Source organism: Lissotriton vulgaris, unplaced genomic scaffold (assembly GCF_964263255.1).
Source record: "Lissotriton vulgaris unplaced genomic scaffold, aLisVul1.2 SCAFFOLD_971, whole genome shotgun sequence".
NCBI classification, from domain to species: Eukaryota; Metazoa; Chordata; class Amphibia; order Caudata; family Salamandridae; genus Lissotriton; species Lissotriton vulgaris.
The window spans coordinates 415430-487518 of NW_028255350.1; the positions used below are offsets into that span (position 1 = coordinate 415430).

General features: G+C 46.2%; 1 protein-coding gene across 2 annotated transcripts; it reads right to left on the reverse strand.

Annotated features, from left to right (window-relative positions):
* Positions 1-2936: 2936 nt before the first annotated feature.
* Positions 2937-54920, reverse strand: LOC147659157 (interferon-induced protein with tetratricopeptide repeats 5-like). 2 transcript variants are annotated; one of them, XM_086951932.1, is made up of 3 exons: positions 54797-54920; positions 49008-49145; positions 2937-5375 (listed from the first exon to the last, which is right to left on the reverse strand). In XM_086951932.1, the coding sequence occupies exon 3, from the start codon at positions 5369-5371 to the stop codon at positions 4079-4081; it is 1293 nt and encodes a 430-aa protein (XP_086808058.1). In that variant the 5' UTR covers positions 5372-5375; positions 49008-49145; positions 54797-54920; the 3' UTR covers positions 2937-4078. The 2 variants fall into 2 exon arrangements, with proteins under 2 accessions (XP_086808058.1, XP_086808059.1); XM_086951933.1 differs by lacking the exons at positions 49008-49145; positions 54797-54920 and adding an exon at positions 26744-26772.
* Positions 54921-72089: the final 17169 nt, after the last annotated feature.

Here is a 72089-nt window from a genome sequence, read left to right on the forward strand (position 1 = left end):
ATGGTTTCCAGAACTGTATGGGGCGAGATCTGGGGAGGGGTTCAGTATGCTGTTGCCAGCTGTTTTTGATAATGCTAGTTATTGCATTGAACAGCAGGAATTGCACTATTGGAATAGGATAGTCCAGTTAGTGTGTTTGTAAAGAGTGGTGTACCATACCTTATATGAAGTCACTAGTTTAGTGATGGTAGCATCTGCCCAAATTTACGTATCAGCAGTCATTATTACCTTTCTAAGCTCTGGATCGCACCCTAATGGTAAGTTAGAAGTGTCTGATTCCTTTGTTTACATTTTTCTCAGTACTCCATGCCAACAGTGATTTTCCACCTCGAGGAGAATGCAGTCTACCAAATTATGATCTGGGAACGCAATCACAAAGCAGAGAAGTGATTTGACTCTGACTTGGGTAGCCTCAGCAGGCGAAGGGTCAATCATCTAGCACATCGTACATTGAATCTGGGCTGCAAGATAATAATTTTCATATTTTGGAAGAGCATGGCCACCATTGTTGATGGACAAGCAAGTCAGAAGGCAACCCAGGACTGTTGTGAACAGATATAGCAAACGCAGCAGTAGAACCATTTATGCTATAGCATACCTTTCCATTGGTGAGAATGTTAACTTCCTCCAAAAAGTCACGGATGATCCTTAGCTCTAAGAGACTTGGTAAAGTTGCCATCTATTAAGTCATATTTCTGACAGTACATTCTGACCCAAAGACATTAAAACATTGTGCGCTTCCATCTTAGTGACAGCTAGGGCAACTGAATTGTCCTTACATTCTTATCCTTTAATCCCATTTCCACATGATCCTCCCTGTACCCTGTAGTCCAAACTCCAGGCCATCCAGCACCAAACACGATTTCTAAAAAATCTAAAAGGAATAACAATTGTGGTGCCTGCCCTCCCTAAAACAGCAACAACTAGTAATGCCCTATACTTATTTGGTTTTCTGAAAATAAATGCAAAAATTCAAAGGGTGGTGCTTCAGCAAAGACTGAAAGGCATAAGTGAGATGTTCCCTTTGAAAATCAACATGATTAAGGCCTAAACAAAGGACAGGGAGAAACTTTTAGGAAAGGAAAAGGACATTGATACTATATGTACAGTAGCCTCGCTCTCTGTGGCAATTCCCATGAACAAACGTATTTTGACCTAAAAAGTTACCTGAATAGTCCGTTCAGATGAAAAAAAATCAACTCAAAATGAACTTTTCAAGTTAATTTTAGCAGTGCCCGCATTAAACAACTGGCACGAGAGTTCAGTGAGATCGCCTTTTTCCAATGTAGTGAGCCTCCGGACAGTATGATACAGTGCATCGGCATGCATACGAGGGGCTGGGCACAGAGCCGAGGAGATAATTAAAGGTGCGATGGACCGCTCATGGTCTTAGCACATACTGGTACTATAGTGTGAGTGTCAGTGTGTTGTTTGCAATACCAGAGGGCCTGCATGCGAGATGTCTGGCACGAAGGCTGTGCCCTCCACACTGGTGACGCAAGCGGTCTTACCCTGTGGCCAGGGTCCTGTGAACGGTGATCAAGGCAGGAGGGAATACTAGGTAGAGAGGGGCCTGCGTGTGGTGGCGTCCGTTAACGGCAGAGGCAGAAGGTCCTGATAAATGACAATTTCAGAGGACAGAGAGTCACTTCACTGTAGCCTAGCAACGTATCGGGAAGCGAGCAAGGTGGCGGTGAGAGAGGCTGAGTGTAACTCCCTCGGTTGACTGGCACTGCGGCAAGGCATCGTGTGTTTGAGGCGAAGGCAGTGGCGAGCCGAGGGAAGCCGCATGAGGCCCACAAAGAGAGGCAGGCTAAGTGAAGAAACTCTGGTCTACTGGCACCACATAGAGGTCGAAGGGCATAGTTGAGGCACTGGCAAGAGGAAAGGTGACCCAGGAGGGTTCACATGAGGCCATCCTGAGCAATCGAGAAGAGGGCAGCATCACATGAATGTGAAAGCAGGAGAGTGCCCGTCGGGGAAAAAAAGACCCTGAAGATTGAGTGGCGAAAAATACCAAGCAATGGTTGCACAGCCGTGAAAGTGACACGGCCCTGCGGCGCAAAACTGAAACAAAAGTAAACAGCTGATAAGGAGGGAGTGGGAGAAAGGAAGGGTAGGGGAGGGGATTCATGCGCGCGCTGTAAGGCTTAATGAGCCATTACAGAGGCAGCTTGTTACGTCATGCGTGCTTGTGCGTGTAACCGCAAGATGGTGGCTGGGAAAAGCAGCCTTTGGTAGCACTTCGAAAAGCCATTGAGTAAATGTCTCGGCCAGTTCAGCGCATGCGCTGGTTCAGACGAGACCTAAAAAGTGAGTTCCAAGCCTACTGTGCATCCACTTATGTGTGCCTGAACGTTAGCCCGTAGTGCTTCATGCCAAGAATCCATTTTCAAGTGTGTAAGCATTACCTCAACAGCGCTTTGTTTAGCACCAACTGTCTATTTAAAGAGTATATGTGTACAGGGTGCTCAATAAAGTGTATTCCTCCAAAATCCAATTTTTATAGGAGTGGCTGCATCACCTGTAGCGAAAATGTTTTGTTGTATCAGTGGCAGCTGTTCATACAAATACGCCATGCCGCGGAAAGTAATAGGAAATATTTGCTGTTTGCACATGCTTTGAAGCAGACTGGAGTCGAGAAATGTCCTATTGTAGTTTATTGCTAAATCTGGAACTGTCAACATATTTTCTGTTTATTTTCAATCATTTTTCATAAATAAATTTAATAATTAAGTGGTGTGCAATTTATTATTCTAATATGCTTAAGTTATGTATTAACCTTCACCTTTATGTTGTGTAAGTTTAATTGCATGTGTTAATACCAGCTACATTAACTTAAACTTCTAATATAATTCTGTTTATGCTAGTTTACATCCTTCGTGCTAAACTTATCAGCGCACTGTAATAAAACATTGTGTATATATAAAATTACAAATCACACCTTAGGAAAATACACAACATACAATACATACTCCCATGACAGTAGAGTTTCAAAATGTACATTGTCTCACTACACCTTTTTTTTCTACTCAGATGTTCAGTGTGAATTAATCTGAGTTTCCACGGATGTACATGTATTCAATACATCTCCTTGTATATGCAGAACTTTCAATGACAAGTATTGTCATCGTCCTCCTACAACCCAATAATATTTTAATATGATATAATTTTTGTATGTTTTATGTGGTATCTGTGGGTCTCATGCATAAATGAAAGTGGAAATGTAGTTCCATTGGATAAAGCTAATGTAGTGATTGCATTTTTTACTTTTTTGTAAAACTCAAAGAATTCCAAAAGTACTTCTGGTAATCTGTGATTGTGGTCGATTCACACAGTTTTTACATGGGTAAACATTTTCACATATAGACATGTCATACTGAAAAAATACATTTTTACTAATGTATTTATGTTTTTTTCTACAGGAAAAGTCATTTTCCAGTGGAGATGAGATATGATTCCTTGTACTCCACCACCAATGTTGGGATGTCTCTCCCTTTCCAACCAGAAAACCTATTCACTCCTGTCCTCCATGTTCAGGGAGGGAAGCTACCAGTCTAGCACCTATAAAGAGTTGTGAATAGCAGAAGCCCATACATTTGTGGAGGTTCGCTATCTTATGCACGTTAGTCCTCATAGAGTAGCCCACATACGGGCCCCTCTAAGCGGATTTGCTCACACCGAAATTTCAGTGCACTGGCTTGCTGGTAGAGATTTCCGTATTAGCAAATGTATTTATTAGTGTGAACTCATATACTGCGAACCTGTAATGAGAACTTACAGCCATAAATTCACCTGTTAGCGCACCAAAGTACAATTTAGGTGCACAAATATATCGTATATTGGGTCCTGTATTATTAGCTCACACTAGATCACCTTCTCAGTTAAGCCTATTCTCATTGGTCTACTATTTCAGAAAAAAATGTTCTGCTCTAAGTATCCAAGGTTTTGTTTTTCTTTTCCAATGAAAGTTCCATTTAGAATTCGATCCCATGCACTCTGATCTGCTCTGGCCATAACTATCTCTAATGGTCGCATCTTCTCGACTTTGTTGTTTCTAGAAAATATCTCATCCTGGCTAGATCCCCTGGAGAAGTTGTGAGAGCTCCCTGGCCTCTTCTCTTCTGCCATCTCGCTCAAACATACGAACTATCTTTAAAAGCTCATTTTTGCATGTATTACCGTTCTTTGTTTCAGTAGAGATTCTGAAGCCCATTGCAAATACGTTGGCTGCATCATTTAGCAAATGTTGCTTGTAGAGTAGAAATTTCCCGACGCTGACATAAAAAGCTTGTTGACATTTCTCACTGGCATTAGGGAGCTCCCTCTCTAGATTATCATATATCTCTTGCTGGTAGGCCTCTTGGTTATTCAACCCATATGCTTCTGCTAAGGCAATTTTTGCAAAGATGCAAAGTGGATCCAATTGAATGGCACGTTTGTAAGCCTGGATAATTGCTGCTCTAGCGTGTTCTGATGGCAACATGTTTACTTTCTCTATGAGTTGCCTCTGGTAGATGTAGCCCAGGTCTCTATGAAGAAGAGAATAATCTCCAACTTCGGAAATGGCTTGCTTTAGGATGTCACAGCATCTGTTGTTATGTTGTTGCTCAAAGACGTGTGCCGCATTCCTCAGGACCTCAGGATCACGACTGTTTTTCACCACATCTTCTGCGAGCTCTTGCGCTTGGCCAAAGTCTGAATCCTTAAGCAGTATAGCCAGGTAGGCCCTACACTCATAATTGATAGGCTCTTGATGGATGATATCTCTAAGTTTGGAAATTGCTTCTTCTTTCAGTTCTCTGCCTGCACCATTGCGTTGGGCCACTGCATAAAGTGCAATAGCCAGCCCAGCACTGAATTCCACATTTTGGGGGTTTTCTGCCAATGCTGCCTCGAAACAGATTGCTGCCCGTTCTCCGTATCGAAAACCAATTGCTATTAGGGACCAACCAATCATTCCGCTAATCTCAGGAATAGTTGGTGTAGATTGAGAGGGATAAGAAAGAAACTGGCATATTGTGTCAGATTTGTCGAGGTATTGCTCTACCATTTCATAGTTGCACAAATGATAGTAGATCCAGGCGTAGTTACCAGAGATGACCAACTTAGACCATTTCAAGCTAGCTTGTTGACCTTCTCCCAAACACTCTTCAGCTGTCCTAAGACTTTCAAGGGCCTCCTGGTATCTTCCTTCCCGCTGGTGTAAATAGGCCTGCAGTGCGTAAAAGGTGGAACGGTTGTTGTAAGGCGTGTGTTGAATTCTGACGTTGAGACCTTGCTTCACGTGTCCTATATCAGTTTTGTCTTGCTCCTCAAGACTCCAGGTGAAGTGACACTGAAGCGTCTCCAGTCTCTCCTTCAAAGGCATGGTACTGCAATGAAAAGAGAGTCAGGGAGAACATGTTATACATTTATCACTTCCTGGGATCAGTCAGCTGGACCTGTCAGCTTTGCAGTGCTTCATTTATTTTCCAGAATCTGTGCGCGTCATTCTTTTTGCCTTCACGTAAGTGTATGTGACTGTGAGTAGGAGAATGGGTGTTAAGAAGGCTGGTTTCATTTGCTCGGGGCAGTGGCAGGTGGGGAAGTTTAAAATAGATGGTGGGGTGGTGGAGGGGTGGTTGCAAATACCTGACACAATTGTATGGAGCCAGTGAGGAATATGAAATGTAAAAAGAAAAATATGAGCCAAATTGTGCATTTTACTTCACAAATACACAAATAATTTGGTTAACAATCAATGCAATTTCCAGGCAGTAATAACAGGACCTTAATGGAAAACTGCTACTTCTTGAACAAAGTGTCTTCGCACATAGCATCTTGAAGGATCCTGATACCTCATAGGTGCCAAGGTTTCAGATTGCTATATGTAACATTTTCATAATGGCAGTGTAATTATAAGTGAAAGACACACAGATGAAGTGTAGAATGCAGAGCAAATCAAACGTTCACCCCCAGTCAAGGGATCTGGGTTAAATCCATTGTTCTCTTGCTCACCAAGCCACCCTAGTTTAGACCCAGCCATATGCAATTCAGTCTTTACTCTTTGCCTCCTGGGCACAGTCTAGTCCGAACTACCAAGCCAGGTCCTCCATGGACCGGATACAAGCATACTGGGACCGGTTTCGGGCCATCACCTCTCATCAGACAGGCTAGCTTGAATCCAGTGACAAAGTGAGCCGGGGCCCACGTCGAGGCATACCCGGCGCTCTTAGGGCAAGAATGCAAAAGACACGCAGATGATGGACGGAATGCAGAGCAAATCAAACATTCACCCCTAGTCAATAGATCTGGGTTCAATCCATTGTTCTTTACTCACCATGCCACCCCAGTTTAGACCCAGCCATATGCAAATCAGTCTTGACCCTGTGCCTCGTGGGAACAGTCCAGCCGAAACTGCTAAGCAGGTCCTCCCTGGACCCAGCCATATGCAATTCAGTCTTTACTCTTTGCCTCATGGGGACAGTCTAGTCCGAACTACCAAGCTAGGTCCTCCTTGGACCGGAAACAGCATCCTGGGAACGGTTTCGGGCCATCACCTCTCATCAACCAGGCTAGCTTGAATCCAGTAACACAGTGAGCCTGGGACCTACGTCTGTGCATACCTGGCACACTTAGGGTGAGAAAGCAAAAGACACACAGATGATGGACCGTCTGCAGAACAAATCAAACATTTACCCTCAGTCAATAGATCTGGGTTAAATCCATTATTCTTTTGCTCACCATGCCACCACAATTTAGATTCAGCCATATGCCAATCAGTCTTGACCATGTGCGCCATGCCTGCAATCCACTGCTTGTTGCCTAGGTAAGCCACTCCTCTAACAGGATGCACTATACCACAGGTGAGGGTACAGTTGCATGAGCACTGTACCTCTCAGTGTCTAAGTCCATTCTTAGACATTGTAAGTGCAGTAAACCCATAGGGCCCGATTCCCAGAACTTTTGGTATTTACAGAAGGCATTTAGTAGTAGTAAAGTTAGGATTTTGTCTTAAGTCTGTCTTAAGTCTGTCTTAAATCTGTCCTAAGTTTGTCTTAATTCTGACCTAAGTTTGTCTTAAGTCTGTCTTAAGTCTGTCCTAAGTTTGTCTTAAGACTGTCTTAAGTCTGTCTTAAGTCTGTCTTAAGTCAAACTTAAGTCAAACTAAAGTCAAACTTAAGACAAAATCCTAACTTTACTAAAACTAAATGCCTTCTGTGAATATCAAAAGTAGGAGGTCAGACTTAAGACAGACTTAAGACAAACGTAGGACAGACTTAAGACAGACTTAAGAGAGACTTAAGACAAACATAAGACAGACGTAAGACAGACTTAAGACAAACTTAAGACAAACTTAGGACAGACTTAAGACAGACTTAAGAATGACGTAAGACAAAATCCTAACTTTACTACTACTATATGCCTTTTGTGAATACCAAAAGTAGTACGTTTAGGATTTTGTCTTAAGTTAGTTCTGGGAATCGGGCCCATAAAGGTCTGGAAGTTGGTCATTATGAATTCCACAGCTCCATAATGGGTTTACTGAATACAGGGAAGTTTAATAGCAATTGTCTCAGCACATTCAACCCACATTGATGCCCGTGTGGGATTTAAAATGCCCCCTGAAAAACGACCAGCCCAGGTGTGGTTCCTGAATGGCTTCTCGCCATACACCACCACCAGACAGGTTTATGGACCCCTGAGTAGAGAGCCTCAACTCTCTGGGTCCATAACAAAGCTCATCCTGGGCAGAGATGTTATGCCTTCTCCCCCAGGATGGGCTGGATCCATAAAGAGGAAGCTTCAAATGCCTGCCACCTTTGTAAGTTGTCCCCTTCTTTTACTGCCTTCTACTGCCCCCAGCAACTGGCTCTCACCGGATCTGACACCCACTTTCGGCAGGAGAATATGCAGGAAAACTAAGTTTGGAGGAGAAGGGTGCACACCTTTGCCCAACCCCGCCCTTCAAGTGGGGAGGCGAGGTTAAGCAGACATCTCAGTCCCCACCATCTTGAAGATGAGGTGACCAACCAATTAGGCAAAGGCTCATGTCCCCCTCCCACTTGATGGTGGCATAATAGGTGGTGCACTCACCCCAGGGAAGGCACCAATTGGTGCCAACCTGCACACCCCTTTGAACACCCCCAAATTTAGTATTTAGAGGTGACCCTGAAAATGACCTACTCAGATTTGAGGAAGAAAGAAGAAGGACCCAACTGCTTTGGCCCCAGCCCTATCGTCCGGTCCCAACTCAGACCTGCCAACAACGGAACCCTGGTGTGTCCAGCAGCCAGCAATCCCCAGAGCCCAGAGGACCATCTATACACACATCTTAAATACTCTGTCTCCTGTGAGCACAGGATTTGCTCAACAAAGACTCAGACCCAGAATAAAGATCCAGGCGCCCCTGCGATTTTGCACCACTCTGCACCCGATGCCCACAGCCCGAGTTCATATGGCCGAACACCACAAGCTGTTTACCCAGCGATCCTAACCTCGGATCTGGTGATTCCCGACCTTCCCCAAGCGTCAAGCCAATGCCTGCAGTCTCAACCTGTAGGGTCCCCCCAACAGCGACCGGAGCTGGTAAGATGACCCAACGCCAAAAGAAAACCCATGCACCCGATGCCCTACATCCTTGGGTGGTCCAACGGACAGTGTCCAGGCATCCCACAAGAACCCAACTTATCTCTCCAGCCAGTAGTCACCTTCAGGAAGTCTTCCTGACCGAGCTTGCAGCATCTTTTCCGAACTGGAGATCTCCATTGGAATTTACAGAGTACACAACATCTCATTGGCACTCTGCATCTGGCTGCCCCTGTGCCACTGGTAGTGCAGCACCTGTGATGATTGTTGGCCCTGCAGTGCTGATCCCTACCTCAGGAGCAGAGCTCCCACAGCCAAATGGTCTGCTCACTGGCAGTCCCAACCAAAGACCCCTTTTGCCTTGTTGGACAACATTGGGCCCCTGCACTCTGCACCCGGCCGCCATATTGCCTGCCGCTGGTGGTGCCAACTGAGTGCCCAACTGGACCTTGGGTAACCTTGGTCCTAATCCCCAAAACTCCTACTCGTAAGTTGTTTGCTTGCATGAGAACCGCTAACACTCTTTTTCCCATAGGAACCAATGTTACAAGTTTAGTTCCTAACAACATTCTGTTGACCTACTGTTTTGCATGAAAAGAAAGTAACTGTGTCTTAACTTAAGAATTGTCGTACTTACTTGTGAGTGACATCATCCAATGTGTGATATCCTGGCATATCACCTCAAGTTCTGAAAGTAACTGAAAAGTAGTCCAAGAGTAATCAAAAGTAATCTGACTGTATTTTACACAGTTTTAAAAGTAATACAAACCTGTATACGATTCCAATACACTCCACGGATGTATTTCTGTGTACAGCTTTGCATTTGAAAGTATTTCTCACTTGCCTGTGCCAAGTCCTGCTTGGTTCTACAAAAAAATAAAATATGAGTATACCTATTTATACTAACCTAATTAGTTCTGCATTCAGTCTCTGAGTGTGTACCATCAGCCTTGATGGAGTGAATACAATACCTGCTTAATACACCCTCTGGATAAGACTAACTGCCTGTCCACACTACCACAAGGAGAGCTGTTAGTACTGGTCTAATTTAGCCTCTGCTATATCTCTGGGGAGTGGAGAAGTGTGGCTCACTGGTTAGAGGAGGCAGACCTGGAAGCAGAGGTCAGCCTGGGACCAGGGTTCAATTCCCGCCTCGGCGGGGTCGAGTCCTAAAATGTCCATGGACTCAACAATTCTTGTTCCAGTGCCTACTTGATTCATGGGTTCACACTCTGCGACTCTGGGCAATAGCTTGCTTAATCTCCACAATGGCCCCTAGTGGTGGGATGCCTGGCTTTCACCTTGCGGATACCCTGCCGGGGTTATCTCACAGGGGAATACCAGGATGGGTTCCCTAACCAAGCGCTTAGAAACTGCTTGGTGATTTGTGCTATATAAATTCCTGTACATTTACATTCCCTGGACTCTGTGCAAACTATACCTTACTTTGGTATAGTATATGCAGAGCCAGCTTCCTACCCACAGCACGCTGCTACTCCAGACCACACCGGCTTTTGTTTAAATCAGGCAGTATTGGAGTATGATTACTTAGCCCTGAGGAGGCACTGTTTCAGTGTGGTGATGCAGACAGCCACACTGAAATGCATCTAACTCCTTATGCTTGGTACTTGTTAGGTCTGTATATCCTCTACCCTACCTACCCCTTTAACACCACCCGTCACAATGGTAACCACAATTGCTCTCTATTCAGGGTGTAGGGTTGTAAGGTGGTAATTGCTTGCGACACAATTAAGGGATGGAGTCAAAGATGTGATCATGAGGGGCTATGACACTTGTGAGGTGGTGAGATCTGGCAAAAGGGGACTACTAGACCTACTGAGCCCCAGTTTCTTACATTGCTGGCATACATGTTTCATTTCTTTGCTCAAGGTTTTATCTTCATGCAGATTGTAGGCAAAGAACAGGAGTTAATGTCAGCATTCCAAGACAGCTAATCTACTTGGAAGGGGAAAGATGAAAAAATGAAGTTACACAGATTGTTCAAGGACAGGTTAGACAGTTCTTACAGGTTCAGACACTTACTATTCAAGAAGCAAATAAACACAATGTGTAAAGAGCTTTTATTTGTATACATGCTGTAAAAGCAATTGTATTCACTAATTTCACATTTTGTAATAAGTTTGATTCCTGACAAGCTACATATATGCCAACTAGCTCATTATTTGATGAAGATGGTTCCTGCTCTGTGAGAAATGTGGCTACACCGATGCCTTTGCTACATTCTAGCCCCTCTCTCTAAATACCTATTTGTATTGTGGTCCCTAATTTTGTTCCTTACAGGGACACTGATTAGCTTTTTGGAAAATGTACCAAGAAAGACGTCTGGGGAAATATTCAACAGAAAATAAATGCAGTTGAGGTGACATAGATATGTTGCTGTAATTATAGTGTGTCCAAAGATATTGCTAGTGCGCCACAAATCACACATCAGATAAAGGTGAGTACAGATATGAGACCCCCCTCATGAGCATGAGCAGACATGGCCATCTTCCTACAGTCTGCTGTGGGATAGTGGGTGAAAAATGATGGACTGGAATTCGACCTGAGTAACTGAAAATGGTTGAGATATTTGCAAGAATTCCACCATCAGCTTTGTGTTTTCTTAAGTGTGGTATACTGAGTGCTACAGCTATGCCGTGTCGTGGGTCCTGTGCTCCTCTGTGCCACTGGAGTCAAACTATACCCCACCAACGAGGTGCAGCTTGGTCAAAACTGGGAGATGGTTGCTTGTGCTGTTGCTAAGATGGGACATGAGCTGGCATTTTGGAATGGACTGTTCCTATTGGAGCATGATCAATGCAAATTTGCATACATCTGGTTTCCAGCTAAATTGGAATTACCTCAAACTTTGAATAAGGGAATTAGAAGTGACCATTTAGAATCCTAGTAAGTTTCCTCTTTTGGAAATACTATTTATACAGGCTCCCTTGAGCCGGTGGAGGTGACGACCTCGAGACAACGCACCTGCGCACCATAAGAGGTATCTGGACCTATGAATATTTTCGGCAGCCCACGCAGCAACCCCGTGCACACGCCTAATCCCTACTGATGAGAGGTAATGACCTCGAAACACATGTCCAGGGATGGCAAGCACATCAGTGAACACCCTCAAGACTCAAGACTCGGGTAGAAGCGCACCCGTTGATACCTACTACATCGACCATCATGCTCCGGGGTCACACGCTGATGGGACGAGCAGTGTGCGACCTCTTTTGGAAATACTATTTATACAGCTCCCTTGAGCCGGTGGAGGTGACGACCTCGAGACAACGCACCTGCGCGCCATAAGAGGTATCTGGACCTATAAATATTTTCGGCACCCCACGCAGCCACCCCGTGCACATGCCTAATCCCTGCTGATGAGAGGTAATGACCTCGAAACACGTGTCCAGGGATGGCAAGCACATCAGTGAACACCCTCAAGACTCAAGACTCGGTAGAAGCGCACCCGCTGATTCGTACTACATCGACCATCATGCTCCGGGGTCACACGCTGATGGGACGAGCAGTGTGCGACCTCTTTTGGAAATACTTTTTATACAGGCTCCCTTTAGCCGGTGGAGGTGACAACCTCGAGACAACGCACCTGCGCGCCATAAAAGGTATCTGGACCTATGAATATATTCGGAAGCCCACGCAGCAACCCCGTGCACACGCCTAATCCCTGCTGATGAGAGGTAATGACCTCGAAACACGTGTCCAGGGATAGCAAGCACATCAGTGAACACCCTCAAGACTCAAGACTCAAGACTCGGGTAGAAGCGCACCCGCTGATACATACTACATCAACCATCATGCTCCGGGGTCACGTGCTGATGGGACGAGCAGTGTGCGACCTCTTTAGGAAATAAGTACACAATGGGTGTCTGCTTTAGAACCCAGGCAAGCCATTCAAATGCCCTGAAATTGGAATTAGAGTTTAGAGTCAAAAACAATTGCAACTTTCTGTCTCCTCACAATTCAGACAGCCTCCATGGAACTAAAACTGGACCAATAATGAGCGGAAATGGAGCAGAGATCATTAGCCTGCCATAAAGGTAAGTGAACGGCCATAGTAAATAGATAGAAGAATGTGTTTTCATTGGGTCACTATGTAGTGTATCGAGGACCCCCTGGTTAGGATATGGCTCCTGGGTCAGGGACAACAATTTTAATGCGAAGGTATATGACCAGGCAGACTTACACAACAAGAACTCGCTATTCAAAGACACATGATGCAAAAACAAACAAGAAAATAGCGCAATGAACTGTATACGCATAGTTTTTTATTCAATTTACTGAATTTTATCGCTCAAGTAAGTTACTGAATTTTATCGCTCAAGTAAGTTCCTTGAGCGATAAAATTCAGTAAATTGAATAAAAAACTATGCGTATACAGATAGATAGCTCACTAATGAATGTGTAATATAACCAATGAATAGATAAATAGGGAAATTAATTTAGAAAACGAAAATAAAATAATAAAATGAAGTTACTTTAAAGGTAACTTAAAATGTTACGCCTGTATCTAGATGAAAGCATATCTATATGTGTTTTATCTTTTATTCGCTCTCCTATGCTTTAGAATTATCATGAATTATCTAAATATCCATTTTTAAGAAACTGTTTAACGAAATAGAAAACTGAATATATCACAATAAACACATTGGTTGATGATATTCTATACGTAATCTTGTACTATAGGCAAGATGAAAAGAAAATGTTTCCAGCTCTATACCTTTAGCAGTCCTCTCAAAAAATGTACAAGTCTGGCTATAATGCTTTTTATTAGAAAAAATGTATCTAACCAGAACTGCTGATGTATGAATTCAACAAAACGCAATGCACTGTATGCTGTATGTAAACTAAAACAATGTTTTATTCTGTTTAGAAAAGTGGCTGGATATTCATTGTCCTGATGAAGACAAAAAATATTGTCGAAACGCGTTGACAGAAACAGCCCAGTCCACCAGAATCAGGAATAACCATATTGCTGATTTTTGACCAAATTCCCCTTTTTTTAAAGAAATATATCAGGAACTAACAGATTGTATTGTGTAAACATATCATGTTTACAGGATTATATGTATTTATTCATTTTTATCAATATAATTAACATTTATTTTATATATCATTACAGTTCATTGCGCTATTTTCCTGTTTGTTTTTGCATCATGTGTCTTTGAATAGCCAGTTCTTGTTGTGTAAGTCTGCCTGGGCATATACCTTCGCATTAAAATTTTCATTGGGTCACGACACTGTAAAATGTTTTTCATCCATGTGCAGAATGCAGTAGAGGGCTTTTAACTCTGGTACAGAGCACAGCAAAAGATGATTGGCTTATTCATAGTAAATGTAGCCACAGCAGCCGTGCATCCTCCACCGCCACTGATACATATAGAACCTCCATCTTTCACTGTCCCAGAGCCCGGCATGAGTCTCCTCCTCCACTGTTGCACATTCTTGACAGTTTTCCTTTAAGTTCTGTCTGAATTGGAGTGTGGAGGATCCTTGGTGCTACGACAGGTCAATCATCACAACGATGCACTAGCTAAGCAGGCTACAAGATGCTAGGGATAGGAGTAAGGTGAGTCATAAATGCTGTGACGGTTAATCTGTGAGATGAAGGGTGAGGTAGGGTACAGATGATCTAACAGGTTTGATATAGAAGGAATGAGACATGGATTGGGTAATGAAAGAGGGGTTATTCTGATGTTTGGTCAAGAAGAATAGTGAGAAGAAGTCTGGGAGGAGATGTCTGAGACATGATAGAGAAAAAAAAGGGGGCGGGTTTCTCACAGATCTTGCTGGCACTCTGAGTCACTCAGTGTATGAAGATGATGTCTTAACCTTGTCCTTCATCAAAGTCCTTTCTGGAGACGCTCTTTCATCTCTACTCATAATGCCTCCCTCACACAAGGCATCTTTCCAGCTCTCAAGACATACCAGACTCTCCATTTTTTTAAGAAATCCACACTATACCTTGAAGACCTGGCCAGCCTATGGCCTATTACTAACCTACCCTTCATCATCATATTCATTGCAAAGGCAGTCTGTGTTCAACTCCATGTTCATATCAACACCAACCAACCCGCTGCGCAGCTACCAACCCTGCTCCAGATAACGCTGCAGCACAGAGACAGTTACGTTCCATATCAGAAATGCTCCGTAGATGTCAGAGAATGATAAGCCCTACCACTAAAATTGCTCAATGTCTGAGCCACCTTTCACACCATATTCCATCCTACCCTCTTCCTCACACTGCATTCTCAACTGGGATTCACTAGCAGCGTATTTCAGTGGTTGCTCTTTTTGCTCTCGAGGAAAACCTGGTAGCTATCCCGAGAGCAAAAAGAGCAAGGGCCGGAGGACGCCGCTTCTCAATAAATGCGGGCCAGCTATGGAACTCCCTCCCAACATCAATGAGGAAAGAACCTAACTTGACCAGATTCCGAAAATCTTTGAAAACGTTCCTTTTCCCCCAGAATGACTAACATCTCGGGATGCGGTTCAGAGGAGGTCTGTCTGTGTGTACACGTAGCGCTGGGACGCTCAATGGCAGCCATGCGCTTTAGAAATTCTTTTTCATTTCATTCATTTCATTTCATTTCATTTCATTTCATTTCATTTCATTTCATTCATTTCGTTCTCCTCCAACTATCAAACCAACTTCAATTTACTCACATGTACACCTCTAGGTCAAAGAACCTACCTGTCACCTTCTTAGTATCTCCAGAATTCATCTTACCCCTCATCGTCTTCATCCTCAACATGGAGCCCCGTGAACTCTATTCACTGATAAAAGGACTAGAATTTACAAACATGCCAATGCGGCAAAACTCCACTGAAAAGTCTCCTCTCTCCAAACATTCAGCTTCTCAGACACTGCTTGTATGTCATCCATAGCTTAATGTCCAGAATCCACTTGAAGTGTATCATCACCAAAATAGAATTTCTATTATTTGTCAAGAACAAAAAGCAGCAACTAGTCCAAACCTCGCTCAAAAATATGGACGAGTTCACTTCCATGGCATCATCAGGAAGAAAAGATAGAAAGCCAGGTACCACCAATCTAAACTAAAAAAAAGAAAGTGGTTTAATACCTGCCATTCAAGTCCTCCTTCTGTTGCATCTTGATGGGGTAAACATCATACTCCTCTGTATCCCAGAATCCTCATTGGCCCATTGTGGGGCATCCTGCACTCTGCAGCATGTCTCATCAAGTGTATTCCACTCCAATGCACTTCTCCAGGCTAACCTTGCAAGCCTGCACCATCATCATCTACAAAACCACCTTGACCAGCACCCCTGCTTACCCTGAAGACAAGCTCACCATCTCTGATGGTTCACTGCATGCATGCTTTCTGCCAGGACACCATCAGACTGGAGACAGAAAAGTGTGCACAAGAAAATCAGGGCTTCTCCATTTATGCACCCAGAATCTGCAAAGACATTGCTCTATACATCAAGACTGTTCCCAAGCCTTCTCCAACTTCATAAAGAGCTAAAGACACAACTTTTAAAGACCACCACATCACATTGCAGTAACAATACTTCTGCTCTCTGCACCAGCCCTTCCAATAACTTGTGGGCTGTGTCATTGCGTTCCATCCAGTAAAGCCCCACTCAGGTAAGTATGCCCCTACCACTAGCAACAGGGCCACTAGCACGTTATTGGGCCTAGTAAAGTTCTCTGTAAATTAGCCCCTTGCTAATCCCTTGGTAGGTGACAACGAGCAGTCAGGCCTAGAATAGGAGACAGGAGTGTAAATTTATTTAAAAAATCAACTAATCACATAAGTAAGACACAACACACAATAAAAATCCCACACCAATTAACAGAAATAGGAAATATTTTATGAACAAATATACACCAAAACAATACAAATCAAATGTAGGAAACCAGAGATATGAATTTTTAAATATTAACCACTATATAGTGCTTAAAAATATATAGCACCACTCTGGGACATCTGTTTGTGCTTAAACGGGACCTCAAATGTTGTAAAGTAGGTTATTGGTAGTGGTACGTATGCACCTACCAACAAACAGTCAGGCCTAACGTAGGAGACATAAGTGTACATTTATTTTTAAAAATCAGTTTTTCACATAAGTAAGACACAACACACAATAAAAATCCCACACCAAATTATACAAATATTTTTATGAACTAATAGACAGTTAAACAACCAAAATCCAATGGATGGAACGGGAGATATGATTAAAAAAAATTAACCGCTTTATAGTGCTTAAAAATATATAGTGCACTCTGGGTCATTTAGTCGTACTTGACGGGGACAAAGTCAAAGTTTGTGGCTGACCACGATGGAGTCCTGGTCGGATACACAAAGCGGGAGGCCCGTCAAAATTTTACCTTCACACTTAGAAACTTTTCTGGAGCTTTTTCTTCCAACGTTGCTCAACCCTCCACAGCAGGTTGGATTTGGTGAGGGTTATACAGCTTGACTTTTGGCAAGGTCCTAGTCAAATCCTGGAAGTCTGGAGCTCGGGAGATTTCAGCGAACAAACCTTAAATCCGGCTCTGGCCGCGGTTGAAGGTAGTCAGCTTAAATCTCAAGGCCTGTCACCTCATTGAGCTTTTTCACAAAAGTCCTCAGAAGTTCTCCAGACTTGAGGAGGTGCTTCTGAAGGTCTCTTTGCAGTCTCAAAGTGTCCACAACTTCAATACAAAGGTCTGGAATCTCCTAGATGGTCCTTGGGATGTCTCAACTACAATCTCCAAAATGCACATGGCCAAATACTCAATAGTCCAGCGGACGCACTCGAGGATGGGGATTTTTGGTGGAGATGATGGAGGTGTGGTTCTGATAACCTATAGCTTGCAGGAAGTCCACTACTTAATCCCTCTTGAAGCAAGGCACAGTCCCCAGGGCCATAGTACCAAATTGTGCAGCTGGCACAGTCATTCAGGGTGAAGGCCTTGGGGTACAAATCCAAATTCCAGCATGGCAGTCGTGCTTTTCCTTGTAGTTTCAGGCAGTAGATCTGAGAGATTATGCAGCTCTAACATATTTATTCAGGGTTCTGGGGTGACAAGCAGGGGGGCACCTCTATCTAATGCGGTGCTGGGTTCCACCCAAAAGCATGACAACCTCCTCCGAAGTGTGGCCTCTTGTTGTCCCACAAAGCATTGAACTTTCAAAATCCAACCTGGATAAATTCTCTCCAGAGGAGTAAGAGCTAGCTAAACCAACCCACAGGGGGGCTCATTTCCATTAGTTCGCCTCCCTTGACCTCTGCAAATTCCTGTTGTAAACCTGCCATCTGGTTAGAACACCGGATGTGGAGGTAGGTACGCCTGTCATTCCTTACTGATCTGCTCTCTCTTTGAGCTCAGCTTGATTTACCCAGTCCCCTCTGCAGGATCCATCCTCTTCAGCTTCCGTGCTTTCTCCATCAGATAACCTCTGCTCTAGCCAGGCCACTTATCACCTAATCAAAGAAACCTGGCAAAGCCTGTCAAGGCTGACCAATCAGCAGAGACCATTAGAAGGCTGGATTTTGGCTTACAGTAGAGAAATTTCCATAATGTCCCTTCTATATTAGTTTTGACAAATTCAACAGTGGAAAGTTGTTACATTTATCAACGCCAATCTTTTAACTCCTTGAATAATATTTAACTTATTTCTTAGCAATATTTATAACTAAATAATATATTGCAATTTTATACATTAGCCTATGTAGCTAAGCTTCTACAATTGAAAAAAATGAAACAGGCAGTTTTACCCTCACCAGGGCAAATAATCATCTCTTATAAGGCCCCTGCTTATAGTTGCATGATGTGGGGAAATAAGAGTTTTCTTGGAGAGAGTACAGACTGAGAATAGGAATGGGGAGGGCCGATGGGTGGCGCAGGTAAAATTGGTAGAGCTAGATGTTTAGGCAGAATGAAGCTTTGACAGAGGCTTAATGACGGGCTCAAGCAATGGAAGATGGAGGTTCGGTTCGCAGATTGAGAAAGTAAGGGTCACTGGGAGAGTGTGGGAGGGAAGAGGATCAAACGCCCCAAAAGAACCCTACGTTCTCAGTCAGCAAGGCTGTTAATATTTACCCTCACCAAATGGAAGAAATGGTGAGGTTCAGCCTGCTTGGTTCTTGTGGTCAAATACTGGAAAAATCTCCCACTTTTTCTCAGATGCATCCCAGAAAAGAAATCTTTCGGCAAGATTCTGAAAACTATCTCATTTAAGCTGTAGCGTATGGGACAACTCCCACTGATCCTTTGCCTCGGTGACGGAACACTCTAGTGGTAACTGTCGTGCTCTAAAAAAAAACTAATTCATTCATTCATTCAAGAGGAGGGCTGAGAAGAGTGGGAAACTGAAAAAGCGTTAACTATATCAATGCTGCTTCAACTGCAGAGTGTGCACTATACAAATGCTGATAACATAACATAAAGCAATGTTTTTATGGAGCTGGGTAGAGAAGGTCAGAGAAATGAGCTGACGAGAAGATCTTCACAGCATCTTTACAGCATGATATTTAGGTTTTGCCCACCTACTCATATATTTTATTGTCTGGGGCAGGTAATAACCCTAAATATCTCGAAAGTCCAAAGATTTGAAGGGTCACCAGTGTCACTGCTGGATTGATATAATTCACAATATAAATGTTTTGAGTACTAGGTGGAATTAGGGGTACACACCCAAAACAAGTTACACAGAAAAAAATTAATTTATAAGGCCTCACACAACTTTATATGTTTAAATATGTGTCAAACATATACGGAAAGCAGCTACCTCCAAGTTGGAACACTAATATCCCATAGCAAATCCAAACAATTGCTTGCACACCAAATCTAGTAGTGCAGTGATTCTTTGGTAAAATCTGATTCAAAGCGAGTCCATAAACAAGCCTTAGCAGTTTTCTTTTATTTCAGAATTTCAGTCAATATGTGAACCATATCATCACAGGTTATGGTTTGACCATTTGTAGAGCGCACATTCCACTCATGAGTGTATCCAGGCATTAGATGAGAGGGCACTGGGCTGGCTGAGTCTGAGGTCGAGGTGAAGAGTCATGTCTCCAGCTTCTTGTGGAATCTAGGGACTGGAGAGGTGGCTCTGATGTGCAGAGGGAGGTTGTTCCAGGCTATTATTTGGGTGTCAGTGACAAGAAGGTGTGGCTGCCGGCCCTGACTATGTGAGTGCAGAGCATGTCAGTGGGCAGAAGGCCGGCCTAAGACAGGTTTGTGATCAGGGATTGGAAACTGATACAGCTGTTACATTTTGAGAGTGTGATTGTGAACAGGGAGCCTGTGGAGCTCTTTGAGGTCTGAGGTGATGTGTGTGCACGGTGGGAGCCTGAGTGTGAGTCTGGCTGCTGCGTTTTGTATGCATTCCATGTGTGACAAACATATTAGAAACACCACCAGTGCAAGAGCCATTTCAGACACTGCAATGTACCAGAGCATCTCAGATTAATTCAACTGTGATACCTATAACTTGGAATTTGTCAGATTAAATACAGGAACTCCAGGCAACACAACTTGGAAACAGCAGGAGGCAATACCTGCACAGTTCTTCTGACTTGTGCTGTATATCATGAAGGTGTTAACTGTGAGGTATGAGTGCAGCCTCTGCAGGGGATATAACCTTTACTTATTAAGCTGATTACTCCTGAAGGAATGCAGCATGAGTGATGCCAATGTTCTACTTTACTAAGAACATAAATTAACATTGCATATTGTGGAGCTGACATTCAGACATATGGAGACTTAGGAAAGTCTTTTATTCAACAGTGCTGTGTACCATGGACCTTGCATGAAGAAAAACTTGGTTACAAGTATAGCTTTTAGTTCACACTGCCCTGGAGTTTACCAGGTGACAGTGATGGGGGAGGAGCTTCACGCGTTTCCAAGATGGACGCGTGAGCACAGGGCTCCCGAGACCCTTTGTGCCTCCCGCATCTATCCTGCAAAGCATTCTGATTTGGACGACGGGTACCTTTTGCTGATGCCCTGCTGATACAACAACTTTTTTCAAAAATCGATTTGGCCACTGGAAACCGGACTTACTGTGCTTTGAAATTTGCGGCCTATATCGTAGACCATCCACGGGCTTGAGTCCCCGAGGTACCCAGGTGGCAATTGAACAACAACGGCTGGTGTGACACGTCCACTGCCCCTGTGGTACTTTCGGATTCGCTTTTGGTCATTGTTGACGGCGATTTGCTGCCGCTCTGCATGGCCGACCTGATTTTGCTGCCAGTCCTACGCTTGCTCTTGATCCTCACCCTCTCGCCTCTACAGGCTTGCCGCGAAGGAAATCATTCTGACCAGATCCCAACGGTTCCTTCAGGGCTCATCACTCATCATGGCGGGCAAGGCAGACGCCGAGAAGCGGGCCACCAGGGGCTCATACCGAGGTGTGGTTACCCAATCCCAGACCATAGATCGCTTTACTCGCCCTAAAGGATCCCCAGGCGGAGCGAGCAAGGTCCTTGAGGAGACTGGCGATGGTCATCCTACAATTGAAGAGCCAACTTTGAAGGATGTTATGGGCGCCATCGCAAGTGTTAGAACAACTATGGGTCAGCAGTATGAAACCCTTGCAGCTAAGATAGACACGGTGGCGATCGAAGTCAATCTTATTAGTACGGACTTGGGGAAAACCAATGAGCGGGTCAAGTCCCTGGACATCAAGACTGCGAGCCTGGCCACGGATGTCTCGGATCTCCAGGCCGAAGTTCGTAATCTCCGGACTTCCAAGGACTTGTTTGCCCGCCGGCTGGATGATTTCGAGAGCCGGGCCAGGTGCAACATCGTCCCCATCGTAGGTGTTCCGGAGAACTCCGCGGACGTTCTGGTGGAAGACCTTGTTCTAAAACACCTGGCACCCAAGGGCCTCAGTAACTTTTTCATGGTGGAGCGTGCTCATAGAGTCCCCGGTGGAAAGCCCAAGCTGGGGGCCGCTCCGAGGCCTATAATAGCCAGGATTTTTCATTTCCAGGACAGGGACGCTATCCTGCAAGCTTCACGTACCAATGGTCCCACTAAATTTGAGAATACGTCGGTCAGTTTTTATCCGGATTTCACATAGGCGGTACAGAAACAACGTATGGGTTTGACGGGGGTGAAGAGGTGACTCAGGGACATGGGACTAAAGTACGCCATGCTTTTTCCGGCCCGCCTAAGGATTGAATATGAAGAACGTGCTCTCTTTTTTGACCGCCCAAGGTGGCCAGTGACTAGTTGGACACTTTGCCGGCACACCGTACCAGCCCAGAGAGTTCGAGAGGCGCCGAAGGTGGCTTGGAAGAACAGGAGTAGTGAGTCTGCGCCGGCGAGGCAATTTTATGGACTTATGGCAGTGGCTCTGTGACTATTATGTTTATACAGTGTGGATCCCCGGGGGTGGGGGAAATCGGGACTCTTCCTCCTCTGGGGACTTTTTTCTCTCTTCTTGTAGGTTAGTTCAATGGGGCGACAGGCACACTGCAAGTTGGGTGGCTTTCTGGTCTACCACAGGGGTGCAGGGTGAGGGGGGGTGTTTTGAGGGTTCCATTGGGTGTGGTGGGGGGGTTTCTTTTTTGTTTGTATTGAGGCTACGCTTTGTTCCAGATTTTATCCTATGTGCCTGTTTCGTGGCGGGGGAGGCAGAGTGTACATTACTGGGATGGTGGGTAGGGGGCTGAGGGTGCTGAGCTGGAACATTAACGGTCTTGGTGATAGGATAAAACGGGGGATAGTTTTGCAATATTTGAAGCGATGCTCCCCAGATATAGTTTTACTCCAGGAGACACATTTAGTAGGAAATACGTGTCATGCACTGAGTAGACGGGGCTACCGTTTGGTGGCCCATTCCGGATTTACTACTGGGTCGAGAGGGGCAGGTGTCCTGGTCAGGAACTCCCTCCCTCTGGAGATAGACGACACGGTGCTGGACGATAGAGGCCGCTATGCGGCTATTATGGGTCTGTGGGAGGGGAAGGTGATCTCCATTTTGTCTGTGTATGTTCCGCCCGGTCTACAGTCCACCACATTTACTGATTTGGGCAGGGTGATCCTGGGGTTTCCTGATGGCATGTTGGTTGTGGGTGGCGATTTTAATTCAGTAGTCAGTGGGGATGAAGACCGTAGCCCCCCCAGACTCCTGCCTGCGTCGGAATTATGGCTGGGGTGTTTCTTGGACACGTTGGGTCTAGTTGATTGTTGGAGGCAACTGCACCCTAGGCAGCTCCAGTATACTTTCTACTCAGGAGCTCACGGGAGTCTCTCGAGACTTGATTATATCCTCGTACCAGCGGTGCAGATGGTCTCCGTAAGGGAAATCAGGCATTTGGCTAGGGGGATTTCAGACCACTCTCCACTCTGGCTTAATATTGATGTACAATTGGGGGCCGGGGGCTGGATTGCCCCGATCAACCCCTGGCACCTTCGTAATCCCAAGATTAGAACGGAGGTGGTTAAGTGTATAGATTACTAATTTGCTGAGAATAAGGGATCGGTGTCCTCCCCTGTCTCCTTGTGGGAGGCTTATAAAACTGTGATCCGTGGTCAAACCCTTTCCTTGATTGCTAGTGAGAGGAAGCGCAAAAATGCGAAAGTGGTGGGCCTGGAGAATGAAATCACTGAGTTGGAGGAACAGATGGAGTCTGGGGTCACACCTGAGCGACTACACTCTTTGGCCCTTAAACAGTCTGAATATAGGGCTCTGGTGACTGACGCAGCCAAGGCAATGAATCGTGAGCAGCAGGGGCGTCTGTATGATGTTGGTGATAAAGTGGGAAAGTTGATTGCTTGGCTGGACAAAAGGGATAGATTGAATCGGGTGGTGCCTGTTGCTGAAAAAGTGGATGGTACGCGAGTGGTGGACCCGGTTGAGATAGTTGAGGTCTTTGCCCAGCATTTTCAGACGGTTTATGCGCCGGTCTCGGATAGGCCGGAGGAGGACTCGCACTTGTTGCTGCGGGATATCGCGCTGCCTAGCCTTTCGGAATCAGACAAGGAGCTTATGGAGGCGGAATTTTCCACCGATGGAGTAGCGCTCGCTATCCGCTCACTTCGTTCTGGGAAGGCCTCAGGTCCGAATGGTATACCAGTTGAACTGTACAAGCTGTGGCCTGACAAAATGGCGCCACATCTTCGTCGGATGTTCTCGGCATCGCAAGATCTTGGGTCTCTTCCCCGGGATCAGAGACTGGCATCCATTGTGGTCATTCATAAAGATGGCAAGCCCCGTGAATACTGTTCATCGTATCGGCCGATTTCGCTATTGAATGTTGAACCCAAAATTCTGGCGAAACTCTTGGCAAACCGGCTGATTACGGTGATCAGTGACTTAATCCACCCGGACCAATTCGGCTTCATCCCCCATCGTAACACCGCGCTCAATCTTCGCCGTCTTCTTGGCGTCTTGGCAAGGGCGGGGTCTCTTGAGGAGCCGGCCATCTTGGTTTCACTTGATGCCTCAATGGCCTTCGATACGGTGGAGTGGCCATATCTGTGGGCAGCCCTTGCTAAGTTTGGTTTTGGCCCTAAGTTCATCGGGTGGATCAGGCTTCTGTATGAGCAACCGCTGGCTCAGGTTGTTGTCAACGGCAGGGCCTCGGAACCCTTTGCTCTCGGACGCGGCACGAGACAGGGATGCCCTTTGTCGCCACTCCTTTTCGCGCTTGCCCTTGAGCCCCTGGCCGCATGGCTCCACTGGGAACCTTCGCTTAAGGGAATTCGATGGTCCCCTGACTTCGAGGATCGTATATCGCTATACGCCGACGACATATTGTTGTACCTTACCTCTCCCCGTAAATCACTGGGTGTCCTATTCGACGTCTTGAGTTCCTTTGGGAAGAACTCTGGATTAGTTATTAATTGGTCCAAGTCTTGTATCTACCCACTCACGGGAGACTTACCCTCTCTACCCCGCGTTTGCCCGATACCCATTTCTAGAGTCGGCTTTAAGTACTTGGGGATCTACATTTCATTGGACCCCACAGTCCGCCATGAGGGAATTTGTTACCTCGGCTTTCCCGGCTTAGGTCGGATGTTGCGGCGTGATGCGGCTTGCCTCTGTCCCCCTTGGGAAGTGCGGCCCTGTTCAAGATGATGTCTCTTCCCCGATTTTTGTATGCCATCCAAAACACACTTGATTTGGTGCTGGCTAGCTATTTCCGCGAAATTGAGGGCCTACAGAGGAATCTGGTGTGGGGAGGGCGACTGTGCATTGCATTGGCAAAATTGACTTTGCCCTGGTATGATGGTGGTATTGCGTTGCCTGATAATAAACGCTACTACTGGGCATCCCAACTGAGTGCTGTTAACCATGCCATGTACGGTCCTGTTTCGAATCCCGCATTTGAGATGGATAGGTGGCAGCTGCCCGGGGGCGGCTTTAATAGAGCGCTCTACTCTAGAGCCGCTAGGAAGAACCTGACGGGCCCCACTGGGGTGGCGGTGCGAATATGGGGTAGTGCAACCTCGGCTACGGGATGGACGAGTAAGCTGACTAGAGCGACCCCCTTATATGCCACAGAGAAACTGTGTGGTCTATGGACATCGAAGGGATTTGATAGATGGGACCTTATTGGTATCAGTAAAGTGGGCGACCTCTGGGCCAAAGACAGAGTTAAGACCTTTGATGAACTCAAGCAGGAGTATAAATTGAGTGACAGGTAATATTTCCAATATCTCCAAGTCCGACACGCGCTCGAATCGGTTTTCCCAGCTGGAACTACGATCCCGGAGTCTTCCCCCCTGGAAGATAGAGTGCTAGACGGTTACGTCCCTGACATCACTATCTCTCTTATTTATAAAAAGCTTATTAATGACCGCTCGGACCTTCTTGTACAACTTCGGGGTGCCTGGACTGGTGATGGGCTGGAATTGGACGATGAAGACTGGCAGGCTGCGATATCCTCCCCTAAAGAGGTTGCGATTCCGGCACGTCTCAGACTGGTGCAACTGAAAATTCTGCACCGTGTCTACGTCACGGGTCCACGTTTGATACATATGGGTTATTCTGTGGATGGGCTGTGTAGGCGTGGTTGTGGTATGCTGGCTACCTTCCTTCACATTATATGGGAATGTCCGGAAATAGTGGTTTTCTGGAATCGAGTGCATGCGGTGATGGGTGAAGTGACGGGTGTTGAGTTATTGCCTGAGGCAGGATGCTGCCTGTTGAATATCTGGGAGCCGAATGACTTCACTGCTGCTCAGACTCAATGGGTCACACTGGGCAACATGATTGCGAAACGAGACATAGCTCAATTGTGGGGATCTCAGAGAGCACCATCAGTCTCAACTTGGAAAGAAAACCTGGACTGGTCCATGTTTAGAGAAAAAATTGTGTATGGCCCAAAAAATGGGGAAGGATCAGGGGTCAATGGAATTCGTACCGAGGAGAGATCTGCACTCCTCCCTTCATTGAAGCTCCTGATATTCCTCACTTCCCTTGACTGTGCGTTTCAGATTCTTAGCTTCTCGCTGTATGTGATGTATTGTTTTGCTCTTGCCCCCCCCCCTCTCCAGGATCTCTCCTCTTTCATAGCATTGCTTATTAATAATTTGTTTCCCCCTGCCATATGAGACAGTCATTGCATTGCACGGTTCCGCCTGAATTCTTTTTTGTGTTCAGTTTTTGTTCTTTATTTATAAAAATATAAAATGTAAAACCTTTCACTTATCCTCTTGTTGCCACATGCTTTCCACTATATCGTGACTTTTCACTGCCGGGCCCTTGGTTTGTCGGCTGATGAGCTGTGTCTTATTGTGTCACTGGTACTGCGTGTAACTGACCAGCCTCCGTGGTTGTAGGTCTGTAACTGTACTTTCTTCTTACAAAATAAAGGTTTAAAAAAAAAAAACAAAGGTGGATCTTTAACCCCTTCCTTGGCCTACGGCAGCACTACCTCCCCAGTGCTGCCGTCGGATTGGCCGACGTGGCCCCGCCCGTTTTGCGGAATTGCCGCACTGCGGGAAAATCGGGGCCGCAGTAAACGGGTTAAAATACCACCTGTGCTTTGTTGAGTTTTGATCCATTCCATGAAGCCCGTGGATGCTTCCTTGGATCTTGACAGATTTTAAAGTTCCCTCCTAGACCCATTCTCGTTTTGGAGTCCTGAAACTAGTGGAGTATCAAAGGTGAAACGATCACAAAAGCAAGCAAGAAAAATCAAAATAACATTATCTAAAAAATTAACAATTGAAGCTTACCTCTCTTTGCAACTCTTTGCAGCCGCTTTTCTTTTTACAGACGATAGAAGTATCGCTTGTGACCTGTTTATATATGTTTGTTAAAGGTTGAGGAATGGCTCAGACTCTTCGCCTTGGTTGAAAGTTCATAATTGCATGCAATTGTCTCAACTGTAGTGGAAATCACACAGTGATTTTCCTTAACTTCATTCATGTTTTCCATTCCTGGGAAACTGAAAGTTGGCACCCCGGATCCCAGACGGGTCTGGTGGCTTAGGGGACCAATGCATCCACTGCAGGGGCCTGTGCTTGACCTCATGGTAACAGGTCCAAATCCCAACGTGTCTTTCATCCTTCTGAGGTTGATAAAATGAGTACCATTGAGTTGGGTAACAATAAACATCCTGTTATTCAGCACCAAGATACCAGTTGCAGTGAACACGAGCCTTACAAATACACTATGTTATGCAACCAAGGGCCCTTAGATGTCTCTTTATGCACCTGCATTGTGTGAAGTGAATTATTTTCCAAACTGTACTGGCTGCAAATAAAGTAATAACTCAAAGAAATAGCGGATTATATGAATTCACTTTACACACAATGCAAGAAACAGGTGATTTGCTCTGCGCTGGGCTACCACAGCCCATCATGAGAGTGCTCCAGACTTTCACCTGCATTTTCTTCTTTTTTTTATTTTTTATACCAGCTTTTTATTAATGAAATCAAGCAGAACAGTAGCATAACAGTACCATTTATACAGTGTTTGTCATTACTTTGTTACATCATAAGATCGGTTATAATCTTTTACATATACTTTGTTATGTCAGGTTATGTCTCCTTTCTTTCTCTAGTTCTCTCTTCCCTGTTGGAGAGGTTGACTCCAGGCCGGGTTGTCTCCTCTAAGGGGGGGCTTGCAGGGGTACCATTTCTTTCTTTGTACACCCGCTGCTAATATAAACTGCTTTTTCAGCTATCATACACCAGTCCATATCTCGCTTCCATTCACTTCGGGTCGGTATTTCACCCGATCCCCATTTATGGACCATATTTCATTTCGTTACGATCAGTCCCAGAGTACCCCAGGTCCGGTCTGCTTGTCCCAGATCAGAGCCTCCCCATACATTTAATATACACCACTTCGGAGCTACAGTTAGTTCCACTCTTACAACCCTTATTTGCTTGCATTTTCAGTTGGTAGTGGCTATTTACCTGCTGCCAAGTAAATAGTGAATTTTCACTGCTATCTACTTGGCCCCTAGTAAATAGTGAAAATGATTTACTATTTGGCAGGCAGCCTTGATAATAGCAGAAAAAAAACAACTATTTACATGGCAGCTGACTAAATAATAGATTCTGCTCTGTTTACCTGGGAGGCACGCAAATAACAAGGAAACTTAACTGTTTACCTGGCCACTGGCTAGATAGCAGAGGTTTTGTATTATTTAACAAAACAATTTACTCATTACTCAGCTGCTGGCAAAGAAGCAAACATGTACAATTTTGCCAGCAGCCATACAAATTGCAAATGAACATACTTATGTGGCTGCTGGTTAAATAGCCGAAATCAACTATTATTTGGCCATTAGCCTGGGAAGTACCAAATAAATATCAATATTACCAGGCAGCTGGATAAATAGTAGAAATGATGTACTGTTTTGCATGTGGCCAGGTAAATATCTTGAAACTAAACTTAATTATTCTCTTGGTGTCTGGCTAAGTAGTAGAGAGGATGCACAACTTTGCCAATAGCCATGCAAATAGCTGAAATGTATTTATCCGACTGCTTCTAAACAGCTTAGGAGCATATGTATCAAGCACTTTTCCCATTCGCAAATGGGCCTATTCTCAGAATGGGCCCATTTGCGAACGGGAAAAGCCTAATCCCAAAAGGGCATAGCAAATTAGAGAATTGCAAAATTTGCAATTCTCTATTTTTCGAATGCATTTAAGGAATCGCAAATTGCGATTCCTTAAATGCAATGTAGGAAGCACAGAAAAATTGCGATTTGGCCTTAAAGAATCACAAATTACCACCAACTTCAAGTTGGTGGTAATTTGTGATTTCTGTGAAAAATGCACTTGTGCATTTTTCAGAGTACCATGTGGCGCACATACATGCCCTTAGGGCATGTATGTGCGCCACATATGCACACATACATATTTCAGGGGTGCAACAGGGTGTCCTTTTGGCACCCTTGCAACCTTGAAATTGCATTCTCATTCTCAATTTGCGATTCTCTAATTGGTAATCGCAAATTGAGAATGTCTTCCCATTCATTCCTATGGGCCTCCTAGCCCATTGGAATGAATAGGAAGGTATTCCTTATTTGCGAATCTCAATTTACGTTTCGCAAATAAGGAAAATGTAGGATTTGCAAAATATTTCGCGAATCCTACATACATTGCATTTTGCGATTCTCTAAAAATCGCTATTTGAGAATCGCAAAAGTCTTTTTTAATACATATGTCCCCTAATTGTGTTTCTAATGCTTTATGCAGATTTCAACATGTACTTACACCAGGTAGAATTGTAAACAAGGAGGGAACACAATGGCATCAATTTCATGACAGTTTGTGATGTAACACTATTGAACTCCGAAAACGTGGTCGCAAATTCCATACTTTTTGCGAATGGAACAGTATTTTTTTAACCAACCTATGTACTGTGTTGTCTATTCACAAGATATTAAATTGCAGGAGGTTGCAGAATAACATGCATAATAAGTATTCATTAGGCAGGTGCCAATTTGCGAGCTTCGGCTGTAATCACAGGGATGGTGGCCCGTAAGGGACATCAAACACCATCTCTATGACTGCATTCCAAAATGATTTTTTTTTTTTTTTACAGAAACTCATGTTCCTTGTTTTGTTTTGGGAAACATCTCACCCTGATAGTGCCAGCATGATAGTGAAAGGAAAAGGAGTCCTAAGTAGACTCTTTCTCATTCGTAAATTAGTTACCAGCTCAACTAGAGGGTTTTTAGCTCATCAATGGTTTGCACCACCAAGTGCAGTCACAAAATTTCAAAAAAATCCTTCCCAAATTTGAAATTATAATCACAAATGTCCCGTTACTAATCAAAATAATTTTTCAAATCTTAAAAAGAGTTTTATACATAATGATTGGCACTTTTGTGGTCAGATCCATGTGATTTTGTGACATGAGGCCCTTAGTTCTAAAAGTGGCTGAGATGCAGGCACTAAGTTATTGGTATAAAGGTCCCAAATGTTTCAAAGTGTTTGGACAGACTTGGTACAGTATGCAACTCCATTACACCATTGGAAAAGACATGCCTACGTGGAAGGCCCTTAATGTAGTTGTATTGTGCTCCACAAATGCTCCTATTCCTCTACTCTTACCTGCAGAGGTGACTAATGAGAAAGATGATTAGAACCTTTGCAAAACTAGTTAAGGCTGTTAACCTCTCTAAAGCCATGAGCTTACTCTCACTCACAAAGCCACGGTAATGTACCAGGGCGAGATATATGATTATCAAAAGGCTCCATGTTATCAGGGTACCTTTTTCTGCAGTAAATCAGTACATTCTGGAAATATTAATTCTGATTCAGTCCAATGAAACAGATAAGACTACAACACCTAGAAATAGTAATTTCTAAAAGAAAAAACAACAAATGAAAATGTTGTATCCCAGTAACATAGTGACATCTAATAGATAGGGTGAGTTGATCAATATAGAAACAATTGCAAGGGGGCCCCTAATTATGTGGCCATCAGAATACAAATAAGAGACTATATTCCAATCTCATGACAGTAGGGATTAAAACTATGATCCTGATTCAGAGTATCAAGGATGGAGTTAACTCCGCCAGTATGGCAGAGAGCAATACCTCCGCCATCCTGAAGGGCCTTCCCCCCCCCAAAAGATGTTTGAGTTGTCTGCTGGCTGTGTGAACAACTCTCTACCTTTATAGAAACTCTTGTCATAGTGGTTCCTGTTTATGCATGAACCATTTGAAGGACAGAAGGGTCAGATGTAATGGTTGGCCAGCATACCTTTAAAAGAAGGAGTTTGTTTTTGAAAAGCAGAAAAAATGAATGGTCCCTCATGCTTGGGGTTTTCTCCCTTACAACCAAGTGTTACTTTAAATAGGGTAGATGGTGTAAGCTCTTTTCATCAATGGCTCCTACTCTGTTGGGCCATCAGAGAAGTATTCAGTTGAGGAGCCACAAGTAAAGGAATGGGACCATAATTAATTGAACTGAATGTCATTGGAATATGAATGAATTTTCCCAGTAAATTAGAAAAACACATAGTAGCATCAAAAACACAGAAGAAACAAAACTCACAAGCAAATTTTATTCATTTACTTTATTACAAATATTGAAACAAAAAAAACACTGAATATTCAGAGACATTTTGTTACCTCCATACTTGTGACCTATGGATCAATCTTTTCACAGTTCCAGTTTAATACTAATTTTCCAGAGAGGGAATATGGATCCACTATTGAGGTTTCAGAACTGATATGGGATGATTCTCTTTAAAATATCTTGTTCTGGCTGTAGCTCAGACGCAAACTTTGTGCTAGGTGATGGCTCTCACAGCAGTAGCAATAGTGCTGGCTTCAAACAGGAGTATACAGAACAAGGTCACAACAAAGCCTATGATCTAGGCACCTAGCTTTCTCCATCCTTCCTGAGCAGTCATCAGGCATAGACAAAAGGGCAGCCCTGCTTAGAAACGTTAGCATCAATAACAAGAGAAATCTGTGACTTACCCCTCACTCCTAACATCTACCCTACATTGTCACTGATAAATAAATATTCTGTAGCACTTTGATAAAAAAGGACCTTACATAGTTTCTCTGGGTAAGCTTTTCTCCATTTTCCCTTACTTTAGTTCAGGTTCTACCCCCTCCATACACAAGTAGGCAGTCAGTACATGGACACTGTGTAGGGAAGCTGTATCTACTCTCCTTCATGTCATGCAAAATGCATCCCACTAGTCCATACACTTAGACATTCACCACACAAGGAGTCTTACTAATACACGATTCCTACTTATTCACCGTACATACACCCACATGGAAAGTTAGTGCAAATATCTGGGGGGTCACAAAAAATCCCTCTTTGAGCTATCTGAGATGATATAGCTAACGCCTCCATCACCCCTTATTTCCATATAAGAGACTTCTTATTATCTTGAACTCCCCTTTGATGAATGCAAGAGCCCTTTTACCTCTTTATTATCCAATATACCATTTTCCTGACTTCAGCCATCTGAGTTTCTCAAACTCTGTCTTCCATCCTTCAAAGAACGCACACATTTTTACCAACCAACCTTTACATTTTCCTGCAAAGTTGAAGTCCCTAAACCCTCAGATCCACACCCGGACTACTGTGCCAGCATCAGACAAACTCTTCTATCACTCAGAGGTTAGAGTGTAACAGTCCCAGCTTTTTGTTCAGTTTGCATGCTCTGACTTTTCTGCAAATACTTACCAGTTCTATACGTAGGCTAAGAGGTGGGGGACTGGTAGCATAGAAAGCATGAATATGAACTATTTACCAAAAAGGTTCACTCGTAGATGTGGCCTAGAACACATAGGTGTCCTCCAGCACCCGGTCTTCTTCCTTCTTTTTGAGGTCCTTCCGTGCCTTTAGGCGTTGGTCCACCTCCTAGTCCTCTTCCAAGTCCTTCTTTTATGGTTGTTTTGGTCCTCCTTATTCTCATTTAGACCCTCGTCCAACTAAGTTCTGGTTACTCTAGTACAGGTTTCCTAAATCTGGTTCTCTTGATTGTAGTCCTATCTGACCCTGGGCTTGTTGGATCCTGGCCTCCTGGTCCTGCTGCTTACTCATCCTTATATTATCCATTCCTGGGATTCCTGATCCTCGTACTACTGATCCTTATCTTGATCCTGATTCTGCTGGTCTGCTTGGACCTTATCCACGTAGCCCTGTTATCCTGGTTTCCCAAGAGTGGCCCTCCTAGTATTCCCAGTTGGGTCATTCTGATTCTACTTGCCCGGGTCCCTGTGGTCCATCTGGTACTGCATCCACTCTTCCTAGTCCTCTTTATTAGGTCTTGGGATGAACTAGGTTATTGTGTTCCTATTGGTCCTGTGGCTCTGGTTGTCCTGGTTCCCCTGATTCTCAAAAGCCTGGCGCCACGGCTAGGGTGACTGACTCTGGAATCTGGGGATCACGGTTCGATTCCCGGGGCCGGCGGCAGGTTAGCCTAGCACCATGTGACTCTGGGCAATAGCTTGCTTAATCTTCCAGACGGCCCCCAGCGCCTAGAGACCCTTACGGGTGATTGTGCGCTTTACAAATGTGGAATATTATTTATTAATATTATATTAATATCTAGTTCCTTCTCCACTTGGCACATCTGTTATTTGTTTTCATTGTTCTCACCTCTTTGGTCCTCCTAGCCCTGCTCCTGGTCCTACTTATTCTGATACTTTTAGTCCACCTAATCCTGCTCTTTCTAGTCCCTGGTCCTAATGGCCCTAGTCCAACCGTCCCTGACCTGACTACTTATCTATGTCCTCCTCCAACATGTCATGATACATTTGGCCCTGGTTCTTTTGCACGTTTTCATCCTGGACTAACATGTCCACTTTGTCCTGGTCTTAGTCACATGGTTTGAATCTTTAAGGCTCCTGTCATTTTTTTTTTGTTAAATCTTTTTATTATTTTGAAACAAAAACAAGACACAAGAAGGACCAATACAAATACAAAGCGTCCCACATTCTGTGTTAAGAGGAGACTCGACACTAATGCACCAATGAGCAAAACGTACAGTCCCCATTAAGTCCAATGCTGCAACTTCAAGCCCTTTAACCAACACACTGCAGCACCCGAGTCCAGGCTCTCAGTTCCAAGCAATGCCCCATTCTTGGTCTTCCTCAATAACTATCAAGTTCAAGTTCAAGTTCAGTAATTTGTATAGCGCACTACTCACCCAGAGGGTCTCAAGGCGCTTGGGGGAGGGTGGGTGCATTACTTATCGAATATCCAGGTTTTAAGCTGCTTTCTAAAGGAGAGATGGTTCTGTGTAAGGCGGAGGTGAATGGGGAGAGAATTCCAGGTTTTGGCCGCTAAGTAGGAGAAAGATCTTCCTCCCATGGTGGATCTATTGATGCGCGGAATTGCGGCGAGGGCTTGATTAGATGAACGTAGTTGGCGAGTGGGTGTGTAGAAGGACAGTCGTTTGTTGAGGCATTCGGGTCCTAGGTCGTAGAGGGCCTTGTGTGCGTGAGTGAGGAGACGAAACGTTACTCTCTTGTTGACGGGGAGCCAGTGGAGATCTTTCAGGTGACCGGAGATGTGGGTTTGACGGGGGATGTCCAGTATGAGTATGGCTGAGGTGTTTTGGATGCGTTGGAGTTTTTTCTGTAGTTTGGCTGTGGTTCCGGCGTAAAGGGTGTTTCCATAGTCTAGTCGGCTAGTGACTAGTGCGTGGGTGACTGTTTTTCTTGTTTCGGTGGGGATCCAGCGGAAGATTTTATTGAGCATGCGTAGGATGTTGAAGCATGATGATGAAATGGCGTTGACTTGTCTGGTCATCGAGAGGGAGGAGTCTAGGATGAAGCCCAGGTTCCGTGCGTGATCTGTGGGTATGGGTGCTGTGCCCAGAGCCGGTGGCCACCATGAGTCGTCCCATGCAGAGGGGGACGATCCTAAGATGAGGACTTCCGTTTTGTCCGAGTTTAGTTTTAGACAGCTGTTCTTCATCCATTCGGCACTTCTTTCATTCCTTCGTGTAGATTAGTTTTGGCGGTGTTGGGGTCTTTGGTGAGGGAAAGGATTAGCTGGGTGTCGTCGGCGTAGGAGATGATGTTGAGGTCGTGTTGTCGCGCGATGGTTGCGAGGGGACTCATGTACACGTTGAAGAGGGTGGGACTGAGTGATGATCCTTGTGGTACGCCGCAGATGACTTCGGTGGCCTCAGATTTGAATGGGGGGAGGTGGACTCTCTGTGTTCTTCCGGCGAGGAACGAGATGATCCAGTCCAACGCTTTTCCTTGTATTCCGACATTGCTGAGTCTTTGTATAAGGGTGTTATGACAGACTGTGTCGAAGGCGGTGGAGAGGTCAAGTAGGATGGGGGAACTGATTCTCCATTGTCCAGTAGCGTTCGGATGTCATCCGTAGCAGCGATGAGGGCGGTTTCGGTGCTGTGTTTGGCTCGGAAGCCGGACTGTGAGGGGTCCAGTGAATTGTTGGATTCAAGGAAGGCGGCGAGCTGGCTATTGACGGCTTTCTCGATGACTTTGGCCGGGAAAGGGAGGAGTGAGATGGGGCGGTAGTTCTTAAGTTCAGAGGGGTCCGCTGTGGGTTTCTTCAGAAGGGCGCTGAGTTTGGCATGTTTCCAGCTTTCTGGGAAGGTAGCGGAGTTGAGGGAGCAGTTGATGACATTGCGGAGATGGGGTGCGTTGATGGAGTCTGCTTTGTTGAAGATGTGGTGGGGCATGGGTCAGTTGGTGAACCTGAGTGGATGGAGTTCATCAGACGGATGGTGTCTCCAGTAGTGATTGGATTCCAGGCGCAAAGGTTGTGAGAATGTTGTTTTGGTTCGGAGGTGGGTGGAGTGGGTTGTTCTTCGGGTAGGTTTTCAAAGCTGTTATGAATGTCGGCGATTTTGTTGTGGAAGAAAGAGGATAGGGAGTCGCAGAGGTCTTGGGAGGGAGTGATGTTGTTGGTGCCGGCGGTGGGGTTGGTAAATTCTTTGACAATGTTTGAATAGTTCTTTGCTGTTTTGGGCGTTGTTGTCAAGTCGATCCTTGAGTGCTGATTTTTTGGTAGATCGGATCAATTGGTGGCGTTTGCGGGTGGCGTCCTTGAAGGTGGTCAGGTTGTTGGTGGTTGGGTTTTTTCTCCAGGTTTTCTCTAGGGTACGACATAGCTTCTTGGATTTCTTAAGGTCGTCGTTGAACCAGGGGGCCTTTTTGCTTTCTTGTTTGATCTGGTGGTTTTTCAAGGGAGCTAATTCGTCGGCGCTGTGGGTGATCCATTGTGTGAGGTTGGTGGCAGCTTGGTGTGGGTCCGATGCTATGGCGGGGGGGTTTTGGTTAAGCGATGTGAAGAGTTGGTCGGTGGCGATTTTGTTCCAGTTTCTTCGAGGGATAGGTAATGGTGGGATGTGGGTCGTGGTCTTTTTGTAGCTGAAGTGAACGCAGCTGTGGTCCATCCAATGGAGATCTGTGGTGTGATCGAAGGAGATGTGTTTGCTGGAGGTGAAGATAGGGTCGAGCGTGTGTCCGGCTAAGTGGGTGGGGGTGTCAACAAGTTGTTCGAGTCCGAAATTAGCCAGGTTGTTCAGAAGGGTGGTTGTGTTGCTGTCGTTGTTCTTTTCCAGGTGGAAGTTGAGGTCTCCCAGTAGAATGTAGTTCTCGGAGATGAGGGCATGTGGGCTGATGAAGTCAGTGATGTCTTCATTGAATTGTGTGCGGGTTCCTGGTGGTCTGTAGATGAGGGTGCTTCTAAGTGTGGTCCTGGGTCGGTTTGGATCTGGAAGTGAAGGTGTTCGGCAGTCGCAAGGTTATCGTCGGAGCTGGTCGTGATCCGGATGGTGTTTTTATGGGCGATGGCGATACCGCCTCCAGTTTGGTTGGTGCGGTCTTTTCGGATGATCTTGTAGGTGTCCGGGATGGCTATGGCGATGTCGGGTGCTGATGAGATGTTCATTCAGGTTTCTGTAAGGTAGGCGACGTCCGGTGATGTAGTGTCGAATAGGTCCCAGAGTTCAGTGGCATGTTTGTGGATCGATCGGGTGTTTAGCAGTATATAACCTTCAGGTGGTTAGAGTCGGAGTTCTGTTTGGGGGGAGGATTTGGTGTGGGTCCTGATGCATGCAAACTTGCAGGAGTGGCAAGCGAATGGTCTGTGGGTGAGCCCTGGGGAAGCCACGCAGCATTGTGGGGTGCGTCCGGGGTTAAGGGCAAGGAGAGTAGCGGCGTCATAAGTTAAGAGAGTGGAGTGGGTTTTGTGCGGGCCAGGAGGTCTGGCGCTGGGCGCGGTCCAGGCGCGGACGGGCGTAGACAGGCTTACCTTTGACGCACCTTCGGCGCGCATAGGGCGCGACAGCTGCGTGTGAACGCTGCACGCAAAGGCATCAGTCATATGTGGATAGTGGAGGGGGAGGGGCAAGGGAGGATCAGCTGGGAGGCGGGATCGTGGTGGAGGGGACGGGCTACTATGCACAACAACAACAAAATGGCTGGCAAATCAAAACCGGGACAGGCCGGGGCACAGACAGGGTTACGCTTTGGGCAGGGGCACTGTCACAATCAGGCTATACACGTTAGAAATAAATGCAGAGGCAATGCGATTTAATGAGGGCAGACAAAGCGAGCAGCACACGACAACAGCTGAAAATCGAGCACAATTATGGCGGATGCAGCTGAGGAGGAAATGCGAGCAGTGCAGGCACCAGGAATAATTATAAGTTGAAGGATAAATCGGCAGCACAGTGCAGTAAAGTAACGATACCCAGGTGGGACCAGGAGTCGTGGGGAGCGTCCGCTTCCGAAGGTATCAGGGCGGACACAGCGCAACACAGGACGGAGCGAGGCAAGGTACTTAGTGGGAGGGAGGATCAGCTGGGAGGTGGGATCGTGGTGGAGGAGACGGGCTCCTATGCACAACAACAACAAAATGGCTGGCAAATCGAAACCGGGACAGGCCGGGGCACAGACAGGGTTACGCTTTCGGCAGGGGCACTGTCACAATCAGGCTATACACGTTAGAAATAAATGCGGAGGCAATGCGATTTAATGAGGGCAGACAAAGCGAGCAGCACACGACAACAGCTGAAAATCAAGCACAATTATGGCGGATGCAGCTGGGGAGGAAATGCGAGCAGCGCAGGCACCAGGAATAATTATAAGTTGAAGGATAAATCGGCAGCACAGTGCAGTAAAGTAACGATACCCAGGTGGGACCAGGGGTCGTGGGGAGCGTCCGCTTCCAAAGGTATCAGGGCGGACACCCATCCCCCCACCCCTGCTGCTGGTGTGCATATAAGAAGTGTAGTCAAGGTACTTCTCTCGCGTGTAATGATCTTACGGGTCCTCCCGTCCTTTATACGATTAGATATTATAACCTCCTATGCTTCAGGGACCTCCTACTGCCCCGATCTCCTCCTGTCCGGAGGGAGCTTCTCATGCTTGTTCCGCTCCCATCGATGATGCAGAATCCGAATCAACCTCGACGTCCAGCATCCGGAGGTCCGCTACCAAGGCCTCCCACGCCCTTGCCGCTTCCAACGCCATAACCCTATGGGACCTATGAGCTTGCTGCATTCGGTTTGTTCGCTCACTCCCCGCCCACATATGCAACGCTGCCTTCCATCTAGCATAGCTAGGACCAACCGCTGCCTTCCAGTGTGACGTTATTTCTCTCTTGGCTATGATGAGGCCTAAGTCTATGAACTTACTAGTTATCTTATTCTTACTAGTATGTGGGAACCAGTGTAATAGACACGCCCCCTTATCCATATCAAGCTGCCGCTCAGTCACCCTACAGAGTGATCCGGTCACCTCCTTCCAGTATGTTCCCAGTCGAGCACAGTCCCACAACATATGGTTTAAGTCCGCTCCCGCAGTACAACAACGGGGATACATTGCTGTAACAATTCGGAAGTATTGATTAATTTTAGCAGGTGTGAAATACGCCCTATGTAACACAAAGAATTGAATCAACTGGAACCTAGCATTTCTGGTACCTTTCCATGCCCTCTTAAGTATCTGCGACCAGGCCGCATCCCGGATAGCCTTGCCTAAGTCCATCGCCCAATGCTCCCACAATCTTTGTAACAGGTTAAGCCCGTCTCCTAACATTCGTTTATATAGACAGGTAATCGCCTTACATGTGCCCGCTGCCATCACCACATATTGGCATGCACTACTCATCCAGGGCTCAGAAAGGCCAGTCCCCAATATTTTTGTAGGGCTACACTCAAGGCCGCGTGTATCAGGAAGTGACCACGCGGAAGGCCAAAAGACTCCCGCAACGCACTATGTGGCAACAGCGTGCCATCTGCGTACAGGTCACCCACCATCTGCAGACCCAGCTCCTCCCACTCCACCAGGCCGGACCAATCACTACCATGCGGCACGCTGTGCACACGCCCAGTGGTATCTCTGGTGCGTAAGGCCGCAGCACCCCAATTCTACTGTGGAACCGTTTCCAACAATATCGCAGGGTGCTCTCCGCCATTGATAAGTCAGCAGTCCCCAGCCTCTGCTGCATTGTCACAAATGATAGCACCTGCCTCGATATCTCTGGTGTAGTCTCCCTCTCTGGCCCTCTAAACTCCAGCGCCACCAACTGAGTAAGAACTTGGAGCTGTGAGCCAGATAGTACAATTCAAAATCTGGAGTGGCAAGGCCTCCCTCATCTCGTGGTCTCATCAGTGTTTCCAACGCTACTCTACGCCGGCCCACACCCCAAATGAAGCTACCCATTGCCGAGCGGAGTCGTCGGAAGAACGCCACCGGTATGCGTATTGGTAAGGTCCAAAAAATATATAAAAGACGAGGAAGCGCCACCATCTTCAGGAGCGCAACTCGACCCACCACCAATAATGGCAGGGACCCCCAGAACCGCATGCTACTCCTCAGGCCTGTCATTGCTCTCTCAATATTACCCTCGAGCAGGTCCTCCTGCGTATGATACACCTACGTTCCTAGATAAGGGAGGCATCTGGGCTCCCATGCGAGATCGGGCGGTAACCGCGGCGGGTCGCATGTGCTAGACACTGGGAAAACACGGGTCTTTGTCCAATTGACCCGCAAGCCCGAGACATCTCCGAAACGGTCAAGGAGGTTGCACGCCCCATCCAGTGCCTCCCCTGCATCTTCCAAGAACATAAGGAGGTGAAAAGCGAGATATGGTGTACGTGGCCTCTGAGTTGCAGGCCCCGGTATGCGCCTCCCAGCCCCGCCCGCGCCGCCAACGGCTCTATCGCAAGAGCAAACAGCAGCGGAAGGAGTGGGCAGCCCTGTCTAGTTCCCCGCCCCACGGGATAGGAGGAGGAAACCGTCCTTTCCACGCGAACTCAAGCCGCTGTCAGAGAGTACAGGATTTTAGTCCAACTGACATATCCGGCTCCAAGCCCAAACTCCTTCATAACCGAGAACAGATAGGGCCATTCCAGGCTATCAAATGCCTTAGCAATGTCAACTGAGAGCACTACAGCCTGTTCCTGTCCCCTGCACCCCTCATCCAAGACTCCTATCAGTCGACGTACGCTACTGGCAGTATTACGTGTCAGGATAAAGCCAGCCTGGTCCACATACACCAGCCGCATCATTAAAGGAAGGAGCCTACTAGCAAGCACGCGGCTCAGTATTTTATAGTCTATAGTAAGCATAGACAGAGGACGGTACGCAGCCGGGTCAGTCGGCGGCTTCCCGGGCTTAAGAAACGGTATAATGATGGCCTCCCTAGTAGACTCTGGCAATACCCCTGTTTTCTGAGCCTCCTGGTACATCACCAACAGTCTGGGAGCCAGCAGGTCAACATATGACGAATAGAATTCGATAGGCAAGCCGTCGCTCCCAGGTGTTTTATTGCGAACTAAGTGCTTAGTGGCACAACGAATCTCAGCTAAAGTAATATCCATCCCAAGAGCCTCTGCCTCCTCCTCTATTGCGGGTAAGTCCAGGCCCTTCAAGAATGACTGAGCTTCCCCTTCCCCTGTCAGCAACTGGCTGGTGTAGAGATCCACATTAAAGGAGCGAAACAACTCATTAATACGATATTGCTCATGCTCCAGCCGTCCAGAGGGGGAGGCCAGTGCCAGGATAGGCACGCACCTAGGGGCAGGGTCCGCAAGCCAAGCCAACAAAGTGCCCACCATGTCCCGTTCAGCATGTGCGCGAGCCGTAAAAGCCTTGTAATCAAAACACCAGAGCCGCTCTACCCCCGCCGCCACCACCTCACTACGAGCCAATACGTCGTCATGCATCCCAGAGCCATCTGAGTGAGCCCGCTCAGTTTCGTGCAGGAACAGTTCAGCGGTTTCGATCTCCTGCAGGAGCAGATTCCTGACTTCCACCCATTTGGCGATACAGATCCTGCGGACCACCACCTTAAAAGCGTCCCACTCTAGGGTCACCGTCGTAGCACTACCCGCATTTTCTGCAAAGTAGTGCTCTACCCCTTCACTCAGCTCTGCGCGGAAGACCGGATCCTCCAACATCTCTGGGCGCAACCTCCAGTGAGGGATTCTGGGGCGCTCCACCATCCAACAAAAACTCACCAAAAGCGGATTATGGTCTGATATGGTGCGTGTCAAATATTCGCTGTTAACCGCCAGGGGTGCCTGTCCAGAGCTACAGAAAACGACGTCCAACCGAACATGGAGGTCATGCAAGGCCGAATAATAGGAATAGTCCCTGTCTGTCGGGTGCTGCACTCGCCAGATGTCAATAAGTCCCCAATTGTCCTGCCAGTGGGCACGAACCCCCGCCAAGTTATTAATTGGGTCGTGGGCAGCGGAGGGTGGGATCTATCCATGTCCACATCAGCAACTGAGTTAAAGTCCCCCCCTCAATACCGGTACTGTGAAGTAATCGGCAAGGACAGAAGACAGTGTCCCCAGGAAGGACGCCTGCTCGACATTAGGGGCATACACACTGCAGAAGGTCACCTCTCTGCCGTACAATCAGCCTCTTACCGCAACATAACGGCCCCCAGGGTCTACCATCTGATCTACCATTTGAAATGGGACCCCTGCCCTAATCCAGATCAGCGCCCACGCGCAAAGGCAGAGTAAGTAGTATAGTAAAGCTGCCCGTGCCACCTACACTGCAAGGCCTGCCCCTCAGGTTTGGTAAGGTGCGTCTCCTGCAGGAAGGCCACTTGCACTCCCCTATGGACCAGATAGGAATGTACCCTATACCTACATTGCATGGAGTGCAGTCCCCGAACATTCTAGGTTATACATTTCACATCAGGAGTCGAACCTATAATTGCAATTCAAAAACCCACTCAAAGCAGCCCTCCACCCCCTGCCGCCAAACAGTGTCATCAATATACCTGAATACAACACTTGAGAGTACAGTTTCATCAATTAATCGCAGCAGCAGGCAGTTTCCCTCATACCAACCAAATCGAACCTCAAACAGTCCCACCCCACCCACTGTACTCCCCACCCCCCCAAGAACAGGCACCATCATAGTGAATGCCATCCAAATCACCCCAACTGCACACCCCATGCAAAGTTAAGGCAAACAAAACAAGAACATCCGGTGGGGGTTAGATAGGGCCTAGGACGCGGTCTGTACCGAAACTAAACACACCATCTAAGACCGCTCCCCGAATCCCCTGAGCTATCCCGCCCCCCAGGATCCCCCGGATCCCCCTGCGGGTCCCTGCTGCCACTTCTACCTCTCTCACTCACAAGTCAAGCACTCAGCACCCCCATTCCAAGACCACACTGCTATCCTCAGTCAAACAAGACAGTCACTGCGGGACAGTATTCAAGAGCCAGACCCCCACCCCCTCAAATAATCCAACATCTACTCATCCAGCAGTCTATCCGCTGTCCCAGGGGAGGCCAGTGGCAGTCTCTGATCGTCGGACACCGAGGATGCCCCCTCCGATTGGCCCTTGTCGCTGTCATGCTCAGATGCTTACAGTGTGGTCTTCAGCAGTTCACCGGATATCGGCAACACCGCGCCCAGGGCCCCCTTGCGTTCCATGGCCGTCTGCGAGGTTGATGGTTTTTGCGGTCCTCTCTTGCGGCGCCGTAGGCGTTGCGACCGGCGAGGTCGAGAGTCGCCGGCCAGCTCACGCGCCTCCACTTCCTGGCCATCCTTCCCTGCTCTATAAGACTCTATCCACTCCCAGGCCTCTTCCGGCATATTGTGAAAGTGGGTCTTAACGTCCAGTACTATGCGTAGTTTGGCTGGGAAAAAGATGGAATACTATATCCCTTCCACACGCAGTTCCTTCTTTACAGCTTGAAAGGACATGCGGCGCCGTTGGATGTCAAATGAGTAGTCCAGAAAGAGGGTGTCATTGCAGTTGTCCACTTGAAAGGGGCCATCGCTGCGGGCCTTCCGTAGAAGCAGGTTGCGGTCCCGAAAGTGCAGTAGTCGTGCAACCACCTGTCGCGTCGGGCGGCCCTGCAGCGCCGGTCTGGCCGGGACTCGATGCGCCCGCTCCAGGGTATAAAAATTCGAGAGTCCCTCAGGGGCCAGAGCAGTCCGGAGCCAAGTCTCTAGGTAGGCCACTATTTCCAACCCCTCAATTTTCTCTGGCAGGCCCACAACGCGGATGTTATTGCGTCTATTTCTGCCTTCCGCATCCTCAGCTTGTCATTCCAGTACCGTGACACGAACCAGGACATCCGCCAGTGGCGCAGTTAGCGCTTTCTGTGCCGGGCCGAGCCTCTGAACTTCAGATTCATTTTGTTTAACGCGGTCAACAAGTTTCGAGTGGTCTGCTCGCAATATGCCCAGTCCCGTTGCAGCCTGTGCAATGTCCTGCTGGAGAGCAGCACGAGTGTCCGTGATGGCCACCAGTATTTTGTCTAGCTGTAGTTGAATTCCAGAGTGCGGGGGCAGTTCCTGCTCAACGGTGTTCTCCTGGGGCAAGGATTACGCGTCCGACGGTGGTGGATCACCCTCCTTCCGTCCCCGAGGCTTGCCCATGGCCGCACCAGGTGACATACTCCCATCCTGCACCGCGGTGCTCCCACACCCTCTGTTCGGTTCTGCGGAGCCGCTCTTCCTAGCCTAGCAATCAGCCCGCCCGGCTCCTCGGGTGCAATGCCACTCAGCTATGGGTCATCCACTCAGGTTCACATTCGTGGTGTCCACCCCACAGCACCCCCACCACCAGTCACTTACTCAGTGAACCGGCTGAGGTGTACGCTCAGGCTCTCCGCGGAGCAGATGAGAGCAGCCCCCCATCACCAAGGGACTCTGCGTCTCCTAGTGAGTCCCTGCTCTGCCCACTGGGGTCTTCACCACCTCTCCCTCTGTCGTGCCTCCCTGCTGCAGCTCCTCAGCCCACTCACCGCTCCACGGGGCAGTCCAATAATGCTCTCGTTCTTCCTCCCACTACACCCACAGCTCCCTCACTCAGCCCCCACGGCACGTGGGGAGTGTCAACAGCACCCCAGGGATCCGTCACCAGCCGCACCGCGCGGCCTGACCACAGTTTCGCCTGCAATGGGTAGGGCCCCCCACTGGGGCCCGCGACCGTCGTGGAATCCGCTCTACCCAGCAAGTTCTCCCCCCGCCAGCACAGCCGGCTCAATCGTGTGCTATGAGGGTATTGCAGGTCCCGCCGACAGAGAGTACCGGGTGTCCCCCAGTGAGCTCTATCTGGGGGCCCAGTAGTTTGTCCCAGCGCCAGGCCCGCACCGTTGGAGTCCAAATGTGCAGGTTCCAGTCAGTGGGCTACTCTCCGCGCAGCATCCGCCGCCCACCTCACTCCTCAGCTTGCCTCCAATTCACGGGCCTCCGCAGCAACACCAGCGGCCTCTGCAGGGCCCTCTTCCGTGATGGGGGGCCCGGCCGCAGCCAACTCTGGAGGTCTCCGATCAATGCCCCGCCTCCACCTGATGCACTCCACTCCAGAATCACTCAACATAGGCGTGAGAGGTGCAGCAGGCTCCCGGACACTGCTCGTCGATGCACCTCAGGGCCCAATGCAAACCTTGAACGCCGGACCATTGGCTCCAACCGACTTGTGTACCCCGGGGCCGGGGAGCTCACTTTCCTCTGGCCAGGCACTGCTCCTCACGCCAGCGCCACCGCTAGTACAGCGCTAGCCTGCAGGGGGTCCCAGCGCTCCTCCACCGGTCGCTTTCCCAGCCACGGCCGTGCACTCCCTCTCAGTGTCACCACAGCCGGGCTCAGATGAAAAAGAAACTCAGGGTCAGCGCCATCTTAGGTCCACCGGCGCTCAGCTCCGTCGCTCTCTCCATTGGCCAACGCGACCCTTTCCGGCATCTCCACTGGTAGATCTCAGCGCCCCCTCCGCTACAGGTCGTCCCCCATGCCAGTAGCTCTAATGGGGGGATCGGGAGGCGCTGGTGACAGGAGAAATTCGGGGGATCGGGCGCGGAGCTCAGTGCTCACGCAGCCTGTCCCATCGGCTCCTAAGCCACGCTCCCTTTAAGGCTCCTGTCATCTTAGCTTTTCTTGTCCTTGTCCTCCTTTCCCTATTTGTCCTGTTATGCCAGGTCCTCTGTGGCTTAAGCATCCTTTTCCCCTTGGTTGTGGTCCCACTGATTTTTCTTGTCATTGTCCTCTTAGTTCTTGTTCAGCTGGGTCTGTTTGCATGACCATCTCCTCTTCATTCGTCAGGCCCTGTTCTCCTAGTCTTCCCCACCCTCAGGCTGGTTTGCTTATTTATGGTTTTTCCAATTCTAAGTATCACAGTCTGTGTTCCTTTCCTTGTTTTGTGCAGACTAGACTTGATCCTTTTGTTTCTTGCCCTCCTTATTTCTGCCTTTGTAGGCCTAATCTACTTGGCACTGGTCTTCCTGGCCAGTCCCGACCCTTTCAGCCCCCCTTGTCCTAGCTCTTCCTTTTCTCTTTTTAAAAAAAAAAAATATTTTTATTGCCATTTTCTGTATTCACGTACATCACAGTAGTATTAATGGTATTGGTAGACACAAAAAATCTTGCATTCATTATACATTTTGTCATGAGAGTAGGTAACATCATGGTCTATAATCTCTCCCATAGCCTCAGAGTCGATTATGGGTCTAAGGGATGAGCGGTGGAGCAGTGTCAGCACCCATGCGAGGCAGCCTTCGGTGTACGCTGGGATGTAAGGCGTGCTCTCTATGCTAGCACAATATCGTTGGGATGTTGATATTCCAGCCTTAATATAAACTTGAACAAACTTGGGGTGTAGAACTGGGGTACACTGTGTCGTACACTGCTGCAGATGGGGGGTGATCGCCTGATTGGTACATTGTGGCGGGCAGTTCTTTGCTGATCCTCGTGACCTTTGTTTGACTTGGTCCTTCTGATCCTTCTCCCACTCCTCATCTGACTCTTCCTGGATCTGGCTGTTCTGCTCCTCCTAATCTTTCTCCCCTTGGTGCTGCTGCTACCCCCAGGTCCTGGTCTTTCTGCTCTACTTGGTACTGAGGGCTCTGGTCCTATGGTCATGGTCCCTTTGGCACTCCTAGACCTGTTTCTTGTCTTCTTGGAGCTGATCCTTTTAAACTTCTTGCTCTGGTCCTGGTTCTAATGGCTCTGGACCTCCTAGCATTTCCGGTACTTAGTCCCTCGTCTGCCTTGCTTAAACTGGCCCCCTGGTCTTATTGGCTTGGATCTGGTCCTAATCCTTCTGGTCCTGGTCTTCCTGCTCCTGCTCCTTGTCCTCATACTTCTACAAAAACTCATTAAGGTCCTCCCTTAGCTGGTCCTTCTGGGCCTGGCCATTCTGTTGCTCATCTTCCGGGCAATCCATTTCATCTGGCAGCTTGTTGTGGCCCTATAGCTACACAGGAGGTAAGCCAAGTGATCCTTGGTGTTCACTTCTTTCTCCTGGGCAATGACCGTAGCAGGTCAAGTCCTTCAGTGCTCCTGTCAGGTCACAGATGGCAGGACCAGTCCCCTTTTGTTCTTCCACAGTTTCAAAAAGTGTTCTGAAGTAGGTACCCCAGAGCCACATTAATGCCTGGCACTAGTTAGTGGGTGGGATTGACTCCTGACCCATAGGGTGACAGTTCCCAGGAGTAGCCCTACCATCTTTTGCAGGTGTTCCTATTTGCCCTACTGCAAACACTCCCACAGTGCCCTTCACTCTCAAACTCCTGGATGGGGATCCCCTTAAGTAGAGCCTATGCTCCCACCTAGAAGTGTGACCAGGGCAATGAGCAGTCCCCTATTCCGTGGTCAATGAAAGCCAGTTCACCAAACCCTGTGGGGGAGAGGGCAGCTTTTACCCAACTGGGATTGGAACCTGCCTGACTTGGAGGACAAAGGCTGGGACTTTCCAGATCTCACCTAATATTTGCTTGTGACAGAGCAGGCCCATTTGCAGTAAAAAGTAGTTGCTGGGCCCACTCTAACTAGACTATCTCCCAGAGTAACAAAAACACCTCCCCACACCCAAGCCTTTGTCTCTGCTCTGGGAGCAGTTTTTGGACATCATCCCGGATAATCACTCATTGGGTTACTGCTAGGGAGCTAATATAATTTACCCACCAGGAGATTCGGACAGGAAAAGTCTATCTATCTAAAAGTTATTTTTCTTCCATATTTATTAAACATCTGAATTTAGTTCAGTTAGAATCGGCTAAAACTTATTTTTGGAAAGCTTAACATTTGCTGTGCTATACCTTTAATCCCTATGTTTTTGGCCCTTCCCAGTGACAAAACCTTGGCCCACCCACAAAGTGAGGTATCATTTTACTCAAGAGACTTAGGTGAATGCTGTGTTTGTGCTGGCACGGTGATCCCACCCAGAAATGTGTGGAAAATATGATTTGTTTCAGCTAAATTTGAGGTTTGCAGGGGATTCTTGGTAGGAAAACGTTGGGAGATGAATGCAGGACATACCTCCCTAGCTACCCTGGGTGTCTAGTTTCCAGAAATGTGTGAGTTTGGTATGTTTCGCTAGATGGACGCCAAGCCCAGGCCCTAAAACAGGCGCCCCACCTTGCAAAATCAGGTTGTTTTGTGGTAGGGAAATTTGTCTCCACAATACGTTTTGGGCCCCTCCCTGCCGTAGGCACTTGGCCTACCCACACAAGTGATGTACAATTTGTATCGGGAAACTTTGGGGCATGGTGGGTTAGAGGAACTTTGAGGATCCACGCAGATTCCAGAACTTTCCATCACAGGAATGTGAAGAAATGTGTTTTGTTTTAGAAAAATTAAGGTTTGCAAAGGATTCTGGGTAACAGAATCTGGTGAGAGCCACACAAGCCACCCCATCCTGGATATCTCTAGGTATCTAGTTTTCAAAACTGTATAGGTTTGCTAGGTTTCCATGGGTGCCGCCAGAGCTAGGGTTCAAAATCCATAGCTAGGCACTTTGCAAAAAAAGAGTCAGTTTTCACTGTAAAAATGCGGTGTCTCCTCGTTGCGTTTTGGCCTTTTTCCTGCCTCAGGCACTAGGCCTACCCACACAAGTGAGGTACCATTTTTATCGGAAGATTCGGGGGAATTTGGGGGTAGGTGGACATTTGTGGATCTAAATAGATTCCAGTACTTTCCATCACAGAAATGTGAGAAAAATGTGTTGTATTTTACAAAATCTGAGGTTTGCAAGGGATTCTGGGTGAAAGAACCTGGTGAGAGCCACATAAGTCACCCCATCCTGGATTGCTCCTGGTGTTTAGATAAAAATAAAATTACTGGTTTGCTCGGTTTCCTTAGGAGCCGGCCGAGCTAGGGCTTAATATCCATATCTAGACAAAAGAAAAGGTCAGTTTTCACTAGAAAAATTGTATGTGTCCCGTTGCATTGTGGGCTATTTCCTGTCATGGGAATTGGGCCTAACCACACAAGTGAGGTACCATTTATATCTGGAAACTTTGGGGAATGCGGGTGGGTGAAAGTTTGTGGATCCACGCAGACTCCAGAAATTTCCATCACAGAAACGTGAGGAAAGTGTTTTTCTTTTTACAACGTTTGAGGTTTGCAATGGATTCTTAGTAACAGAACCTGGTGAGGGCCACACTAGTCACCCGATTCTGGATTCACCATGGTGTCTAGTTTTTAAAAATGTATAGGTTTGCTAGGATTCCGTAGGTGCCGACTGAGCTAGGGTTCAAAATCCACAGCTAGGCACTTTGCAAAAAAAGGGTACATTTTCACTGTAAAAGTGTGGTGTATCCACAATGCGTTTTGGCCCATTTCCTGTCGCAGGCACTAGGCCTACTCACACAAGTGTGGTACCATTTTTATCTGGAGACTTTGAGAAATGTGGGATAGGTGGAAGTTTGTGGATCCATGCATATTCCAGATGTTGCGAATAACCTAAGCACTATTTCAAGGATTCACTGCCTGCTGTTTAACATGTGGCTTGTTTTGGTGAATTGTCAGTCGCATTATTGGAATACATGGGTTTAATGACAAGCATTGAAGGACATTGAGCATTTTGTGACCATTTGCCAATGCTTGTTTACAAATTGTGCTTGCAAACTATCATGTGATAGGCGGCACATGTCTTCCAACTCTTGCTCTGCATGTGTAAACCGCCTTGCTAATACACGCGCTATGCAGAAAGCAAGAGCAGTCTCTGGACACGTGCAGACTTAGCTGCGCTAAAGACTAAACCCTGCAGCCTTTCCCCAGTGCTTCGCTTCCCATTCTCAGCGCTCACCTGTCTCCGCTTGGGCTCGACTAATGGATTCTTCCTGCACTTCTCAGCTCCCAGTCCCCAGCAAAGGCGTCTCCGCACAAGGGATCCGGCCGGTTCCTCTTCCGCTTCGACGCTTCTGCTCCTATAACTTCTGCATTTCTTGAATCATGAAAAGAGGAAAGAAAACAGATCAACAAACGGTTGCTAAGCAACCCATCTAAAGACACGGTAATGTTTATTTAAAGACCATGAACACGGTAAGAGCTCTTTTTTATTTACTTTAAAGACTGAACTCGCTCTAAGCTTCATTCTGAAGCAAGAGGACCTTAAAAGAGCACAGTGACTTGAAGGAAAAAGCCAAGCAGCGATTTACATTTAAAAAGGGCATGCAGACTTGTAATTGACTAAGGACAATTGGTTGAAATCTCAGAGCTCTTGCAGTAGACTGAAGGAGCTATTCCTGTTATTTTATGAACCCCTTTTAAAGATGGCAAGTTATTTCTTTCAGGTATGTACAGTTTCAGGGTTCAACTGGATAAACAATCAATGGCAGATGCAAATCAATCAAACACTAATATAATTATGTTTTATTTGACACAGCACTAATTGATACAGCATTATTTAGAAAAAAATGTTATTACATTATTTTTCTTTCATATGTATTAAACCTCTGAATTCACCACTGAGTTGGGCTTTTAATCTGTTCCTTGCGCAGGATGGCTGGCAGTCGTCCTGCGCCACGGGGCTCGTGAGTAAAATGATACCTCACTGTGTGGCTGTCCAATGCAGAATAGGCTACGAACTTATTTTTGAAAACCTTAACATTTGCTGTGCTATACCTTTAATCCCTATGTTTCTGGCCCTTTTCAGTAAGAGGTTCTTGGCCCACCCACACAAGTGAGGTATCACTTTACTCAGGAGACTTAGGTGAACCCTGTGTTTGTGCCGGCACGGTGAACCCACCCAGAAATGTGTGAAAAATATGATTTTTTCAGATAAATTTGAGGTTTGCAGGGGATTCTTGGTAGGAAAACGTTGAGAGGTGCATGCAAGCCATACATCCCTAGACTACCCTCGGTGTCTAGTTTGCAGAAATGTGTGAGTTTGGTAGGTTTTCCTAGATGGCTGCCAAGCCCAGGCCACAAAACCATGTGCCCCACCTTGCAAAATCAGGTTGTTTTGTGGTAGGTAAATGTGTCTCCTCAATAAGTTTTGGGCCCCGCCCTGCCGTGGGCACTTGGCCTACCCACACAAGTGAGGCACAATTTGTATTGGGAAACTTAGGGGAATGGTAGGTTAGAGGAGGTTTGTGGATCCAAGCAGATTCCAGACCTTTCCATCACAGGAATGTGAGGAAATGTGTTTTGTTTTAGAAAGATTGAGGTTTGCAACGGATTCTGGGTAACAGAATCTGGAGAGAGCCACAAAAGCCACCCCATCCTGGAAATCCCTGGGTATCTAGTTTTCAAAAATGTATAGGTCTGCTAGGTTTCCATGGGTGCCGCCAGAGCTAGGGTTCAAAATTCATAGCTAGGCACTTTGCAAAAAATAAAAAGGAGTCAGTTTTCACTGTAAAAATGCAGTGTCTCCTCGTTGTATTTTGGCCTTTTTCCTGTCTCAGGCACTAGGCCTACCCACACAAGTGAGGTACCATTTTTATCAGAAGATTGGGGGGAATGTGGGGGTAGGGGGACATTTGTGGATCTATACAGATTCTAGTACTTTCCATCACAGAAATGTGAGAAAAATGGGCTGTATTTTACAAAGTTTGAGGTTTGCAATGGATTCTCAGTAACAGAACCTGGTGAGGACCACACAACTCACCCCTTCCTGGATTCCCCATGGTGTCTAGTTTTTAAAAATGTGTAGGGTGGGTAGGATTCCTTAGGTGCCGACTAATCTAGGGTTGAAAATCCACAGCTACGCACTTTGCAAAAAAAGGGTACATTTTCACTGTAAAAGTGTGGTATATCCACAATGCGTTTTGGCCCATTTCCTGTCGCAGGCACTAGGCCTACTCACACAAGTGTGGTACCATTTTTAACATCACATAACATGAGTATTTGTAAAGCGCACGTTCACCACTACGGGCCTCTTGGCGCTGAAATAACAGATGTTTTATCGGGAGACTTAGGGAAATGTGGGATAGGAGGAAGTTTGTGGATCCATGTAGATTCCAGAACTTTCCATCACCGAAATGTGAGGAAAATTTGTTTTTTTAAAACTAAATTTAAGGTTTGCAAGGGATGCTGGTTAACAGAACCTGGTGAGAGCCACACAAGTCACCCCATCCTGGATTCCTCCGGGTGTTTAGTTTAAAAATGTTTGCAGGTTTTCTATGTTTCCTTAGGGGCCGGCTGAGCTAGGGTTCAAAATCCACAGCTAGACAATTCGCAAAAAAAAGTGCAGTTTTCAGTGGAAAAATATGATGTATCCACATTGCGTTGTGGGCTCTTTCCTGTCACGGGCAGTGGGCATAACTGCATAAGTGAGGTATCATTTATATCTCGAAATTTTGGGGAATGCGGGGTGGGTGGAAGTGTTGGATCCACACAAACTCCAGAAATTTCCATCAGAGAAACGTGAGGAAAATGTGTTTTTTTGAGAAAGTTTGAGGTTTGCAAGGGATTCTGGGTAACAGAATCTAGTGAGAGCCAAACAAGTCACCCCATCCTGAATTCCCCTGGGTATCTAGTTTTCACAAAGTTTTAGGTTTTCTAGGTTTCCCTAGGTGCTGTCAGAGTTAGGGTTCAAACTCCAGAGCTAGGCACTTTGCAAAAAAAGGGTACATTTTTACTGTAAAAAAGTAGCGTGTCCATGTTGCATTTCGGCCCGTTTCCTGTCACAGGCACTAGACCTACCCACACACATGAGGTACCATTTTTATTGAGAGACTTTGGGGAATGCTGGCTGGGTGGAAATTTGGGGATTACGCAGATTGCAGAACTTTCCATCACAGAAATGTGAGGAAAATGTTTTTTTTACTAAGTTTGAGGTTTGCAAGGGATGCTGGGTAACAGAACCTGGTAAGAGCCACACAAGTTCCCCCATCCCAGATTCCTCTCGGTGTTTAGTTTAAAACAATGTACAGGTTTGCTAGGTTTCCTTAGGGGCCGGCTGAGCTTTCGTTCCAAATTCACAGCTAGACAATTTGCAAAAAAAAGGTCAGTTTTCAGTGGAAAAATGTGATGTATCCACGTTGCGTTGTGGGCTCTTTCCTGTCACGGGCACTGGGCCAAACCACACAAGCGAGGTACCATTTATATCTGGAAATTTGGGGGAATGCGGTGCGGGTGGAGGTTTGAGGATCCACACAGACTCCAGAAATTTCTATCACAGAAACGTGAGGAAAATGTGTTTTTGTAGAAAGTTTGCGGTTTGCAAGGGATTCTGGGTAACAGAGTCTAGTGAGAGCCAAACAAGTCACCCCATCCTGAACTCCCCTGGGTGTATAGTTTTCACAAATGTTAATGTTTTAGAGGTTTCCCTAGGTGCTGCCAGAATTAGGGTTCAAATTCCAGAGGTAGGCACTTTGCAAAAAAAGGGTCAATTTTTACTGTAAATATGTGGTGTGTCCATGTTGCATTTCAGACTATTTCCTGTCACAGGCACTAGGCCTACCCACACAAGTGAGGTACCATTTTAAATAGGAGACTTTGGGGAATGCTGGGTGGGTAAAATGTTGTGGAATACGAAGATTCCAGAACTTTCTATCACAGAAATGTGAAGAAAATGTGTTTTTTTAAAACTAAGTTTGAGGTTTGCAAGGGATTCTGGGTAACATAACCTGGCGAGAGCCACACAAGTTACCCCATGCTGGATTTCCCTGCCCTGGGTGTTTAGTTTAAAAAAAAGTATAGTTTTGCTATGTTTCCTTAGGAGTGGTACAAAAGGGGGGGTGATGGACGGAGCATCTGAGTCAATCAAACACTCACACCCAGTCAAAAGATCTGGGTTTAATCCATCACCTTTCTTTAGCCCACTCTACCTACCACCGCAGTTCAGACATGGCTATATGGAAATCAGTCTGACCCTGTGCTTCATGGGAACAGTCCAGCCCGAACTACTAAGCCACGGGAGTCAAGCTATCCAGGCTGAAGAAGGCTGATAGCCAGAAACCGGTCCTTGGATGCTTGATTCCGGTCTAGGAAAGACATGGCTTGGTAGTTCGGGCTGGACTGTTCCCATGAGGCACAGGGTCAAGGCTGATTTGCATATAGCCAGTGTCTGACCTAGGGTGGTGTGGAGTGTAAAAAAATGATGGATTTAGGCCCAGATCTTTGTACTGGGGTGAATGTAAGACATTGTTCTGCATTCTGTCCATCAACTGTGTTTGTTGCAATTTTCACCCCGAGTGGGCTGGGTATTCTCAGACGTGAGTCCCAGGCTCTCCACATCACTGGAGTCAAGCTATCCAGGCTGAAGAAGACTGATAGCCAGAAACCGGTCCTTGGATGCTTGATTCCGGTCTAGGAAAGACATGGCTTGGTAGTTCCGGCTGGACTGTTCCCATGAGGCACAGGGTCAAGGCTGATTTGCATATAGCCAGTGTCTGACCTAGGGTGGTGTGGAGTGCAAAAAAATGATGGATTTAGGCCCAGATCTTTGTACTGGGGTGACATTGTTCTGCATTCTGTCCATCAACTGTGTTTTTTTGCAATTTTCACCCCGAGTGGGCTGGGTATGCTCAGACATGAGTCCCAGGCTCTCCACATCACTGGAGTCAAGCTATCCAGGCTAAAGAAGGCTGATAGCCAGAAACCGGTCCTTGGATGCTTGATTCCGGTCTAGGAAAGACATGGCTTGGTAGTTCGGGCTGGACTGTTCCCATGAGGCACAGGGTCAAGGCTGATTTGCATATAGCCAGTGTCTGACCTAGGGTGGTGTGGAGTGCAAAAAAACGATGGATTTAGGCCCAGATCTTTGTACTGGGGTGAATGTAAGACATTGTTCTGCATTCTGTGCATCAACTGTGTTTTTTGCATGTTTCCTTATGAGGCGGCTGAGCTAGGTTTTAAAATCCACAGCTAGGCACTTTGCAAAAAAAAGGGTACATTTTCAATGTAAAAGTGTGGTGTGTCCATGTTGCATTTTGGCCCTTTCCTGTTGCAGACACTAGACCTACCAACACATGTGAGCTACCATTTTTATTAAAAAAGACTTTGAGAAACAGGGGGTGGGTAGACTTTTGTGGTTCCACGCAGATTTCAGAACTTTCCAACACAGAATTGTGAGGATTCTTATTTTGCTAAGTTTGAGGTTTGCAGGAGATTCTGTGTAACAGAACCTGGTGAAAACCACACAAGTCACCCCACCCTGGCTATCTCTAGGCTCTTGGCCTACCCACACAAGTGGGATACCATTTTTATTGAGAAGCGGCCTGGGTGGAATTTTGTGGATCCATGCATATTCCAGATGTTGCGAAAAACCTAAGCACTATTTCAAGGATTCACTGCCTGCTGTTTGACATGTGCCTTGTTTTGGCGAATTGTCAGTCGCATTGTTGGAATACATTGGTTTAAAGATAATCGCATTGTTGGAATACATGGGTTTTTTTGATAAGCATTGAAGGACATTGAGCTTTTTGTAAACATTTGTCAATGCTTGTTTACAAATTGTGCTTGCAAACTATCATGTGATAGGCGGCACATGTCTTCCAACTCTTGCTCTGCATGTGTAAACCGTCCTTGCTAATACACGCGCTATGCACAAAGCAAGAGCAGTCTCTGGACACGTGAAGACTTAGCTGCGCTAAAGACTAAACCCTACAGCCTTTCCCCAGTGCTTCGCTTCCCATTCTCAGCGCTCACCTGTCTCCGCTTGGGCTCGACTATTGGATTCTTCCTGCACTTCTCAGCTCCCAGTCCCCAGCAAAGGCGTCTCCGCACAAGGGATCCGGCCGGTTCCTCTTCCGCTTCGACGATTCTGCTCCTATAACTTCTGCATTTCTTGAATCCTGAAAAGAGGAAAGAAAACAGATCAACAAACGGTTGCTAAGCAACCCATCTAAAGACTCGGTAATGTTTATTTAAAGACCCTGAACACGGTAAGAGCTCTTTTTATTTACTTTAAAGACTGAACTCGCTCTAAGCTTCATTCTGAAGCAAGAGGACCTGAAAAGAGCACAGTGACTTGAAGGAAAAAGCCAAGCAGCGATTTACATTTAAAAAGGGCATGCAGACTTGTAATTGACTGAGGACAATTGGTTGAAATCTCAGAGCTCTTGCAATAGACTGAAGGAGCTATTGCTGTTATTTTATGAACCCCTTTTAAAGATGGCAAGTTATTTCTTTCAGGTATGTACAGTTTCAGGGTTCAACTGGATAAACAATCAATGGCAGATGCAAATCAATCAAACACTAATATAATTGTTTAATTTATGTTTTATTTGATACAGCACTAATTGATACAGCATTATTTAGAAAAAAAATTGTATTTAATTATTTTTCTTCCATATGTATTAAACATCTAAATTCACCATTGAGTTGGGCTTTTAACCTGTTTCATGCGCAGGATGGCTGGAAGACGTCCTACGCCACGGTGCTCGTGAGTAAAATGATACCTCACTGTGTGGCTGTCCAATGCAGAATCGGCTAAAAACTTATTTTTGAAAACCTTAACATTTGCTGTGCTATACCTTTAATCCCTATGTTTCTGGCACTTTCCAGTAAGAGGTTCTTGGCCCACCCACACAAGTGAGGTATCACTTTACTCAGGAGACTTAGGTGAACACTGTGTTTGTGCTGGCACCGTGATCCCATCCAGAAATGTGTGAAAAATATGATTTTTTCAGCTAAATTTGAGGTTTGCAGGGGATTCTTGGTAGGAAAACGTTGAGAGGTGCATGCAAGCCATACATCCCTAGACTACCCTCGGTGTCTAGTTTCCAAAAATGTGTGAGTTTGGTAGGTTTTCCTAGATGGCCGCCAAGCCCAGGCCACAAAACCATGTGCCCCACCTTGCAAAATCAGGTTGTTTTGTGGTAGGTAAATTTGTCTCCACAATACGTTATGGACCCCTTCCTGCCGTAGGCACTTGGCCTACCCACACAAGTGATGTACAGTTTGTAATGGGAAACTTTGGGGAATGGTGGGTTAGAGGAATTTGGTGGATCCACGCAGATTTCAGACCTTTCTATCACAGGAATATGAGGAAATGTGTTTTGTTTTAGAAAAATTGAGGTTTGCAACAGATTCTGGGTAACAGAATCTGGTGAGAGCCACACTAGCCACCTAATCGTGAAGATCCCTGGGTATCTATTTTTCAAAAATGTATAGCTTTGCTAGGTTTCCATGGGTGCCGTCATATCGTACGCGGACGACACCCAGCTGGTGGTCTCCCTGACACAGAAAAGCAGCGTGCTCCCCCAATCCAATCTGGCAGCATGCATGGAGGATGTCAAAAAATGGATGACAAAGTCATCCTTAAAACTCAACGGTGATAAGACCGAGATTATGATCCTCGGCCCCTCTCCTCCCACCGCCTATGACCAGCTGTGGCCCGCAAGCCTGGGACCAATGCCAACTCCCAAGGAAAATATGAAAAGCCTAGGAGTTTGGCTAGATAACAAACTCACATTAAATACTCAGGCAACCAAAACAGCAGCAACCTGTTTCGGGATTATCTGAATGTTGAAAGAAATCCTGCCAATACTACCCTTCGAAGGCAAGCAAGTGGTCATTCAGGGCCTCGTACAATCTAGGCTGGACTTCAACAATGCTCTATACTTAGGAGCCCCAGAGTATGTGCTGGAAAAACTGCAAAGAACACAGAACTGTGCTGCCCGCACTCTCCTACAGATCTCTCGTAGAGAGTCAGTCAAGGCAGTGATCAGATCTCTCTACTGGCTCCCCGTCAGAGAGAGAATAAAGTTCAAAGCGCTCTGCATATCGCATCAAGCATTTCACAGAGCGAGCCCGGAAATTAATCATTCACTTCTCTCCCCCTACTGTCCCGGTAAAACTCTTCGCTCCACGAATGCATTTCTCGCCGTAGTCCCAAGAATCAAAAAAGCTAGAGCAGGAGGCAGGTCCTTTTCTGCGAACGCTGCCAAACTCTGGAACTCTCTCCCCTTCTCACTTAGATCCAACCCTACCCTCCTGCACTTCCACAAAGAACTTAAAACACTCCTATTCAGAAACTAATCCACCCTGCTTCCTCCTACCTCTCCCCTTCTGCTTTCTCCCTCTCCCCCCCTCAGCATCTGTTTTTCCACTACCAGCACTTGGACGCCCTCGGGCAGCAGACGCGCTCTACAAAACCCCTTCACTTCACTTCACTTCACTTCACAGGGTTCAAAATCTATAGCTAGGAACTTTGCAAAAAAAAGAGTCCATTTTCACTGTAAAAATGTGGTGTCTCCTCGTTGTATTTTGGCCTTTTTCCTGTCTCAGGCACTAGGCCTACCCACACAAGTGAGGTACCATTTTTATCAGAAGATTTGGGGGAATGTGGGGGTAGGTTGACAGTTGTGGATCTATGCAGATTCCAGTACATCACAGAAATATGAGAAAAATGTGTTGTATTTTACAAAATCTGAGGTTTGCAAGGGATTCTGGGTAACAGAACCTGGTGAGAGTCATACAAGTCAACCCATCCTGGGTTGCTCCTGGTGTTTAAACAAATTTACATGTTTGTTAGGTTTCCTTAGGAGGTAGGGCTCATTATCTAGAGCTAGACAAAAAAAGATCAGTTTGCACTAGAAAAATGTGATGTGTCCCCATTGCATTGTGGGCTGCTTCCTGTCACGGGCATTGGGCCCAACCACACTAGTGAGGTGCCATTTATATCTGGAAACTTTGGGAAATGCGGGGTGGGTGGAAGTTTATGGATCCATGCAGACTCCAGAAATTTCCATCACAGAAACGTGTGGAAAGTGTTTTCATTTTACAAAGTTTGAGGTTTGCAATGGATTCTCAGTAACAGAGCCTGGTGAGGGCCACACAAGTCACCCCATCCTGAATTCCCAATGGTGTCTAGTTTTTAAAAATGTATAGGTGTGCCAGGATTCCTTAGGTGCCGACAAAGCTAGGGTTGAAAATCCACAGCTAGGCACTTTGCGAAAAAAGGGTTCATTTTCACTGTAAAAATGTGGTGTGTCCACGTTGTGTTTTGGCCCATTTTCTGTTTCAGGCACTAGGCCTACTCACACAAGTGTGGTACTATTTTTGTCGGAAGACTTTGGGAAATGTGAGATAGGTGGAAGTTTGTGGATCCATGCAGATTCGAGAACTTTCCATCACAGAAATAAGAGTGTTGCGTGCTTATCTAGGTTCCTGATCGATACTGTGACCTTATGCCCCTATTCGGCTATAAATCCATTTATTCCCTATATTGGCATAACCGTTCAAGTGCGATTTTCTGAAAAGTCATCTCTGGCCTCACACGAACAGAGCCACATTCCAGTATGACTCTCTGCTACTTCCTTTGCGACCAATTAGTGCAATGACAGTGCAGCAGTCACTATCTGATATTCCTAGATAACACTCCGAGTTCTTCAACAAGATAAAAACTTAGCAAACCTGGAAATCCCCGCTTGCTATGTTTTGATTAGTAATGGAACTCTAATGAGCAACTGATAACTGTCACTTCCTAGTGACATCTTTAATTGACGTCTTATGTCCAGCAAACTTGCGTCAAACCCGGCACCTGTCAGGTATAAATATTACCAACGTTGCCTTAAGCAAAGAGAGAGAGATACGAGCTGCGAGTTCGTTCCCTGTTGCTGATGCCAGCTGCCTGCATGACCCTGTGTTGGTAAAAACTAGCACTCTGTCGCTGCAGCCTGCTATCCTGTGGTGGTGAAGCTGCTGATTACCATTATCGCCGCTACAGCGCGAACTATGGTGCAGTACGCTTGAGGAGCCGAGCAGCCGTCCTCTGCGAAGACATCCAGCCGATTCCAGCTGCCCGCGGACGCTGTCACCCCTCCTTCCTCGACGCGCTGAGAGAAGCCGCTGCATTTCTCGTGCAGAGAAATCCAGTCCCGGCGCTTCCGGTTTACCCTCGCGGGTGACTAGGATATCGAGAGAGACCCCTGAAGGAGATACCAATCCTCCATCATTCTATTCAGAGGTATGGTGTTGACTAAACCCTTAGACGAGAATTCTTGAAACAAACCTTGGCAAAACCAACTTAACTTAAGCTACTTACTTTCTCCCCTTCTCACGTGTTAGGCTTAGGTCAGGCACACTGGGGTAGGCTTAGTTAGAAGCACCAGTTGAGTATGTTAGCCTAATGTATATATGACTGTATATATGTTTTATTACTTTTAAACCATTGTATGGCTAAGAAACCATATCAATGCTTTTACAGTTCTATTTCGCAATACTTATCTTACTGTACGTACTTTTTATAATAACAATTATTGCAATTGTGGCAATACATTTCTCTTGTACGAGAAGAAAGACTGTTCAATAAATGTTAACCCTTTATTGATACACGCCCGTCTCTCTATTCTCTACATTTCGTGAAAGTAAACTGCACTAGACTGACTGAGTGAAATTTATGTCTATTGTTTCACACGACCCTAGAGATCGACTCTTGATCTGAGGAGCAAAGTTGTCATGTTGCACGGTTGTTGGAAAACTGAATCCCTTCTTGTCTGTGCCAAGGAAGCTGATCACTTCCTATGCAGAGAAGAAAGTTTCCAGTGACCTCTGAGCTAGTTGGTAACACAACCCAATTAAGTTTAGCATAGTCAGTGGAGGCCTGGAATATAAGCAGTTCCACGTCGATACTACTGTTTATGTTATTCCAATGCGCAGGGCCTAGTGGGAAACTAGGAACTACACTACAAGAGGAACATTTTTTTTTCTTCCTAAGTTTGAGGTTTGCAAGGGATGCTGGCTAACAGAACCTGGTGAGAGCCACACAAGTCACCCCATCCTGGATTCCTCTGGGTGTTTAGTTTAAAAAAATGTACAGGTTTGCTAGGTTTCCTAGGGGCCGGCTGAGTTAGGGTTCAAAATCCACAGCTAGGCAATTTGTAAAAAAAGGTCAGTTTTCAGTGGAAAAATGTGATGTATCCACATTGCATTGTGGGCTCTGTCCTGTCACGGCCACTGGGCCTAACCACACAAGTGAGGTACTATTTATATCTGGAAACTTTGGGGAAAGCGGGGTGGGTGGAAGTTTGTGGATCCACACAGACTGCAGGAATTTCCATAACAGAAACATGAGGAAAATGTGTTTTTTTAGAAAGTCTGAGGTTTGCAAGGGATTCTGGGTAACAGAATCTAGTGAGAGCCAAACAAGTCACCCCATCCTGAATTCCCCTGGGTGTCTAGTTTTCACAAAGGTTTAGGTTTTCTACGTTCCCCTAGGTGCTGCCAGAGTTAGGGTTCAAACTCCAGAGCTAGGAACTTTGCAAAAAAAGGGTACATTTTTACTGTAAAAATGTAGTGTGTCCACGTTGCATTTTGGCCCGTTTCCTGTCACAGGCACTAGACCTACCCACACAAATGAGGTACCATTGTTATTGAGAGACTTTGGGGAATGCTGGGTGGGTGCAGTTTTGTGGATTACACAGATTCCGGGACTTTCCATTACAGAAATTTGAGAAAATGTTTTTCTTTGACTAAGTTTGTGGTTTGCAAGGGATGCTGGGTAACAGAACCTGGTAAGAGCCGCACAAGTCACCCCATCCCAGATTCCTCTGGGTGTTTAGTTTAAAACAATGTACAGGTTTGCAAGGTTTCCTTAAGGGCCGGCTGAGCTATGGTTCCAAATCCACAGCTAAACAATTTGCAAAAAAAAAGGTCAGTTTTCAGTGGAAAAATGTGATGTATCCACATTGCGTTGTGGGCTAACCACACAAGTGAGGTACCATTTATATCTGGAAACTTTGGGGAATGCGGTGGTGATGGAAGTGTGTGGATCCACACAGACTCCAGAAATTTCTATCACTGAAACGTGAGGAAAATGTGTTTTTTTTTTGAAAGTTTGCAATTTACAAAGGATTCTGGGTAACAGAGTCTAGTGAGAGCCAAACAAGTCACCCCATCCTGATCTCCCCTGGGTGTATAGTTTTCACAAATGTTTAAGTTTTAGATGTTTCCCTAGGTGCTGCCAGAGTTAGGGTTCAAATTCCACAGCTAGGCACTTTGCAAAAAAAGGGTCAATTTTTACTGTAAAAATGTGGTGTGTCTATGTTGCATTTCAGCCTGTTTTGTGTCACAGCCACAAGGCCTACCCACACAAGTTAGGTACCATTTTTTTTTAGAAACTTTGGGGAATGCTGGGTGGGTAGAATTTCGTGGAATACGCAGATTCCAGAACTTTCTATCACAGAAATGTGAAGAAAATGTGTTTTTTTAAACTAAGTTTGAGGTTTGCAAGGGATTTTGTGTAACAGAACCTGGTGAGAGCCACCCAAGTTCCCCCATCCCAGATTTCCCTGCCCTGGGTGTTTAGTTTTAAAAAAAGTATAGTTTTGCTATGTTTCCTTAGGAGGCGGTTGAGCTAGGTTTTAAAATCCACAGCTAGGCACATTGCAAAAAAAGGGTACATTTTCACTGTAAAAGCGTGGTGTGTCCATGTTGCGTTTTGGCCCGTTTCTTGTTGCAGATACTAAACCTACCAACACACGTGAGCTACCATTTTTATCAAAAGACTTTGAGAAATAGGGGGTGGGTGGACTTTTGTGGTTCCACGCAGATTCCAGAACTTTCCATCACAGAATTGTTAGGATTTTTATTTAGCAGCGATTTACATTTAAAAAAGGCATGCAGACTTGTAATTGCCTAAGTACAATTGGTTAAAATCTCAGAGCTCTTGCAATAGACTGAAGTAGCTATTGCTGTTATTTTATGAACCCCTTTTAAAGATATATTTTTATTTTACAAAGGTCCTAGGTTAAAGTGATAACAAAAGAAATAAATTACACAGGCTCGAGATAAAGGCTGTGTTTTTCCTTCTTCAGAGTCCAGCCGGACCTAGAAGCGTTTAATTTGGAAAACAATTTGTCAGCATAGATAGAACTTAGGCGAAACCAGGTCGCACATGAGTAACTGGGCACAAGCCTGTACCTAGTCAGAAGAAGACAATACAGGGGAAAAGGAAAAAGAATTAACAGGCAAACAAGGAGAAAAGGTGGCTTATAACACAATGCAAACAATTTTTGAATAAGCACAAACCCACAGTAACTACCGTAAAAATTGCAAATCATAACACGAGCAGTACTGTAAAACAGTCGACGAACGTTTCGATCCCTATCTCCAAAAATATAGTGGGATCATCTTCAGGACTAAAGTAAGCTTCGCCTGATTGGTTGAGTGAGCCTGTAGGGTTTAAACAGGGAGGAAAAGAAAGGGAAATGAAAATTCTAACAACAATACGTTACACAACTAGTCAGTAGCCTCTTTTTTCATGCAGGGTGCAACACGTGCACATGCAGTTGCTTGATCCAAAGGGCACGGATGGATATGTGCTCGTATTTGGAGTGTGGGTGACCGAGTAGGACATACCGCTTTTTGCTCATTGAAAAGTGCTCGGGGACGTGATATCCGGTGTTGGTGCGAAAAATTGACAGGGTGGAGGAGTGTAGGCCAGGAGTTCGACAAAAGTTGTGAATTAATCTAAAATTAGAAATTTCTGGTTACCACGAGCGAGGCACAGTCGGCTGGACGTGGCTTGAAACACTTCAGTCGGCATTCAGGTTCCGAAGTAACCAATGCCTATAAGAAAATAATTTAGTCATATACTCGGCGAATGACAGGTTGGAGTCAATAAGGTTGGAAAAAGGGTTACCGGGTTTACCGTTTTCGCCTTGCATTTGGCGCGCGGCGTTCAGGAAGGATATCAGTATTTACCCAGTCTGGTCGGTTCGATTTAGGCCTGAAAAAGAGTGGTTAGTTTGGAGACAGGAAACAAAGGATTGTTCATTTGAGAGGTGCATGTTTCAATCACCCCTTGGTATTCAAGTTGATCTAAAATCTCCCTGACCTGTTTTTTTAGCTTCTTGCTTAATTGGATACTGCCTTTGTGCAGTAGGTTGACTTTTTAACTGGATTTTGTGAGGAGGAGAGTCCTCATCCCATCCTACATGATTCTTATATAATGCAGGTGCTTGAGCTACTGCCCATTTCCTTGCATATATATATTTAGTGTGAATTGGAATGTGATTTGAGAAGGCAGGCATAATCATTTCTTCAAAAATGATTTTGTCACGCTTGCACTCTCATATTTCCTTTCTTGTAGCTGTTGCGTGCTCCAGGGTGTACCCTCCTGCTGAGTACAAGTATAACAAAAGCGATTGCGTGACCCTTAACTGAGTAACGTCTCCTGGTCACAGCGTAAAACCCATTAGCTGGGTTGTAAGAGTTCCACAAAAGGTTTCAAAACAAATTCAAATTTCTTCAAATGTCTTTGTTTTATTGTTCCAAAAATTACTTCATCAGAATCAGTGATCCAGCCTTATGGAGAATTATTTTTGCGTCCAATGCATTTCGGCTATATACTAGCCTTCATCAGGGACTGGATTCTATAAATCAAATAACCACATATGAGGATATGTCAGGGACTTTAATGTCTAATTCACAACTAATAAGTTGATAAAGTCTCAAAAAAAGTTGCAGAGTCAAAAGACTCCCTGTTACCACCAAGTGAGTTAAAATGATTTACCAAAACAATGTGAATTAATACAGCGTGTATACGGATCACAAAGGAACCAAAGGTAACTGCGAAGGGTTCTTTTTGCACTCGAACTGTTTCTTTATTTAAACGTGCGCAGCTCACTTAGTATTTTTATTTAAACGTGCACAGTTTACTCAGTAACTTTACTTGCCCGGTGGAGGCATGTCTGTACCACATACTTTCAATCAGTTACCTTTGCGGGTTTTGCGGGAGTTTTACCAAGACACGATTGTATGTTCTGTGGTATAATTTTATTTGTGTTCCCCTGATGAGGGGTCAGCTGTGGAATATTAACAGCTGTTTGGACTGTTGCGGTAATTAGTAATTTTAGCTGTGCTAAAAGTTCTTCTTTTGACATTTTATCAATGTCCGGATGTGGTGTATAGCTGGCTAGAACCAGCCACGTTGCTCCTGGTCTACCTAGTGGACCGAGCCTGGTAATGTGATCATTATGTTTTAGGGCGCCTTTGAACCAGAGCAGGTGCTCTTGGTATTTTAATGGAATTTCAATCTCTTCGAAAGGAGCGTATTCTTCCGGTGGATCCTCTATTTTGTAATAGTGGAATTCGTGTGTTGTAGCGTTTGCCGCTGGAAAGTTTATCCATGAATAGAATACCTCTGTCTGCCGATATTCGTGTGCCTCTATTACGAAAATGACTTTACCACCTTGTGCTGTCAGTCCATTTTCTATAAGTTTTAATGTTATAGATTTTCTTATGTTGACCGGAATGAGGATAGCATTCCGGTCATTCAGGAGGAGACTTGTGTCATCCTCCAGAAGTCGAGCTGCTAATCTAGCTGCTTCCCTTTCGTCTTCACTGTCTGGCATTTTACTGTCAGAAAGGTTTCTTGTTGCAGATCAGGGTTCAAGGAGACAAAAGATTAGGTGGACAATATTTTGGAACACTGTATCCTTCAACGTTGACTAAACCAAAAACTCTACATAGGAATCTCTTCCTACTAAGCTCCGGCGGATTTTAACCTTTCACCCACTCCAGACGTCTATTGGAGTATTTACGGGAGAAAGGGTCTGTGTGAAAAAGCACGACTGAGTTACTCTAATGTCTTGCGTTAGTTTTATCACCTTACCAAATGTTGGGCGCCATGTAGTGTAGTTCCTATTTTCCCTATAGGCCCTGCGCATTGGAATAACATAAACAGCAGTGTAGACGTAGGACTGAGGTCTTCTAGGTCTCTACTGACTATGTTAGACTTAATTTAGGTTTGCGCCAGCTAGCTCAGAGGTCACTGGAAACTTTCTTGACTGAATAGGAAGTGATCAGCTTCCCTGGCTCAGACCAGAAGGGATTCAGCTTCCGACAACTGCATAAACATGACAACTTTGCTCCTCAGAATAAGAGTCAATCTCTAGAGTCGTGTGAAACAATAGACAGCTATTTCACTCAGTCAGTTGTGCAGATTTAATTTCACCAGGGTGCAGAGAATAGAGAGACGGGCGTTTTCAATAAAAGATATTATTTATTGAGGAGTCTTTCTTCTCATGCAAGAGAAATGAATTGCCACAATTGCAAGACTTGTTATAATGAAAAGTGCGTACAGTAAAAGGAGTATTACGAAATAATACTGTAAAAGCATTGATATGGCTTCTTAGCCATAAGGTTGTTAAGATGAATAAAATATATACAATATATACATTCAGATATACATTGGCTAACGTTCTCAACTGGTGCTTCTAACTACGCCTACCCCGGTGTATCTGACCTAACCCTAATACGTGGGAGGGAGTAAGAAAGTAGCAGTTTAAGTTAAGTTGGTTTTTGCCAAGAGTCTGTTTCACGAATTCTCTCTAAGGGTTTAGTCAGCACCGTACCTCTGGAATAGAATGTAGGAGGTCTGGTATCTCCTCTCAGGACCCGATATCTCAGTCAACCGCAAGGGTAGGCTGGAAGCGCCGGAGCTGTATTTTCTCGGCAGGAGAAAAGACAGCGTCTTTCTCAGCACGTCAAAGAGGAGGGGCAGCATCCGTGGGCTTCTTGCATCTGCTGGGCTCTCTGCAAGGGGACAGCTGTTCTGCTCCAGTATTCACCACCACCGTGTGTTTGCTTAAGGCAACGTTGGTATATTTATACCTGAAAGGTGCCGAGTTTGACGTAAGTTTAGGACATAAGACGTCAATAAAGATGTCACTAAGAACTGGTCGTTCTTACAGTGCTCGCAGGAGTTCTATTACTAATCAATACAAAGCAAGCGGGGCTTTCCCAGGTTGCTGGGGGGTTGGTATGTTGAAAGAACTCTGTGTGCTATCTAGGAATCTAAGGAAGTGGCTTTTGCTGTGTCATGGACTGTCATGAACTGCAGAGGCGAGTTACTGAAATATGGCTCTGATTATTATGCTATTATAGGGATATGTATTGATTATAGCCGTATAGGGGCATAAGGTCACAATATTGATCGGGGTCCTAGATAAAACACATCAATCTCATTGATGTCAGTGCTGTATGGAGTTAACAGATGGCAAACGCTGCATGTGAGCAGGTGCCCACATGTAAAGTCAATGAGGTAAACGAGCTGCACATTGTCCTTGATTATCCGCTAATGGTTTTTGAGAATGTTGGCTCATAGCTACAATCTGCTGTACTAAAATATGGACATTTATGTCTCATCACAGGCGCTGACAGGATGATACCACTGCAGCGGACAACATCCCGGGGGATGCATGTAATGTAATGTAATGTAATAGGGTTCTTGTATAGCGCCGTCTTCACCCCAGGGAGCATCTTGGCGCTTAGATAGACTAGGCAGGGATGACAGGCCGCGTTGAGTCAACTTAGGGTAAGGTCAGGTATATCAACTCAGGCTAGGCTTTTGCATTGGACGTCAGATAGGGTTTTTATCCATGTTTTGAGGGTCTTCCTGAATGCTATCTTCAATGTGATTTGACGGAGGGGCGGGGGTAATTTATTCCAGGCTTTGGACCCCAGGACCGCCAAAGCCTTTCCTCCTTTGGTTTTTAGTCTGAAGTAGGGAATGGTAAGGAGGTTGGCGTTTACAGATCTAAGATTACGTAAGGGAGTGTAGTGTTTGAACGTGCTCTGAATGTAGCTGGGTCCTCTTCCGTGATATGCCCTGAAAGTGATTTGGAGGGTTTTAAAAAGAACCCTTTTATGTATTGGCAACCAGTGAAGGGTGTCTATTTCCGCTGTGGCTGACGACCTCCTATTCCATCTCAGCACCAATCTTGCAGCTGCATGTTGTACCATTTGCAGCTTATGGCCGACCGTCTTGTTTGTCCCTGCATAAAGGCTGTTGCAGGTGTGATGTGATTAGTGCTACTGCCACCATTTTTCGTTCTGGAAGCAGTATCAGGTCGAAAAAAATTCTTAGTCCTTTTATGATACCGAAACAAGTACCTGCCACAGCTACTGCTTGTTGCTTAAATGCTAGGGAGGGATCAAACCTGATCCCTAGGTTTCTAACTGACATGACGGTGTTTGGGTGGACGGCTGCATCTTCCGGCCACCATAAGATGGGATTGAACTAATTGTCTTGCCCATATGGCAGAATCTCAGTTTTCCCTGAATTGCATTTCAGATGGTTGTTGCTCATCCATTGAGACGTAGCTTTGAGGCAGTTTTTGACCTTCGTTTCAGCCGCACTGGTGTCGTCCAGTACCAGGATGAGCTGCGTATCATCCGCATAAGAGCTTTTTATCCAGCCCAACACAATTCTGGCTATCCCAGCCGCGGCTAGACGGTCCACCAAGATGGTATGTGAGACCGTATCAAAAGCCACGGACAGGTCCAAAAGTACCAGGACAGCCTTCTTTCCCTGATCCATTGCAGCTCGTAGAGTTTCGGAGGTAAAAATGAGGGCTGATTCCATAGTGTTGAGCCCTAAAGCCTGCTTGGTTTGGGTGCCAGATGTTATTAGCCTCCAAAAAGGCTGTGAGCTGTTTGTTCACGGCTTTCTCTGTCAATTTGCAGAGAGCCGGGAGCAGAGTGATAGGATGTAGATTTGCCAGTGTTGTTGGGTCTGGTAGATGTTTTTTCTGTAGGGGTTTTACCACTACTAGTTTCCATTCATCCAGGACTGATGCTAGGTGGTGTGAGGAGTTCATAATGCTGTTTAAGGTGGGGTTAACCGTGTCCCCCATTGTATGGAGGACATAGGGCGGACAGGGATCAAAAGGGGAACCTGACTTGTTTGCCAAAATTGCTGTCCGGGATTCCTCTAGGCTAATCGGGTAAAAAGTAAATATGCAGGCCGTGGTTATGTCAGCTCTACTGACCTCTGATTCTCCTTGGGCCGGGAAGTGGGGGGAAGTCCTTGGTGAGAGTGTGAATATGTTCCTCAAAAAAATCAGCTATTGTTTTGCATAGACTTTGAGAGGGGGGGTGTCTTTCTGCATAGTTTTAGTGTTCATAAAGGTACTAACTATTTTGAAATTTTCTTTCTGCTTATTTTTGCTGTTATTTATAGCTTCAGTATAGTGTTCCTTTTTTGCAATTTTCATCATACTATGGTATTGGCGGCGCGCAGCATTGTAATTATCTCGGTCATTTTCCCCGTAATTTTGGCGCCATCTTCGCTCTAGGGGTCTTAATTTCCTTTCCTCTTCTTTTAAGGTTGGTGAGAACCACGGAGCAGATGCCCTCTTTTCCTGTGAAAGCTTTCTAGTGCTTGTCCTAGGACCAGCGTGAGTGTTCTCTAGGCTAAGTGTGCTCATCCATTCCCTGAAGAGCTCGCTATCTATCTCTGGTAGGGTCTTTTGTTAGAGTGGGTCTATTTTCTACAGCTGAGATTAAAAACTCTGGCTGTTTTATGATGTTTTTCCAGCATGGTTCTCCATGAAGACGTCCTGTCGCCCTTCCTATATACTTTATTGTTTTGCCTGCCCTCACTATTAGATCGAAAGGGATAAAATTGTGGTCTGTCCAAGTTTGTATTTGGGGCTTTTTTACGCTAAGAGTCCCTAAATTTGAAAAGATGCAGTCAAGAATATGCCCTGCCTTATGTGTGGTATTCATTGTGAGCTGGGTTAAACCCAGAACCCTCATCGTATCCTTAAAGCATGTGGCCGCTAGGTCTCTGGAGGAGTCTAAGTGCACTTTGGCATCTCCTAAGAGTGTAAAGTTTGCGGACTTAAGGGCTAGGTTGCTGAGCACTCCCCCAATACTTTCCAGGAAATCTGTATGTTTCCCTGGTGGGCGATATATTAGAACTCCAGTGAAGGTAAAGGAATCATGAACCTTGATTGCAAAGCCCATGCTTTCTGCTCCCTTGAGGTCTGATGACATCCTGGCTGCAGCTGTGCGACCCTCGCGGGCCTGTCCTTCAGGTAAATCTGGCATAAGGTGCGTCACTAGCTTAGATTACTAGGCCATGACAGAGCTCAAGATCCCCTTCTGCATGGAATCAATAGTTGTCTACAAAGTGAAATACAAATCAGGAGTGTCACATGTGCCTGTCTGTCAGTTGGTGATGCAGATCATTGAGAATGTTGTCTCTACCCTTTACAGCTATGTCTACAACATTTATGAGAAGACAGGTTCAGCAGGATACACCGGGGGAACGCAAAGGGACAGAGAGTTGTGGCTGGAGCTGGTGAGTTTGCTAGTATTGAGTACATCTCAGTTTAACACCTCAGTGCTATGGTGTGAGCGGCCATTTGTGGTGGTAGCCTAACCAGGTCACATGATACTCATCTGCTGATGCAAAGTACAGTTAATACAACCCTGGTTTTGCACCACATGTAATACCAGGTCAATCACTAATACGGTTGCAACCTCTGTGTCTCAGATGATGCTAAGGGAGAGGATGACAGACCGACGACCAGTGCTGGCCAACGGGGAATCAGAGGGGAGAATCCCCTGATCCTCCAGGCAGTAATGTCTGCAGCAAGTCATGCTCAAGAGGAGGAGGAAGATCATAAGGACGTGCACTTTGAGGATGATGATGACACATAACCATCCACTTCGTGGATGACGATTCTGATGTCACGGCATCACATCCACCGCCAAGCAACGTACGTCAGCCTCCTCCCAAACAAACAATACCATGTTCTCAGCATAGATCAAACCAGCCACTGCTCCCACACATCCAATCACAGACAGCACTCCCTCATGTCCTGGACCAACATGTTGGTTCCCCTATCCGCTCTTCCCTATGCAGTGTATCCCTGCCATTCTCTCCACCATCTGTGGGAAGTACCAGCCCTGTTGTGGTGCAGGTATCCCCTGGGCACCCTTCTCCTGCCACAGTCTTCCACCTGCCACCCCCCCTGGTGTTGGAACTGCTCATCTCATCCCTGGCAGACACCTACAGAGGGGACCTGTACCTGGCGATGGTGGCCAGTGGGAGCAGGACTTCTACCAACAGCAGACAGATGTGGGGCAGGAAATTCGTGCCATAGAGGCTACCCTGTCAGACATGTCTGGGTCCCAGCAGGACATGGTCCAATTCCCTTAGGTGGTGGACAGGGTGAGCCAAGCTTTGGATAGGATGGATAGAACTTGGCAGGACATGTCCAGCAATATGACAGACCTGATATCCATCCAAAGGGAAGAGAGTGCAAGACACCATGCCTGGGCCATGAAGATGATGGAGGGCATAATGACAGTGATCCAAAGTCTCCCTTCACAGCCAACGCAGGGAGGGGAACAATCATATCTGCGTGCAGGGTAGCACTTCCACACATCTGTACCACCAACGGCACAGCACCACAGTAAAGGTACACAAACACACCAGCACCCTGAACAGGCACCCCCACCACCAGCACAACCACCACCAACCCCTGTACAGTCACTACCACCACCCCCACCACCTGCACACCCATCACCAACCCATGAACTGTCACTCCCACCACCCCCACCACATGCACAACCACCACCAACCCCTGTACTGTCACTCCCAACACCCCACCACCGGCACAATCACCACCAACCTCTGTACAGTCACTCCCACCACCGGCACAACCAGCCCTTGTCCAGGCACAGAAACTAAATGAGCAGGCACCATCTGTACCTGCACTCGAAGATCACCCTGTACAACACCCACATACACGCATGCGACAAGCACAACCTGACCCCTCACAGCATTCATCACCCCCAAAATTGCAGAGTCGCAAACACGATCGCCAGTGACATTCACGTGGTCAATTAGTCTTGGGGTCCTTAGGTGTATAGTGAAAATAAAGATCTACAAAAGTAATATTCTGTTGTGTATCATGTCCTGTCTAACAATGTAGGCATGTGTGTGTGTATGTGTGTGAGAGAGACACAGTACAAGTGTAGCTTATCATTACAACATGCTATTATGTGCATAGCATATGACTCACAAAATATGTGTCCATATTTGGAAACAGACATTTAAAATGAAGTCAAACTAGTTAAACTAAGTATAATTCCTCAAAGATAGTTATGTAGAAACAGAAAATAACCGTCCATTTGGAAGGAAGAAAGGAAAACAAATGATGATCTTAATTCAGAAGGAGAAGGGAACTTGGATTGAGGTGAGGCAAAAAAAATGTAATAAGTCAGGGAGTGTCAGGGAAACCAGTCTACTCACAAGGGGGAAACGAAATCTTTGTCCTCAAGAATGTCTGAGTCAAAAAGTCAAGTGTCCTTCTGGTCATCCTCCAGGGCCACAATGTCTAGATCCTCAGTGTCCGATGCAGGTACACGGCTGGCTGGTGCAGGAGCAGTCACCACATGTATTCTTGACACACGAGGAGTACGGGGGAAAACAGTGTGGGGCAACGGACAGGGGGAAACATTGATGGTGGTATGGGAAGGGATTTGGGAGACAACAGACGACATGGCTGTGGTCAGGGACTAGACGTTGGTGGTGAGGTTGTCCAGAGATCGGACAAGGTCAGCTCGCATCGTGCATATCTCTAGACACACTTGTAGCAAGATGCGAGCGGACATGTCTGTTTGACCCTCAACCATACAACTCAAGTCCCCTGGCACAGCCACAGGAGGAACAACACCGGGAGGGGCATGGGGGGTCCGGAGGGATGTGGTGCTTCAGGTCCGGAGCTGATGTGTTTGGCTTGGCGGCTACGAGGAGGGGGACAGGTTGCAGGGGATGGAGCTGGAGCCCCCAATGGCATGGGGGACTCTAAAGGTTGGGAGGGGCTGAGAGGAATGTTGAAGATTGAATGTTGGCCTACCTGGGGACACCTCTTCAAGAGCCACTGGTGAAAGTTGTGTGGGGGAGTGGCTCTCTACCACATCATGGTAAGAGGTGTCCGGTCCTTCCCCCCACCTTCAATGTCCACAGCCTCCACCCGGAACGTAGCACCAGTCGTGTTCTTCCTCATCCCGGGTGGGTGCAATCCCCTTGCCTCCTGATGTTGAGGTCCCCTCCTTCTCCTCTTCTTCCTTGCTGGTGGAAAGAGGGTGTAGCCGGCGAACTGATGTCCTCCTGCTGCGGACCTGTTCCTGCAGTTCTTCTGTCTCAGCAGCCGTGCCTGCAGAAATGTAAGCAAAATTCTGATGTAGTGGT

What these genes read in the sequence shown, in the direction of transcription:
- LOC147659157 (XM_086951932.1), bottom strand. Translation starts at nt 5,371, where the DNA reads ATGCCTTTGAAGGAGAGACTGGAGACGCTTCAGTGTCACTTCACCTGG.